This window comes from Triticum aestivum, chromosome 4D, assembly GCF_018294505.1.
Source record: "Triticum aestivum cultivar Chinese Spring chromosome 4D, IWGSC CS RefSeq v2.1, whole genome shotgun sequence".
Classification (NCBI taxonomy): domain Eukaryota; kingdom Viridiplantae; phylum Streptophyta; class Magnoliopsida; order Poales; family Poaceae; genus Triticum; species Triticum aestivum.
The window spans coordinates 515,532,447-515,604,338 of record NC_057805.1 but is presented as its reverse complement, the minus strand read 5'-3'; the positions used below and the strand labels follow the sequence as shown (position 1 = coordinate 515,604,338).

General features: G+C 45.6%; 2 protein-coding genes, 1 long non-coding RNA gene and 1 pseudogene across 11 annotated transcripts; 1 reads left to right on the top strand and 3 right to left on the bottom strand.

Moving 5' to 3' along the window:
• Positions 1 to 13,341: 13,341 nt before the first annotated feature.
• Positions 13,342 to 20,174, bottom strand: LOC123099250 (WD repeat-containing protein 6). The gene is made up of 20 exons (XM_044521421.1): positions 19,993 to 20,174; positions 19,632 to 19,903; positions 19,445 to 19,538; positions 19,263 to 19,345; positions 18,931 to 19,151; positions 18,670 to 18,808; positions 18,357 to 18,439; positions 18,011 to 18,223; positions 17,566 to 17,925; positions 17,319 to 17,484; positions 16,892 to 17,083; positions 16,599 to 16,805; positions 16,416 to 16,508; positions 16,097 to 16,296; positions 15,456 to 15,980; positions 15,133 to 15,213; positions 14,956 to 15,041; positions 14,181 to 14,834; positions 13,921 to 14,071; positions 13,342 to 13,794 (listed from the first exon to the last, which is right to left on the bottom strand). The coding sequence occupies exons 1-18, from the start codon at positions 20,090 to 20,092 to the stop codon at positions 14,641 to 14,643; spliced, it is 3,309 nt and encodes a 1,102-aa protein (XP_044377356.1). The 5' UTR covers positions 20,093 to 20,174; the 3' UTR covers positions 13,342 to 13,794; positions 13,921 to 14,071; positions 14,181 to 14,640.
• Positions 20,175 to 24,446: 4,272 nt separating this feature from the next.
• LOC123099251 (flavin-containing monooxygenase FMO GS-OX-like 8) lies at positions 24,447 to 26,333 on the bottom strand. Its single transcript, XM_044521422.1, has one exon. The coding sequence runs from the start codon at positions 26,302 to 26,304 to the stop codon at positions 24,790 to 24,792; it is 1,515 nt and encodes a 504-aa protein (XP_044377357.1). The 5' UTR covers positions 26,305 to 26,333; the 3' UTR covers positions 24,447 to 24,789.
• A 7,020-nt stretch (positions 26,334 to 33,353) lies between these two features.
• On the bottom strand, positions 33,354 to 35,159 carry LOC123099252 (cold-regulated 413 inner membrane protein 1, chloroplastic-like; annotated as a pseudogene).
• A 13,205-nt stretch (positions 35,160 to 48,364) lies between these two features.
• Positions 48,365 to 52,479, top strand: LOC123099248 (uncharacterized). 9 transcript variants are annotated; one of them, XR_006448131.1, is made up of 7 exons: positions 48,365 to 48,483; positions 48,560 to 48,692; positions 48,788 to 48,982; positions 49,133 to 49,430; positions 49,530 to 50,654; positions 50,726 to 51,986; positions 52,074 to 52,479. It is a non-coding gene; the product is annotated as an uncharacterized lncRNA (long non-coding RNA). The 9 variants fall into 9 exon arrangements; XR_006448134.1 differs by lacking the exon at positions 48,365 to 48,483 and having other exon boundaries at positions 48,494 to 48,692; positions 49,530 to 49,759; positions 50,314 to 50,654; XR_006448136.1 differs by lacking the exon at positions 48,365 to 48,483 and having other exon boundaries at positions 48,494 to 48,692; positions 49,530 to 50,430; positions 50,515 to 50,654.
• Positions 52,480 to 71,892: the final 19,413 nt, after the last annotated feature.

Below are 71,892 nucleotides of genomic sequence, written 5' to 3'. Positions count from 1 at the left end.
CGGCAAAGATAGGCGGACGGCAAAGAGGGCACTACCTAACAGCCCGTACCCCCCCCCCCCGCCCGTTACTCACTTCTTCTCTCCTCGCCGTTCTCTCCTCCCACCCCGCCGCCGCCGCCCACCCCGCCCCGGCCCGACCTCCACCGCACCCTCGCCGCCTCTTCCACATCGCCCCGCCCACACCAGCCCGTGCCGCCGCCGCCGACCCCGTCCGGCGTAGCCGACCTCCCCGCCGCCCCGCACCCCTCCCCAACCTCCATCGCGGCCCCGCCGCTCCTTCCACGTCGGCCAGCCGCACCGCGGCCGTCCAAGCCCCGTACCGCCGCGCCCATCCCCGCCCCCGACCCCCGACCAACCGCCGCTGCCGCTGCAGCCGCGGGTCGACCGCCCCCCGAGGAGCGCCGCCCATCGCTGCCCCTCCCCTCCCCATCGTTGCGCCGCCTCACTGCCGCCCCGTCGCCGCCCCCTCCCCGACCCGTCGCCGCCCCCCACGGTGAGCCCCTGCCGCCCCCCTGTGTCCTATTTTTTTCTGTTTTTTTGTTTTTCTTTTCTGTTTAGATAAGGTTTTTTAGTTTAAGTTTTTTCAGTTTAGAATTAATTAGTTTAGGTTATTTAGTTTAATTAGTTTAGGTTTAATTAGTTTAAATAGTTTAGTTTTAATTAGTTTAGGTTTTTAGTTTAGGTTTAGGTTATATAGTTAGCTAGATTAGATTAATTAGATTGGATTATATTAGACTAGTGTTAGGTTTTAGTTAAATAGTCATAATTAAAGGAAGTGAAAAAAGATGAAAAAAGAAGACGAAAAGTAGAATAAGTAGAAGGGAAGACGAAGAAAAGAAGTAGAAGAAGACGAAGAAAAGAAGTAGAAGACGGGGGATGAGAAGAAGTAGAAGAATGAGAAGAAGAAGACGGGGGATGAGAAGAAGTAGAAGAATGAGAAGAAGTAGAAGTAGTAGAAGAAGAAGAAGAAGAAGAAGAAGAAGACGAAGAAAAGAAGTAGAAGACGGGGGATGAGAAGAAGTAGAAGAATGAGAAGAAGAAGACGGGGGATGAGAAGAAGTAGAAGAATGAGAAGAAGTAGAAGTAGTAGAAGAATGAGAAGACCCCCTGACCCCCCCAACCCCGACACCACACCCCGACACCCGACCCCGACTCCACCCCGACACCCGACCCCCTAACCGCCTGACCCAGACACGACACCCCGACCCCGAAACAGCACCCCGACCCCGACACGGCACCCCGACACCGACACGACACCCCGACCCCCGACACGACACCCCCGACACCCCGACCCCGAGACCCCGACCCCGACCCCGACCCTGACACCCCGACCCCGAGCCTGACCCGACACCCCGACCCCGACACCGACACGGCACCCCGACCCCGACCCGGCACCCCGACCCGACACCCCGACCCCGAGACCCCGACCCCGACACGGCACCCCGACACCGACACGACACCCCGACCCCCGACACCTCCCGAAAAGGTGTTCTTTGGCCTTCCAGAGGCCGACGGGGTCATATATTTGTGAATTATTAGTTAGGTCATATATTTTTCGATTTTGTTATGAAAAACATCATATATAATTGTGTTGATCGGGTAGTTTTAAATGTGCAGTTGTTTCATCGCTGCGAGGTTTGGTGTTCGACGACCTCGCCGTGCGTTTGACGAGCTCTGCCCCTTCGTTCGTGGGTGAGCACAAATGACATGTCCTCCTCCCCCATTAATTATTTGATCTATTCCGATGAAACTTGATAGCTAGCTATATATGTGTCTTGAATCATCAGTATGCGTAACCAATATGTGTCTCCCGTTTGAAAGCGTCATAGTTATAAATATGCATGCATTTGCATATTTATAACCTTGATTCTTTCGAATTGTCCAACGCTATCCATGGACAGCCCGAGTATGTTTAGATTGGGTTCGTTTTCCCATATGCTTTGCTCCGGATCCGACGCATAAATTTCGTCAGTGCCTCCCATGTTGTTCTCCGGGTACACATCCTCTCTGTTTATTGCAGAGACGTGTATCAGGAGAACAGCGGGGAGGTGCTGCCGAAATTTTGCGTAGGATCCGGAGCATAGCATGGGAAAATGAACCCAATCTAAACATACTCGGGTGGGATTAGGACCTATCATTACCTATTAGAGTGTAGGTTGCATGGACGTAATAAAATTGACAAAGTAGATCAACTGATGAATATATACATGGTGAATTATATATATATATATATATTTGTTGTGTGTCTAGTAGCTCTGAAAGTCAAGATGAGTGATCGTGTGTGGATGTACACCGGTCACACTGGTCAGAACAAATGGAGCACTGAATGGTTCACAAAAACCAAGGGGTTTGTGCGAGCCGCATTTGCAAATGGCCAGAGGAAAACCTGGTGCCCCTGTTTACGGTGCGGCAATTGGGAAAAGAGGACAGAGGCTGAAATGGGCAAACACCTGCAGAAGAGTGGTTTTACGCCCGATTATACGGTGTGGACATTTCATGGTGAGTCTGCCCAACGTGACCGAGCTGAGGTGGATCGTCGTCGCACCGACGAGCATGGTACCGGGATGGAAAACATGGTGCAAGACTTTGATGATGCTCGGGATTCGGACGAGGAGATGGAGGAATCTGCAAAGGCCTTCAATGAAATGTTGGAGTCTTCAAAACGTCCGCTCCATGAGCACACTGAGCTTTGTCAGTTGGATGCCATCTCACAAGTAATGGCTCTGAAGGCTCAGTTCAACTTGGGCAGAGAATGCTACGATGCAATGATGACAGTATTTGGACGCTTTCTACCCAAAGGCCATGTAATGCCTGCAAACCTGTACCAGTCGGACAAAATCCTCCGTGCACTGAAGATGCCCTATGATAAGATACATGCCTGTGAGAAAGGATGTGTCTTGCTTAGGCTTGACTATGCGGACTTGAACTATTGTCCCATTTGCAAGTCTTCCAGGTATGTTGTGGTAGATAACGGTATGGGTGAGAAGACACAGACCAAAATCCCCGTTAGTGTTCTTCGGTATATGCCAATCGTACCAAGACTTCAACGTCTTTTCATGGTCGAAGAGACGGCCAGACAGATGACATGGCACAAAACGGGCAAAAGAACCGAACTAGATGCAGATGGGAATCTGATGATTGTACACACATCGGATGGTGTTGCGTGGAAAAAGTTTGATGAATTACATGGTGACAAAGCGGCAGATCCGAGGCATCCTCGAGTCGGCATCAGCACGGATGGGTTCAGTGTGTTTGGTATGACGGCAGCCCAATACAGTTGTTGGCCCGTATTTGTCTTTCCACTCAATCTCCCCCCCGGACAGATTATGCAAAGAAAGAACATTTTCCTGACGTTATAATTCCAGGGCCCAACTATCCGGGGGAAAATATGAATGTGTACATGCAACCGCTTAAGGACGAATTGCAAGAAGCCTGGGCTAATGGGTTGAAGACATACGATGCCTATAGCAAACGGAACTTCATAATGCGTGTCTGGTACATGTACTCGACGCATGACTTGCCGGCGTATGCGCTATTCGTTGGCTGGTGTGTGCATGGAAGGTTCCCGTGCCCCACATGCAAGGGAGCTCTTGAGTTTCGTTGGCTTCAGGCCGGTCGCAAGTTTTCTTGCTTCGACATGCATAGATAGTTCCTGAATCCTCGCCATAAGTTCAGGAAAGACAAGAAGAACTTCATCAGAGGTAGAGTTGTCAAAAACTCTGCACCACCTGCATTGACAGGCCAACATACCCTGGATCAGTTAAACGCTCTCGAGCCAGATCCAGAGCGTCCAGGGTATTTCAAGGGGTATAATTCTAAGCACGCCTGGACTCACAAAACATGCTTATGGGATCTGCCTTACTTCAAAGACCTCCTTTGCCCACACAACATCGACGTGATGCACACTGAGAAGAATATCGCCGAGGCACTTTTTGGTACATTGTTCGGCATAGATGGGAAGTCAAAGGATAATACTAAGGCTAGAGTCGATCTGGAGGCGCTATGTGATAGGCCGTTACAAAACATGAAAGAACCGAAAGGAAAGCAGAACTGGACGAAGCCAAAGGCATGGTTCAATCTTGGAAGGCCAGCTATGAGGGAAATTATCTTGTGGGTGAAAATGCAGTTGATGTTCCCCGATGGGTATGCAGCGAATCTACAGAGGGGAGCCAGTCTTGATAAATTGAAGATATTTGGTCTCAAGAGTCATGATTGGCACATATGGATTGAGCGGGTAATGCCGGTGATGTTGCGTGGCTTCATCCCTGAGGATGAATGGCTAGTACTGGCAGAACTCAGCTATTTCTTCCGTGTTCTTTGTGCGAAAGAACTATCGCCTGGCGTGCTAGAAGAAATGGAAGAGTTGGCGCCGGAGTTGATCTGCAAGTTAGAGAAGATCTTTCCACCGGGCTTCTTTAATCCAATGCAACATTTGATTTTGCATCTCCCGACCGAGGCAAGATTGGGGGGGGGCCGTGCAAAATCGTTGGTGCTACCCAACTGAGAGGATGCAGAAGACGCTTCGACAAAAATGTAAAAATAAACGTAGAATTGAAGCATCGATGGCTGAGGCATTCATCACTGAGGAGGCGGCAAACTTCGTGACAGCACACTACGAAGCCAAAAATCGTCATTTGCATAATCCAAAGCCTCGGTACAATGCTGACGACCCTAAAAAGGGTGGATCCAACCTCAGCCTATTCAAAGGGAATCTCGCACCAGCCAGTGTTTCAAATCCAGTATCTTTGGATAACGAACAATGGCGGACCATTTTGTTGTATATCTTCAACAACCTGATAGAAGTGCGGCCGTACATCGAGTAAGTTCTCGGTACATAGTTTCGCAACTTCTATTTCCTTTGAACTGCTCTTATTCCTGGATATTTCATACAGTCGATACGTCGCCTTATTCTCGTATGGAGCGGTGATCCAAAAGGATTCTGTCGAAGAGTATGAGCTTCTCGCAAAGCAAGGAGGCGGCTATCCCGGTTTCATCTCTTGGTTCAAACAAACGGTAATTTCTATTAGACTTGTAGGCTAATTTGTAGGCGGCTATCCCGGTTTCATTCGCTAATTTGTGCGTAATGCAACAATCCTTTCATATTAAACTTGTAGGCTAATTCAGAGTCTATGGACGCCGAATTGAGACAAGTCGCTAATGGTTTTGACTATAAGGTCCGTTCATTTGACAAATACGACATCAACGGGTATCGCTTTCGTACCTATGGCAAAGAGCTATCTATGGCCGACCGGAAGTCTACAAATTGTTGTGTATCTGCTATCGGCGAAGGAGGTACCGAGTATTATGGGAGAGTTGAAGCAATTTATGAACTTCTATTCTATGGTGAAAACCCACCGAATGTCGTAGTCTTCAAATGTTATTGGTTTCAGCCGAAGGAGACTAGAAGGACTCATGAACATATAGGGCTAGTTGAAATCAACCAAAGCACCCATTTAGATGTTCCTGATGTCTATATTACGGCTCAACAGGCGACCCAAGTATTCTATCTACCGTGGGCCTGCCAAACTAATCCAAATCTGAAAGGTTGGGATGTCGTTTATGAAGTGCCGCCACGTGCTAGACTATCTCCCCCAAAGGAAGAGGATTATGAACCTCACATTAACCCAGACACATATGAAGGAGAATTCTTCCAAGAGACACGTCTTTCCAAAAAGCGTTTCAAGAACCGCTATACTTCACCCCAAAACATTGAAGTAGACAGCGACAGTGAATCCGACATCACCCCAGAGGAGGAACAAGAAGAGCCGGAACAAGAAGAGGTTATGTTGCGGATGACCTGTCATTGCTTGACCGATTACGTCAAGGTGGCCTTCCACATGTTGATGCCACTGAACCCTATGAGCCCGTCATTGATTATAGTGATGATGATGATTATGCATTTATTGATGATACTGATCGAGATTATTAGTAGTGTCAGGTATTAAATTTTTTAATGTTGTACTTGATGATGATACACTTAAGTGATACACATATTATTATTCATGTCGGTCTTTTTTTTATGTTGTACTAATTTCGTTTACTGTTTGTCATGGCAGGTGTTGAAAGATGGTGGGCGCTGGTCGGGAGCGCGCCAAGGCCCCTTCTTCGTCGGCGCGTGGTCTGAGGTCTTCGATTCCATACGCACCTCTCCGCCGAGCGTTGCTGGACAGTATGTCCACACCGCCGGGCCCTTCTTCGTCGACCGCGGTGCCCAGCAGGGGACGAGGTAGGAAGAGAGGAGGTGGGGCACGTGGTCGCGGGAGAGGAGGTAGGGTGACTGCTACGGCGCCTTCCTCGCCGCCACCCCCAGCTGTTTCACCCGAGCACGTGACTGCTAGGGTGGACTCGTCCGAGGAGGAGGCTACACGGACTCCGGTCCACGAGCCTCCGGTCCACGGGTCTTGGGCCCACGAGCCTCGGGTCGACTGGCCTTCGGCCCACGAGACCCCGGAGGAGCACACGTCCGGATGGGGTACCTGGCCGGATCAGCCCGAGGAGCCGAGTGGCCATGCTGATGATGGCGGGGAGCCGACTGATCTTGAGGAGGAGGGTGGCACCGTCTACCAGCGTGGTGCTACACGGCTCCCGTCCGTGCCGGCGACCCGCGAGCAGAGGTGGTTGATTTTCCCTGATGGGGAGAGGTACGTAAGTGCATTTAATATTTTTGTACCTTCTGCATTCACGTTTCTTCAAATAACTAATGCGTTGGCCTTGTCATGCTGCAGGGGTTGGGACCACCATCATAGTGTCCGCCGGCCCAACTCCGTCCTTGGAGTTCTTTGCCGGCAAAACTTCCCGGGGTTTGTCACGTTGCCTGGTGAGGGTAGGCTTCTAGAGCTTGGATTGAGCTGGGAGCACTACGTGGCTGCCCCGGCACCGCCGGATGAGATTATCGACGGTGTCGTGTGCGACACGAGGGCAGACATGGTGATCAGAAAGTTCTGGGTAATTTCTCCTTTACACATTTAAAAATCTTCAACTAGCTAGTTATTAATTGTACTAATCAATATTGTCTCATTTGATTGCAGACATTCTACAGGTGTGAGGAGGGATACGAGGAGGACGCAACACATGTTATCGAGAACGTCTGCAAGCGCCTACTCCAGAACTTACGGCACGAGGCTCGGGTGCAGGCTGTTCGAGACTACTACGCCTTGCGTGGTATCAAGAAGACCAAGCCGGCGTGCCGCGATAAGTTCCTGAGTAAGGAGCAGTACATGAAGGTAATTATTAAGGCCTTCTACTTAAGTTCCTTCATTTAGTAATTCTTAGCCGTAGCGCTCAAGTTTCTATTTGCTAACTTAGGCGCCTCCGAGATGGTGTGCGGATCGGATGGATTGTTGGGAGGTGTTGGTCGATGAGTGGTGCTCAAAAGAATGGCTAGCCCTCCACAACGAGGCCAAGGACAAACGTGCCCAAATGGAAGGTGTGCCACACCATCAAGGCAGCTCCAACTTATATCAGTTCGGGCGCAACTGGGTATGTGGTTTGCTTCATGATTCATGCAATTCATATCATGCTAGCTTGAGCCCTTTAATTACTAATTTTCATTGTTTCTCTCTTTCAGGCACGCTACAATAAGGCGGATAAGGTGCCAGAGGTGTACGACCTGTATGCCATGGCCCACACTGCCTCTTTCAAGAAAGTCAAGGCTTTCTCTCAGTCTGACCTCGATGATGCAAACAACTTCACCAACATCTCCTCCCACAACAAGCTCGTGAGATATAGAGATGAGGGGAAGGCGAGGAAAGGGGAGGACTTTAACCCGAGCCAGGGTCCCATTGATCCAGAGCTGGTGATGATATCTGGTGGCGGGAGGTCCCATGGCTCCATAGCCATTGGAGATGGACTTATCCGTTGTCCTAGCACTCTCCCGGAGATCAAGGCGCGCCAGTCGAGCTCCGCTCCTGAGATAAGGCCTCGTGAACGGCCAGTGCAACTCGCCATCAAGGTTAGTGATACGTACTCAGTTATCTTTCTCCATTACATTGTGTGCGCTTCCATCAATGATTACAAATGGTCATGTGAGTGGTGTTGCAGGCTGCTATACAGACTGAGAGAGATAGAACGGAGAAACTTCTGGCGGAGGCGGCGGAGAGGCAGCGGGAGATAGAGGAGAGGACGAGAAAGATGATGGAGGAGGAGAGGGCACGGAATGACATGCAGGCAAGGGCCATGTACGAGCTCCTTGTGGTAAGTTTCTTCTGCAGATTACTTGCTAGTCTTAACATTTGAGTCTCATTACTAACTAGTATGACTGTTGTGAAAACCAAATGTGCAGTCTGTGTGCGAGAAGTCCGGTCAGCCCGCTCCGCCGATGCCAGTGATTGCTCCTGGGAGCACGGTGAGTTTAATTTGAATGGACATTACTTGCTAGTCTTAACATTTGAGTGTCATAATGCTAACGAGACATTGGAAATGATCTTTGGTGCAGCTTAACTCCAGAAACGCATCGCACAATCCTTCTCCAGGTAGCGGCACTAGCCACCCCGCTCCTACACCTCCCTGATCACGGTAAGTTTCTCTAGTGTTTTGCTTAACAAATGCATAAAGACCTAGACTTAGCTTTATTTCCTCCAATATGCTTACCATAATGACCTAAAGTTAGCTTCTTTTCCTCCAAAATGACCCATTTTACCTAGGTTAGCTTATAAATGATGCAGTTCATCCAAGTTAGCTAAAAAATGACCCATTTTACCTAGATTAGCTCCTAAATGATCCATTTTACCTACGTTAGCTTTAAAATGGCCCATTTCACGTAGGTTAACTCCAAAATGACCCATCTTACCTAGGTTATCTCATAAACGATCCATTTCAACTAATTTAGCTCATAAATGATCCATTTGACCTAAGTGAGCTAAAAAACGATCCATTTCACCTAAATTAGTTCTTAAATGATCCATTTCACCTAAGTTAGCTCAAAAAGATCCATTTCAACTAAATTAGCTCATAAATGATCCATTTCAACAAAGTTAGCTCAAAAAGATCCATTTCAACTAAATTAGCTCATAAATGATCCATTTCAACAAAGTTAGCTCAAAAATGATCCATTTCAACTAAGTTAGCTCATAAATGATCCATTTGACCTAAGTGAGCTAAAAAAGATCCATTTCACCTTAGTTACCTCAAAAACGATCCATTTGACCTTAGTTAGCTCATAAACGACCCATTTCAACTTAGTTAGCTCATATATGATCCATTTCACGTAAGTTAGCCCATAAATGACATACTCTTCTTGTTCTAGTCTTCTTCTTGTTCTAGTCACCTATTTCTAACTTTCTTATTTTTCATTTTGCAGATTTCATTCACTTGCATAGATGGAGTGTTCCTTATCCCTTTCTCTGTTTCTTTTGTATCGTTGAACTATGCGTGTATCTTGGTAGTTGGATGAACTATGCTATGTATGATGGAACTTGGTAGTTGGATGGAACATATGTGATGGAACTATGTATGATGGAACTCTGCATGTTGGATATCTTATATGTTTGCTGTGAAAATTGTTGTCATATATATCTTATATGTTTGCTGTGAAATATATCTGTATATGTCATATATATTTGTGATGAAAATTGTTGGATTTAATAAAAAACAGAAAAAAGAGCCAATATGCAGGCTCTTTGCCGTCTGCCACCGACGGCAACGGGCTCTTTGCCGTCTGCCGCGGACGGCAAAGAGGCCACGTGGCATCCAGCTGTGCTTCCTGGGAGCTGACCAATTTGGTCAATTTGCCTACAGTGGCAGACGGCAAAGAGTAAAAGAGTTTGCCGTCTGCGGCGGACGGCAAAGGCCTGCCATGTGGTGACGTGTAGATGACATCATACGGCGGACGGCAAAGACACTAGAAAGTTTGTCGTCCGCTAGCTGACGGCAAAGGCACTAGAAAATTTGCCGTCCGCCAGGCGGACGGCAAAGGCCTGCCGTTAGCCACTTAACGGACTGAGAGCACAATTTTTGCCGTCCGCCGCAGACGGCAAAGGGCCTTTGCCGTCAGCCGCCAGGAAGCGGACGGCAAAGCAGCTGTTTACCGTAGCCTACTTTGCCGGAGCCTTTTGCCGTCCGCGGCTGACGGCAAAGGCCTTTGCCGTCCGCGGCTGACGGCAAAGGCCTTTGCCGTCCGCCGTTCGTGCCTTTGCCGTCCGGCGTGGCAGACGGCAAAATAGCTGTTTCCTGTAGTGATGACCCTGAAATTGAAAAACACTTTAAATGAACTCCGAAAAGGTTGAAAGTTGGCATGGTATCATAATTTCACCCACATAGCATGTGCAAAAAAGTAGAGAGGGTCACGGCAAAAACTGGATGCACTTCATGTACAAAATGGACAATCTCTTTCGAAGTATCAGGGTTTCGGACGAAAACTCATCTGTTACAAAGGCATTTCATTTTTTAAATAACCTAAGCATTACCAAATTGAATATCATGATAAAACACACTAATATTAAACATAAGAAAAAAAGAATCACTGAAAAATCTATTTTTAAAGTTAAGTTATTCACAAACTAGTGATTCACACAAATTTCAAATAATTCAAAATTTAAACTATTCAAATTTGAAAACTACCGGCACTAACAGAAAGTTTGTAATTTTTTGTACCTAAAGAAAAAATATTCACAAAGAAACTCTAAATACAGCAAAAAACAACTCAGAAATAAATAAAAGAAAATAAATAAAGCAAAAAAGAAAAAGAAAACCCGCCTACTCGGCCACAGCGGCCTGCATATGACTAGAAACCCAACCTGTTGCTGGGCCAGGATGCAGGCCCGCAAGGCCCAGTAGGCCCACGGGGCAGCACAGCACAGGTAGGCCCAGAAGGCCTGCTTTGGAGAGGAGCTCGAAGGAGCAGTCGTGGCTGGGTTTATAAACCAGTGCTGCTGCCCTTCGGTGGGCGAGGATGAAGATGTCCGAAATGAGAAAAGCTGGACGCTATGGCATTGGGTTCATTGACCCAAATATCATTAATGAAGAGACATGATCATATGAATATTATAAACAAGAAGTAGAGAATAACATGCTAGAGTTCTTGAAGTGCCTCAATACCAATGCAGATATACTACTTCCTTACAACTTTCAGTGAGTCACACTGTCTTGTACTACAAATTCTGTTTTTGTTACTAGCTAGATGTTAATAAGTGTATAGGGTTTAGGGTTAGTTGATGAGTGTTATGCACATGTCCGCTTAATTTATACATGCAAAGTGCGCATGCAGGTACCACTGGATCTTGTTAGACATTAAAGTTGAAGAAGGAAAAGTTGAAGTACTGGACTCACTGCTTAAAAAACCTAAAGAGTACTCAATCGTGAAGGGGGTAGTCAACAGGTAATTTCAATCATTATATATATATGTACTGATATCAACTAATTAATAACTCATTTATTCATTTTCTTTGCCGGCGGACCAGCAGGGCTTGGCAAAAGTTCATCAAAGACGTTCCAGGCCCGTTCAGAGAAAATTTGTATTGGTATCGACCCACGGTAATTAATTGAGTAGTACTACCTAGCTAGCTACCATGCAATCTCTTTAATTCTAGTTTCAATACCATTAATTATCATGCTTGATTAATTATTATCTGATTGAACTCTATTCTCGTACAGGCCATGAAGCAGGAGCCGGGGAATGAGTTATGTGCATACTACGTTTGCGAGAACATTCGCATGATGACGTCCGAAAGAAGCACATCTGATAGACAGCTATAGATATGTTTGCCAAAACACTATACGCAATTTTACATCATTATCGATATCTAGTCACACAACTAATGCATGCATATTGATCTCTTTCTTAACAGTTCAATGAGGTGCGGGAGAAGCTCCTACCAATGGATCGCGTACGAGCAATTGCAAAGGAAATAGCGGGATTTTTGCTCGACCAGGTCATAGATCCTAGAGGAGAATTCCATTACCCGCTACCGCAGTAATGCCTCCATGTAGGAGAAATTGTATATACCAAATTGTATATATATATACGTACATGTGTATGTGTGAATGGTGGTGCGAGACATTTAATGATATATATATATATATATATATATATATATATATATATATATATGCATAACGTGTACAATATGTAGTATCGTAAAATACCAGCAAACGAAAAAGAATTAAATGAAAAACACAAAATTAAAGGAAAAAGAAACCCTGAATCCAAACCCCCTCCCCAAAAAAAAACCCCCGAACCGGTACTAAAAGTCTCCCCGCCCCCGGCGCCGGCTCGTGCCACGTGGTGGCCCTTTAGCGGCGGTTCGTGCATAACCGATAAGGGGGGACCTTTAGTCCCCACCCTTTAATAATACGGGTTGCAGAACCGAACCGATGCTATAGCCCGGTTCTGCACTAGTGACACAGAAAGCTCTCCATCGCTACTGGCATCACACTGTACTTATTCTGCTCTAATTAAACGATGGTCGTGTATGACAAGTCACGGTGTATCACTGTCAGGCTGAGGCGGCCGGCGTGACTTGTCTACATATGATATGACTGCACTGTACTTATTCCACTCTAGTTAAGCAGCCTAGCTTTGACTGTTGACTGCATTGCATGGCAGTCATAATCATAATCATGGTACTCTTTATCTCTAGCGTTTCACGGGCATGCAATCAGGTTGGTACACTAAGCACGGAACAGAACAAATAAGGAGGTTTGCACATCTTTACATTGAGTTAATAAGAGCCTAAAACTACAGGTCAGTTAAACTACAATTAACAACAGATTGATAGCAGCTAATTTGCTTTATATGCACCTAGCAACTGGGTGCCAATCATAAGTTGTATAGTAGCAACATTAGCGAAAATTACCTTTGGAGCTCGGCCTCCATGGAGGCCTCTAAATTCAAATTTCAAATTTCATCGAAATTCATATTTTTTTTACATTTTAAAAAATTCTTAAAAAAAATACAGATACACACGAAGGCATAACACACACGTGTGCAAATTTTCAGGGCAAAATATGTTGAAATGAGGGCTGTGCAAAAAAAAAAAACAAATCTAGGGCTTTTTAACACATGATACTATTCATTCTCCTATGCCATGAATTTATCTTTTTTCTACGGGTTGCATTTCAACATATTTCATCCTGAAATTTTACACACATACACATAACATCTTATTTACTTGCACAATTTTTTTCAGATTTTTCTGAAACCAAAAAGGTTGAATTTTGAATTTTTCAAAAGAAAAAGGCCTCCATGCATGGAGGCCGAGAGCCAAACGTCCATTCTCCAACATTAGATGACTCATATGTGATACGAATCGATGGTTTGGAGATGTGACCAAATGACACATGTGGTAAGCAATCCAGACAATTCAAAACAAAAGATGGTTTGGAGATGTGAGCACGTGACATTGCGATTATGTGACTTTTAATGTCTTGCCGGCATTGAATGAAATAGTTAAAACATTCAGTATTGTATTGAACATTCCTGCAAAGACCCTTTGTGTTTAGCAATGTAGGGAAATTTGACAGGAATTGATTCAGATGGTTGTCAAGTGGAGAGTAGATCCAGATGAGAAACGACTTGAGGTTTCTCTCTTCCATTCAATCATATCAAGCCAGGCTTCAATGGCACCAGATTTCCAGATCGCTGACTGTCTGTAATTCATCCCCTCTCTCAAAAAGAGCTACACATCAAATGGAGTTACAAATCATCCCCAAAAAACAGACTCCGCACACTCCCGCCTGCAGTAATCCCAAAAAACAGGCGGTTCTCACGCTATCTTCATCGAGTCGTCTTCAGGCGGCGAGAACTCAACCATCTGCATCCCTCTTCCTGCAACGGCGATGTGGTATTTCCCGCTCCCACTGACAAGATAACAGCAATCACGGTGAGAAACCCGTAAAGATGGAACTACGACAGAGAACATCACGTACACATTTTCATCGGCCAAGAAAAAAAAGAACATAGATGATGCTGTGAAGCCTCCTCACCGGTAATGGAAAACATCCAGAGTTTCCGGCTCGGGCACACTGATGATGACATGGGAATGCTCCGTGAATCTGCCGGATGGGCCCATCTTCCAACATCTGATTCTCTGGTCAAGCCCGGTGGAGAAAGCCCAGGCGCCGTCCGTCCAGATACCTAACAGGAAATGTGCAAATGCTTGTATCATCAGTTTACGGTTGCAAAATAATGAGACTGAAATATCGAACTAAGCCGTGGTATTATTCACGGTGACAGACAGGCAAACCTTTCACTGCTGAACCATGGGCCGAGGGGACCGTGTGTTGGCCAAGTATTTTAAGTTCGCCATTGTCACATGGCAAGCTTAGGCTTGCCGTGTTCGCTGAGCAGCCCGGCAGGGGTCCTAGTGTAAAAACAAAACACTGAACCGCCTGATCATCACCGCCACTTACGATGCAATAAGACATGCCAGGTGCAGAGCTTGATCGCTGCTCCATCTCGGAAACATGGAGGCAGTTGACGCCTGACTGGTGAACACCGGAGAACATCTGCAATGGCTGCAGCTCAGGTATATCACATGACTGGGTACTTGAAACTGTGTCCTCGGTGTTTTTTATGGCCTCGATTTCTGCCGCTCCTGAAGTTTCATGTGGACTCTCTGCAGCAGCGCACGAGCTACTCAGATTGTTCTCACTGGGGAGCAATGCTTGTTCGTCACCCTTTTTCACAGAACTGTTTGCCAGTGGTTACCACCGACGACGACCACCCTGACTCCCTCTTCCTGTCTTGGGCCGCTTTTGGCAGTCGATAACCATGTGTGGTTTAGTCTCTGATACTAGTTGCATAAAACCATGAATGGTGTCTGTTAGGTCCCACAATGTGATGCTACCATCTGTAGACCCACTCACGATAATGTACCTATCGCCATTATAAACATCACCTGAAAGCAAATGTGTGAATTACATTATGCTTAACAACATTATCAAAACAAATAAGGAAAGGTAGAACTTGTTGAAGTGTATATGTGGACTGCCTAGCCCTTTCCATCCGTTTGGACTTACCTTCACAATGGGCACCAGAGGCGACGACAATATGCCGTAGCACAAGAACTGGTGATGCCTGTGGGACCAGCAAGGCAACATCAAACCTGTACACAAAGAAAAGGAACAGCTAACTGAAACCCCCAAGACTAGTACAGATAAATAGGAACTCCGCTTCAGAAATTTCAAGTTGCTTACCATAGCCGAGAAGGCAAAAGAAGCGCACGGACAATAACTGTTGCATCAGAGCAAGCAACAACCACAAAACAAACTGTCAACCTGGCACAAAATAAAGAGCTTAGATTACCCTCATTTCTTGCAAAAGCTAAAGAAAGTATTCTAGACCCCTATATTTGTGAGCAATTCATGAGTCATCTCTTCAAAAAGCTGAAACAGAGAGTGCCCTAGACCCTATAGTTGTGAGCGATTCATGAGATATATTTCTCGCAAGAGCTGAAACAGAAAATACCATAGACCCTATATTTGTGAGCAATTCATGAGAGTGCAGTGTCAAATCTTACTCGGTAGCCGGATGTTTCAAAAGAAATGCTGTAACAGAAAGGTAACGCCAGTCATTTTCCATCTGATCCATAATAGCCAGATTGGGTTGAGCAGAGGAATTTCCTTCCCCGCCTTCCTCGAATTTCCGTTTTACAAGATCACCCTTCAACCTATTGGTGGCAAGCTTTGGTGGCATGTGGGTAGAAAGCCACTGAAATGTAACGGCTGAATCACTATTGTGTGAGCATTCCGAGCTTTGCTTGGTGTCTAAATCTAGACCACTCAAACACACTTGTTTCTTCTCTGCAATCCTAGGTTCTAGAATCCAAGCCGTCAGAACTTGCTTTGATCCAACAGATATCAATATGTAAGTGGTGTCCTTGTTTTCGACCAAAATGTCGGCAGAACTGACACTGGAGTTGCATGATTTATCTGCTAATGTGTAAGTCTTTGGGATGAAACAAGTATCTCTCACAGCTGACCCACCAACATGCTCCCCCAGCAGCTTGGATGAACACCATCTTCCAGCACTACTAGCCGAGTACCTGTAACAAAGATCAAGAACAACATATATCATATGGTTCATAACAGAACCTGAAATGAACAGGTATATTTGATTTAAACCTCGTTTGTTATTATGTGTCAATAATGACTTATTTACCCTGTAAGCCGGACTGTTCCATCTTCACACCCGGTTGCAATCCACAAATCCGTACTCTTCTGAGGAATTGAATAGCTTGCTGGATCTATGAAGCAAAGAGAATGCACTTCCCTTCCATGGAACTGTGTATGAAAAACTTGAGGAAGCAGCTTCCTATCTTGAGTTGGTGCCCAGTGTCTATGCACATGAATACTGTGGTCCTGCTAGGAAGTCGATTCTCATGAGGTGTGTAAATTTGGACAAAATACCAGTTAAGAAAACACTTTCACAAACATTGTTAAGCCAGGGCAACAAACATTGTTAAGCAAGGGCAACAAACCTTTACGAAGGCGAAACAGTTTTGATACTCAGGGACTGTCCCAAGATAATAAGAGTAAGGGCGACGCCATCCTCCGCAGGATATTTGAACTAGCTACAGAAGGGGGGATCCAGAATTAACAGATTAGCTCAACCTTTGCCGAATCCAAACTTCCAACTGACCAGTTTATTCAGTATGCCTTACCTTTGTATCATTTTCAAGGTCCCAAATGATAAAGTCCGCAGAGGTGAAACCTATTGCATAGGTACCAACCAATTGGTTAACAGAGGTATGATTAGCGTAGATCGATTGAATGGTGCCTAATTCTTTCAATTGTCTCATTCCAACAAATTCAACGTTTTTCACATTCCTCCCATACTTGAAGAAGCAAATACAGCCGTCTCCCCCAGTCTGTAAAATGTTCAGAGGAGAGGAGTTTATGTCAGGCCAAGCTCATGACTTCAATAAAAGGAAAAACAACAAAATTCTGTACATACAGTGTGGATTTCAATATGATCTGAAGCTGAGGTGATTATCTGAACACTTGTGACACCAGAAATGCCATGAGCTCCTTTAAAACGGTCACGTAAAGGTATCTTCTGTTGTGCCTCACTGCTGTCATGTGCTGCCAATGTTTTATGAAAAGGAAAGGCAGCGATGTTACCCTTCTTATCACCTGTTATAAGGATCTGCATAGAAAATAACATGTTCGTTTTTTTACATTAGAGAACAAAATATATTCTTTGCGGCAAACTGTAACATCTTTTCTTCTGATAGTTAGAACATCAGGCACGGGTATTCTATAAACAATTAGTGTTCCCATAGTCATAATTGTAAAACGTCTGATATTCACGTGAAATATTTTATAAGCCACTGTTAAGGTATTGCATTCAATGAGAAACAGAGCAAGTTTATAAGAATTACCTCATCTTGAAGTGATACATCTAAACACATGATTCGAGCCCCAAAGGGAGATTCAAACATTGCAACAAGTGAAACCTCCTGAGTAATCGGATGGCCATTTGAGAAAAGGGCATTTCTTATGTTCCATAACTTAAGAGTGCCTCTAGGATCAGCTGTGAAAATGTGGCTGCGAGGAAAAAAGAAGGAAAACTGTTGAGAACAATAATTACCTGCTAACCAGAGAGTAAATAGGAAATAATCTACATACCTACATTCAAGTGACTTGCACCAGTACAGTCCTAGTAGTTGCCTGTCCTTTTCAGCTTGCCAGGTGAAAGATAAATCCATTTTAGGTTCAAGAAGACTGGGACTGCTTAAACGGACGATAGTAACATTTCCACGACCGTCTCCAAGGGCAATTATATCCTCCTTATCCAAAGAAATGTCTGAGCACCCTGTCATTACATCCATACATATAATTGGTGCTTTCTCAGTGACCTGAATAACCTCAGTCCATCTTGGATCTTTTGTATCAGAGAGCTCAGCATGATGCAGATATCCATTGTTTGTGGCAACATAGAGAACATTTTCTTGCACAAAATGTAAGCATCGGACATATTCGCTTTTGCTGTGATAAATGAAAAAACAATCACTCACACTATATCACAATGAAAAATGGAGATAATACATGAAAACACGGAAGCACACCATACCTATCCAAGGCACCATGCTGTCCTGATACTATAGGAGAAGATATTTCAAACACCTCAGAATCGTATTTCAGACCATCTGGGGCCACGTTTTCTTCCAATATGTCATGAAAAGAGGAGTTACATAGGTGGTGCACTTTGATTGCAGAATCAAACCCAGCGGTGATCAGAACTAGTGAGCTTGGATCATATAAACATCGCCATAATCCTCGGCCACTGTAACAATAGATGCAGCATAGAAAATTAAGTTTTACTAAGGGAAGCACTTGTTGCAAGTCAAGGTAGTCAAATTCCGACATACTTAATTTGCTCGCCTTACACTTTATCTAAGTTGATCTTCCCAACTTACATGTGTTCTTTGAATGTTTTGATTAGCTTTCCATCCATGCCCCAAATGCAGCAAGTACAATCCTCGCCAGCAGTTATAACTATCTAAAAGGCAAGTTCAGGTGAAAACAGTAAGCTGTATTTCGTCTACAATAACAGCTAGATAATCAAGTTCCCCTTTTGTCGCAAAAAAGCATCAATGCAATAATATGGTATGTGTCCATGACAGAGTTGTGAGTAGAAAAGAATTAAGAAAATGGCCGTCGCTAAACAAACATAATGACAAATCCACCTTCAAAACTGAAAGACGAAAAGGCAAAGTGCAACAAACTTACAGAATCAGATATGCAACAATCCCAAATTCTAGCACTGTGTCCGAAAAGTGTCAGTTTGGGTATAATGTCCACATCATCAATTTTGGCTGCTTGATTGGTAAGATCCTGTGGCTGACAACTTAACATCCACATGCGAGCACTGCCATAACAATGAAGCCAAGCACATAAGATCAATATTACAAAAGACCGCCATTTGAAACAATAAAGTTCCAGAAGCTAGATACTTAAGCAAATGAAGTGGAATGCCAGAACGAACCAAACCTGCGATCGTCAGAGACAGACATGAACTTTGATCCATCAGAGGACCAAGCTATTCGAAATATTGAACCTTCATGTTCCTTCAGCCTTCCAATATGAACAGCCATGTATTTATTACCACTAGAATGTTGTTTTTCACGGTTCTCTACACCAGTGGCGCCCAACTCGTCCGAACTTAACAAGGAAGAACTCCGGGTTTCAGGTACCAATTTCCAAATAAGAATCTGGAAAACAGATACCGTGGAGTTAATGAGTTGTAATAATGCTTATACATAAAAAGCAAAACTCCGTCTCAAAATTTTGTTGCACTGGAGGTTGGAGCCTGGACGGCTTACCTCGTTTAGAATGGTTCCAGAAGCTACGAGGAGGGATTGAACAGAGTCCCCCCACATTCTCATTGAATAAAGAAGGCACTTCTCTGCATCCACAAAACACACCAGAAGCAAGCATCAATACAAATTCTGTCGCAGAGGATATAATTTGGAACTTCGGGGCAAGGGCACGATGCTCGTCGAACCTGGAGAATTCACTCTGGTAACAAACACGCGGTCCTTCAAATCCCACAATGCCACTGAATTGTCGCCCAAACCGATGGCGAGCAGCCCGTCCACCTGCGCCGAGAACGAACAAACATGAATGGCAGAGGAAAACGAAGCTTCCCACGGCGAATGCAGGGACCGGGCAGCCCGACCGAGCGTGCATACCTCGAGGAAGCAAGCGTCGAGCACCCAGTGGTCGAACCCGGGGAGCCTCTGCTCCAGCTCCAGCCGCACGCCGACCGCCCCGCCATCCTCCGCGTCGACGCGGAGCCTGAGGAGCTTCACCCTCCTCTCGCCGAAGACGGCGACGGTGAGCCCGTCGGCTGGGGGCGAGCCGCGGGGCTGGATGCCGTGGACGCGCACGCCGTCGAAGACCCGGAAGGAGGCGACGAGCCTGGCGGCCTCCAGGTCGTAGACGAGCAGCTCCGACCCGGTCCCTGCGAGAGCGCGCGGCGTAATAGGTGAGGTGAGCGTACGGCGAGCCGGAGCGCGGGGAGATGTAGCGGAGCGGGAGAGGGGGAGTTACCGGCGAGGAGGAGGGGGCGCGGGGAGGAGGGGAGGAAGGAGAGCGCGGAGACGTCGCCGAGGTAGGAGCCCAGCCGCAGGCGGCGGTCGCCGGCGGCCATGGCGGACGGGAGGAGGAGTGGGGAGTAGGGTTTTCTGGCGGTTTAAGCTTCTGGGCCCAAACGAGATTGGTGGGCTCTCGGAGGTTGCGGACGACGGTCGTTTTCCATTTTTTGAGCAATCCGTCGTCAACGGGATGAAAACGGAGTGGGCTGATTTCTGCCATGTGTTGCCTTCTTTTAAGGGTTATAATTATAATTTGATAAATGCCACTTGAATTCTAGCGATTCCGAAAGATGCCACTGCAATCTTCAAACTTTGAAAAACGTCATTTCCATTTCCAGTGGCATTTTTCAAAGTTTGGACATTGCAGTGGCGTTTCTCGGAATCACCAAAATTCGAGTGACATTTATCCAATTAACCCTTCTTTTAAATGTTTGCCTTCAATTTCATACTCGCTCCGTCCCGTAATATAAGAACACTTTTTACACTAGTGTAGTGTTAAAAACGTTCTTATATTATGAGACAGGGGTACCTTTTAGCATAAAAATGCAAAAAAAATAAAGTTTAAATGTTTGCCTTCAATTTCATACCTTTTAGCATAAAAAAAGAAAAATTCAATCCCTCAAAAAAGCATAAAATTTCTAAAAAAGAAAAGAGATAACGCAAGCGAAAAACTATACAATTTTTGTCTTCTGGAAACAAATATGAAAGAAGATACTACTGTGGGGACACAAATACAAACTAAAAGAAAACTTTCGGAACTTAAAAATTTATTGAACCACACAAAATACTACACACTAAAATAAAAAAATTCAATTGCTAAGCTGACTATAAATATTATGATACATCATAGATACACAACAATAATGTATACTACTATTGTGCTTGTGTTTTCAATTTTGACAACTTCTAAAAGTGTCTATACCTATATCTAATAATAAAGGGGCAATTGCTTCTGGCAGTACGTCACGAAGTTGCCCCCAAGTCAAAAATTATTACCAACCAGTGTCATCTATAAGTAATAAAAAAACGTTTGTTACAGGGGAATCCTCCGCCTGGGCCGGCCCATGAAGAAGGGACCACCTATATTGCGCTCCGTTTGGGACAGCCAATGTATAGGCGGCCTGTTTATTATTTTTACTTTTTTTTTCGCGTCTTTGATTTTTCTCCACTTTAAATAATTTGGAACTTCAAAAAAGTTCTATTTCTTTTAAATCTCAGAATTTTGAAATAAAATGTTTAGTAAGTCACTAAATGTTCGTGGATTCAAAAAAGTTCATGATTTTGTAAAAGACAAGTTTGCTTATTCACAAAATGTTTGAAATTTTGAAAATACATGTTTGGAAAATAAAAAAAATCATGATTTTTTAAAAAAATTATGTATTAAAAAATGTTAATGAAATTGAACAAAAAATTGCCTGTTCAAAAAATGTTCATGAATGGAAAAATTTCCTAACAACTCAAAAACTTTTCGTGACTTACAAAATAGTTTAGTCACTCATAAAATATTTGCTCATTCAAAAAATGATCATGCATTTCGAAAAATGTTCATTAAATCAAAAAATGCGTGTGAACTTAAAAAAATTGCTCCACTAGTTTCCGAAAAATGTTCGTTGATTCTAGAAATGTTCGCCGATTCAAGAAAATTCTTTAAAATATGTTCATATTGTAAAAAGAATATTTGCAAATAGTGTAAAACTTTCATGAATTCAAAATATGTCTTTGATTTTAGAAAATGTTGGAAAATTTGTAAAGTGTTCATGAATTTGAAAAATATTCACGATTTCAAATATGTTCATGAGTTTAAAAACATTATCATGATTTTAAAAATTGTTCATTATTTCACGAAATTGAAAGTGATAATGTATCTCGGTGATGCATTAAAATGTGGTCATGGCCATTGAAAATTATGAATTTTTTTCCCGTTGCAACGCACAGGCCCTTTTGCTAGTAAGGTTGGTCAAAGTATCTAGGTTGGTCTATAGAGTTGGCTATATAAAAGAAAAATGGTGGAAACTTCCGCACGTATTATATTTTCATTGGTGTTCTACCAGAAAAATACATGATTTTTTTGCTTTGGTTTTCGTATTTGCACTTTATTTGGCGGGGGTATAAGGCACTTAATGTGGAGAAAAGCTATGGATTTGAGTGTTACTATGATGTTGGGGTAGGGTACGGGTGTATTAACCTATAGTGTGGCCCTAAAAAACTATTAGGGGGCAAGATGCAAAATCATGGTGCTATTTTGCACAACACCCCATCCCTGCCCACTTCACCCAAAAAACTTTCTGTAGCCACGCTATCACCTATTAGCATATTTTCTCTATTGTCACCTACTTTGGACGAAACATAATCACATTTTCCAAGTTAAGAGGGTATAATGTAGCATTTTCAAGTTGACCTAATAGTGTATATCACTACTGTTGTTGTTGTTGGAAACAATTACTTCATTAGAAAGTCCTAAGGGCCTCTCGGAATCAACGTACATGCATGGCTAACATGTGCAAAAACTGAGGCTAAGCCTTGTGAAAATGAAAAGCTTTCTAACAATGATATATGAGTTAATCACCAACATCTACTTTTATGGTGCACGCAACTATTACAAGAACGCTAGAAAAATAGCCTGGCACAAGAGAGAGAGAGAAAACACCATGGTGGAGGAGGCCCGCTTGCAATGCCTAGATATTAGTCCATTGTAGGTAGACACGTATATGTGGTCACCTTCTTAAGTTGCGCATACACCGGCCAACCAGTAAAACCATAGACAAGTGCAGAGTTAATGTATTGTTCATAAGAATATAACCTTCCATGGAAGAGAGATATGTCTCTTGTCTAATACCATATCATTTCTACATAAACACGATGACCAACACAAAGTCGCTATCCCGACCAAGACACCGAGCCCTTAATTTAGCATGACGAATAGGCATCCTTTTACCAAACATTTTTGGAACACTCCTACCAGTATATAATTTTGACACCATTGGTACAAACACCATAAATAAAAAAGTTTAAGGATAGCCACACAACAAGTTCTTAACAGATTCATCATCTTGATAAACACAACATCTTCACAGTCTTTTCAATCCCTCTTTAATATATTACTCTGCTGATACCGATGATGAAAATACTTTGGAGGAACTTAACCTGGTATAGTGAGCCTAGCAGGCGGCGGGAGTCAAATATGATTGCTTGCATTTCTCTAGAATCGAAATAGCTCTTGTGAAAGGTAGACTACAAAAGTACCATGATGATAAATGCAACATCTTCACAGTCTTTTTAATTCCTCTTTAATATATTACTCCCTCTGTAAATAAATATAAGAGCATTTAGATCACTTTCTTTACAGAGGGAGTATATACTAAAACTTACTGCCGGGGTGGGGGAGTCATAAAATTCCAAAGACAAATGTTGATGACACTACCATCACAGTTGGCTGGTGGTGTGCTTCTTTCGCATGATGTGGAACATATTTCTAATTATTGGTGTGTAGGAGTGACCAAGTCATTTTCGCGAAAGCCTTGGTTGAGAGTTTTGCAGTTAAAGATTGCCGTTTCACCATTATATGACCGACACAAAAGTGTGAATCCTCACTTTGCATTTGATATGACACATATGTTTTGATCCCAAGTAGAACTTGTTTCTCTGCAAATATTTCCATCATCAGTGAGTAGTTTACAAATCTTACAGTGTTGTATTCCTGGCATCCAGATAATGCGTAAATCAACTAAAAAAAGTTCATGCGTAAATCCCTAATCCCTCGCCCTGTTTGGATGGGAGCTCCTTTCATGGGAATATGGAAGGATTTGGATCTTTAAGAACTTTTCTTTTACATGACGTATTTCATTCGTGGAGTTGAATTTTTTTTCTAAAGATTGCATCCCTACTCTGAAGGGAAACTTTCATCCACCCATGCCTCCTATATCAACTGCTTGGTTTTTCGGTGACATCAAACACTCTTTGAACTAATTGCTTGAAGTTTTTAAATCTTATAAGATTCAAGAGGGCTTATCATTCTATGTTTTTTCTTCTATTTTTGCATTTTCAGGATCATACTTGAATTCAATAAATAGCACAATGCCGCAATGACACAGTCTCTCCCCCCCCCCCCCCCCCCGCCCCGCGAAAGCATAGCCTCTTTGTGGCAACATTTTAGGTCTCTTTGGTTCATAGGGTAGGAAATTCATAGGACTAATAAAGTCACTCAAATCCTATGAATAGGAATAGAAAATTCATAGGACTAAGAAAGTCACTCAAATCCTATGAATAGGAATAGAAAAGGAGATGCTCTTTGGTTCAAGTAATAAGATATTTCCCATCCAGCCTAGGCTAATGTTTATTTTTCCTGTGAAATTTGGAGAATAGAAAGAATTCCTCCATAAAAATAGAATTCCATTCATATGAACCAAAGGGCTCTAAAGGACTTTTTTTTTTCTAAAATTCCTCCAAACCAAAGGATGCCTTATTGAAGCTCGAGGAATGAAACTTAATCTTCCCCATAAAAATAAATAAAAATGAAATGAAATCTGCCCACAAAACCTTTTGCGCAGAGGGGTGTGGTTAGGTCTCAGTCGATTGAGATTTAACCAAGTCTCGATCAAGTGACATAAAATGCAAGAGAGAGAAAAAAACTGAAAAAAAAAAGGTACAAATCTCAATGTAACATCTCAGGGATATAGCATCGACTGAGACTGTTTGCGCAGTTTAGTTCAGTTGAGAGCGAGCTGCCTGGCCATGCATGGCGCGTGGTCTACTCTTAATCAGTTGAGGAGGAGCTTACGCGACCATGGCCTGCGCCATCACCTTCAACGTCAACGGCAGCAATCATAGATTTTGCTTGAGCATGAGCAGCCAGGCCGCGCCATCCCTGCACGCCCTTCCGCACGCTCTCGCTGTCGTCGGCGCGGTCGCGGAAGGTCTCCACGTCGGCCATCATGCTCGCGATGCTGGACATGAGCAGCTCCTTCTTCCACTCCTCCAGCGGCGCCAAGTCCGAGTACCTCTCCCCGAACTCGTACATCTTCTCAGGTTCGATGCCGGCGATGTTGTGCGTGTGCTTCCTCGGCACGCCGGCGGCCTCCCTCGCGCGGAGGTGCTCCTCCACGGACCGCAGCATCTCCTCCTCCGCCGGCAGCGCGCGGCGGCCCGACAGCACCTGCGCCACCCACCGCGCCTGCAGCTCGAAGAACCACGGGATGAGGACCTTCCTCGCCACGCCCACGAAGGACAGCGACGGCGCGAGGGACGGCGGGAACACGTGCTCGAACAGCGGGCCGACCACGTAGCCGTCGTCTTCAATGGTGACCGCGCCGCCCGTGTCCAGGAACGGGAACGAGTAGGTGTACCCCGTGCAGTAGATGACCGTGTCCGCCGCGACGGAGGAGCCGTCCGCGAACTCCACGCGCCCGTCCGCGTGCAGCCGGCGGATCCGTGTGTGCAGGCGCAGCACGTCGCCGTGGTTGGCCAGCATCCTCGACATGGCCGGCGTGGCGGGCGTGGCCTTGGAGCTCGCGGCGAGGTGCACCTCCCTGGCGACGCGGCAGAGGTCCAGCGCGATGTCCTTGCCGCTCTCCGCGCACCCGACCACCACCACCGCCTCGCCGCGGAACGGCTCCGGCGTCCGGTACGAGTGGCTGTGCAGCTGCCCGCGCGTCCACTCCCCCATGCCCTCGATGTCGCTCGGGAGCATCGGCTGCGAGTAGTGGCCCGTGGCCACCACCACGGCGTCGAACACCTCTTCCTCCTCCTCCTCCCGGGCATCATCATCATCCTCGGTGGTGCCGAGGAGCCGCGCGGACCTCACCGTCCACTGACGCGTCGCCGTCGTCGACGTCGGCGTGAGGGCGACGCGCAGCACCCGGGTGTTGAGCCTGACGGCGTCCATGAGCCCGAAGGCGTCGCAGAAGTCTTTGAGGTAGCAGTGCAGCTCGCGGTGGACTGGAAAGCGGCGCGGGTCGCGGCCCTCCCCGTCCGTGGGGAAAAACTGGAAGTCGGAGAAGCCCATGGCCTCGCGCGGGCTGATGAGGCGGAGGCAGGCGTAGATGCTGCTGGGCACGCGCACCGGCGCCGCGGCGCCGAGCGGGTCCTCAGCGTCGGTCCGCGGGTCGTACAGCCACTGCCCGCCGACGTCGGCGCTCTGCTCCATGACGGTGACGGCGTGGCCCTCCCGCCGCAGCTCGCGCGCCGCCGCCAGGCCGGCCACGCCGCCCCCCACCACGCACACGCTCTTGGTCTTGGACTGCAGCACCGGCTCGCCGCCCCCAGCAGCCATGCCGATCGGTTGGTCGACGGTGACCACGCTCTGCTTTCCTTGGTGGGTCGATAATAAGATTGATTGCTAACACACCACGATGACTGTCATCCATGCGTTATTATAGTTAGCCGCACAGACAAAGGAGAAGTACAAATAAAATTGGGTCGCTCGCCGCACAAACAAATGGCAAAATTTGCAAGATTTGTTTGTACCTGAAAAACAATTTAGAGTCAAAAAATAACCTGGTCAAGTCTTTGGGCGTGGCTCTTGTGTCAGCCGCTGACGAAGGGTGCCGTTGGCACGCCTACATCCAGTGTGATTATTCAATGGCGCTCCGCCGGCTCGGATCCAACGCCGACGATGCCAAAAGCCAAAACGCCCCGGATGCTAACATTACTAGGACAATGCCGGCGCGTTGCTACGTTACCAATTGGCCGCGCTACAACAATGTGCAAAGGATGAGAATCACTGGCAGTTACTTCACATAAGAGCTGTGACAACTTTTTTTTTGGATAGAACGTCAGCTTTATTAAACACTTAGACAAAGTTACAAAGGGTCTCCGGATACACTCCGAAGTAGAATGGAAAACAACAACACTAGACAAATTTTTACAAGACTTAGCTAATAGATGAGCGGCTATATTTACTTGCCGACGAACATGCTTGAACACCACAGACACAAAGCTCCTTGAAGCAAACTTTATATCGTTGACCACAGTACCAATGGAGGAACGGTCAGAGATACTTGAATTAATCCTAGTAACCAGTGACTGGCAATCTGAGGCAAATATCACTTTGGAGAATTGCTCTTCTCGGGCCAGATATACAGCTCTTCGTAAAGCCAAAGCCTCCAATGCCCCATGGATAGGTTCAATACATGCTACCATACATGCTCCTTCATGGTTCAGGGCCACCACACTAGCCCCTGACATATTAATCTCTGAAAAAATTGCAGCATCTGAATTGATGACAATCACACCTGGCGGCGGCGGAGTCCACATAGTGTTGGATGAGGAAGACTCACGCCTGATCACAGGTACATGATTGAAAAGGTGCTGCAATATCAGGTTAGTGTAAGCATGGATTTTCTCCATTGTATGACGAGAATTTGGAATTTCCGGTGAGTGTCGCGCGTCATTACGTGCTTCCCAAATATACCAAAAGGACACAACCAGTATTGTGATTTCCTTGTCCGAAGATCTGTCAAGGAATTCAAATAGCCACTGCTTAGTATTTATGAAAGTAGAACGACATAGTTGGATATGTGCCCACTCCTTGATCGCATCCCATACGGCTCTTGCACGCGGACAGAATAGAAATGCATGCACCACACTCTCCAGACGACCACAGAAACAGCAACACGCAGCATCGGGGATATGTCGTCGTTGTAATTGTGCTCCTGGTGGAAGACAATCTTGAGCAAAACGCCATAGGACAACTTTCATTTTATTGGGAGCTTTTATAGACCAAATGGCCTTCCAATTCTTCTCCTCAACAGCTAAATTCGAGGATAGACCAAAGCCACTTTTGCTGCAAGTTCGAAGAAAACGAGCCGACCGTGCCATATTATATGCTGATCGTACCGTGTATTCACCATACTTAGTAAAAGGCCATCTTAAAAAGTCCATACCACCATGTCTGCTAATAGGAATGCGAAGAATTTCTGCAGCCACGTCATCACGGAAGAAAGCCCGAACTGAATCTTCATTCCAAGAACCAGCCTCCTCATCAATCAGACATTTTACCTTGGCAGTAGCAGGTATAGGCAGAAGTGGGTGAAGACGATGCGGTGGAAATAAAGGAATCCAGTGATCCGTTAAAATACAAACATCTTCACCATTACCAATGCCCCACTGGACACCCATTTGCAAAATTTCTCGACCGGCCAAAATGGCTCGCCAGGTAGCAAATGCAGACCTTGGTGCCATTGCGTTCCAGAAATTGGATGTTGGAAAATATCGGCATTTCAAAACACGAGCACATAGTGAAGATGGGTCCGTCAACAACCTCCATCCTTGTTTGGCAAGCATAACAAGATTGAAAAGGGCCATGTCACGGAAGCCCGTACCACCAAGCGCCTTAGGTGTAGTAAGCCACTCCCAAGAGCGCCAATGCAATTTCCTTTTCCCATCTTCACGGCCCCACCACTCATCAGCAATAATCTGACGAAACTTCTCGCAAGTATCAACGGGCAACTGAAAGCAGCTCATAATATATGTAGTAATAGCTTGAATAATGGACTTTAGTAAAGCTTCTTTTCCCGCTCTAGAAATAGGTCATTCATACCATGCAAAGATACTAGCCCAAGCACGATGAAGCAAAAACTTGAAAGAATTAGTTGGAGATTTTCCTACCTCTGTAGGCATACCAAGATAGTAGTCATTTAAAGCTTCATTGGAGATCCCCAACAATTTTTTAACTCGCTGTTTGACATGCTTTGGACAATGCTTCCCAAAGAACAAAGAAGATTTATCCTTATTGACCAACTGCCCAGAACCCTGACAGTAAAGATTCAAAGTGGACTCCAAAGCTGCCACACTACGTGTATCACTCCGTGCAAAGAAAATACTGTCATCGGCAAAAACAAGATGTGAGATAGGTGGGCCTAGTCGGCCATTCTTAATACCATGTAGCTCGCCACAATTCTCCTTCTGAAACAACAGACTTGACAAACCTTCAGTACACAAGAGGAACAAATAATGACTGATTGGGTCACCTTGTCGGATACCTCTAGAGGGTACAACTGGATCAGTAAGTTCTCCATTAACCCTGACAGCATAGCGAACATTAGTGACACATCTCATAACAGAAGCAATCCATCTCGGACCAAAACCAAGCTTGGAGAGACAGCCATGAAGATAGTCCCATTCAACACGGTCATAGGCCTTCATCATATCAATCTTCATGGCAAAGAATGGTTGCTTAGCTCGTTGTTTACGAATAGTGTGCAGGCACTCATATGCAATAAGAGTGTTGTCTGTAATCAAACGCCCAGGAACAAAGGCACTCTGAAAATCAGAAATAACAACAGGCAGGAGCAACTTCAATCGGTTAGCAAGCACCTTAGAGGCAATTTTGTACAAAACATTACAAAGGCTTATAGGTCTGAAATTCTTTAGTTGCTTCGGTCTTGCCACCTTTGGAATGAGCACAATCACCGAATCACAGAAACCATTACGGATAGGTTTTCCATCCAGGAAATCCCTTACAGCTTGACATATTTCCTTTTCCAGAAAATTCCAATGGGTCTGATAAAATAATGCCGGAAAACCATCCGGACCCGGTGCTTTTGTAGGCCCCATCTGAAATAAAGCAGTCTTGATCTCCTCATTAGAGTAAGGTTTACACAAGTCATCATTCATTTCTGAAGAAACTTTTTGAGGAATAGCATCAAGAACCGTAGCAGTATCACAAGGTTGAGAAGAAAAAAGCTCATCATAAAATTTTTGCACCATACCTTTAATATCACCTTGAGTCTCACAAAATGAACCACCATCCCTCTGAAGGCATTGGATTCTATTGGTACGTCTTCGAGCTTTGGCGCGTGCTTGGAAAAAACTGGTGTTCCGGTCCTCCTCTTTAAGCCAGTCAATCCGGGATCGTTGACGCTCCATGATCTCTTCCCGTTCAAATAGCTCACATAAATTTTTCTCAAGATTACGTTCCTCAACGATTGATGCATCCGAGGCTGGAGCAGTCCTAATAGACAACAATCGTCTTTCCAACTTTGAAATTTGCTTTCAAACAGAACCAAAACTGTCACGGCTCCAAGTCTTCAAGGAAGCAGCCACGTTCTGCAAATTATCCCATGTGGATTGGAGAGATAGTTCGCTAGATCTGTCAACGGCCCAAGCTTGCTCCATAGTGTCCTTATAATCAGTGGCGCGCAACCACATGGCCTCAAACTTGAAACCCTGTTGCACCGGACGTTGTTCACACTCTCTCACAAAGCTAGATAGACCAATTCGAATAGCATAATGATCAGATGATGTGGCAATAATGTTTTCAACATGACATCCATCAAAACAATCAGTAAAATCAGTGTTCACCACAGCCCTGTCAAGACGGACTTTCACATAGCCACTTGGATCCTGACGGTTGCACCAAGTAAATTTGGGACCCGAGTAGCCCAAGTCCCTCATCTCACAGTCCCGCAAGCAATCACGGAAAGCAGCAATCTGTTGCTCAGACCGGTCACGAGGGCCAACATGCTCATCTTGGGAGAGAACTTCGTTGAAATCCCCACAAACACTAGTAGAAAACAGGGCTTTGGTTCGGCCAGAAAAGAGCATTAATCCCGGTTGCATTACGAACCGGGACTAATGTGAGCATTAGTCCCGGTTCGAGCGGCTAGGGCACCGTACAGGCATTAGTCCCGGTTCAAATGAGACCTTTAGTCCCGGTTGGTGCCACGAACCGGGACTAAAGGGTGCGATGCCCATTAGTACCGGTTCATGGCACCAACCGGTACTAAAGGTTAGACCTTTAGTCCCGGTTCGAGCCACCAACCGGTACTAATGGGGTTTGAGGCATTAGTACCGGTTCATGGCACGAACAGGTACTAAAGGTCCCATTTTCAAACTCTACCCCCCATCGCCTTTTCAGTTTTGTAAAAAGCAAAAGAAAATGATAAAAACTTCAAAAATTAAAATCCTTCCAGATGTAGTTATGTTACTACATGCACTAGTTAGTAAAATTTAAAAACTTAAATTTGGACATGTTTTGCAAAAAGTGTAGGGAAAATATAAAACGGTTATAACTTTTGCATACGATGTCAGAAAAAAAGTATAATATATTAAAATGTTCAGCACGAAAATCCGCATCCAATTTTGACGGCCTACGGCCTGTTTGCAAATTTTTAGAATCCTCAAATTCTAAAAGGAAAAAAAGTTATGCTCAAATTTCTGTTTTTTTTGAATTTTTGTTAAATCTGGTCAAACTATGGTCAAACTACTTATTCAAGAAGTATTAGTGTTACTAAATAATTATTCAAGAATATTAGTGTTACTAAATAATTATTTCAGTTTTTTTCAATTTTGGTCAAATCTGGTCAAACTGTGGTCAAACAATGGTCAAACTAATTATTCAAGAAATATTAGTGTTACTAAATAATTATTTCAGTTTTTTTTGAATTTTGGTCAAATATGGTCAAACTATGGTCAAACTATAGTCAAACTATGGTCAAACTACTTATTCAAGAAATATTAGTGTTACTAAATAACTAGCTTAGTGCCCGTCCGTTGCCACGGGACAATAAATTTGCACGTCATTCATCATCATTGTTTGTGTTCCAAGCTTGCCAGTTGTCTCCCCGTCAACTACAAACACACGGTCAACTCTTTGCTCTAACAAGCCCTCTGCCAAAAGCGCTCGACCCATAAAATAGTCGACATACATTCTTATTATTATGTGTAAGAGAAAATGTATCTCCATGTTCTCAATCAAATCTCTTATAGCTTAATGGATATTGGTCACCGTGGAAAATATCCTCACAATGCCACCAAATAATAAATTTAGGCATAGAGATCATGAGCTGTAGGCATAGTTATAAAAATATCTTGTACTCCAGGATGATGTGTCCGGTAAATTTTGAAGGGTTGATTGTCTATAATTTTCTACAAGTAGCACCATCCAAAGGGTGTAGCTAACAAGTCAAAATTATCTAAGTGTAGTAATGCAATGGTTGTCTTTCCCTTGCTGCTTCTGGATAGTATTGTTCGAAGACAAGTTCTCTCTAAAATCCACCAACATAGCCTGACTGACAAGCAAGCAGCAAGCAAGCTTGGTCAATCAAAATCATACAAAATTCGACCCTACCCACAACAAGGAAAATAACGGATTCATCGTCTCTTGTTATGACCTAATTTTCCTAGAAAATGATGTCGTAGTAGGTAGTTCCTTGAATATTCTCAATGCTAAAAGCACAAAGATACTACTTCTTACAACAATAACAGAGCAAAATCCAAGGAACGTGCTTCACCTTCAAAGCACTACAACACGGAAGAGCTCCTCAAGATCCTGCAAAGGATTAACTGAGGCATGTATCTGAAATAACTTGAGCAGAACAAGCCACATGTAGTGCTAAGCCATACATTCAACCTCACGTCAAAAAAAAACATCCATACATTCAACCTCTGTGTTTGACATAGAGAAACTCAAAATAAATAGGTACCTTAAAAACAAATAGAACCAAATTAGGGAGGGGGTTGGGGGGGATAGCAGACCATACCTAAAATTCCACCTATTTTATAAAGATATAACTGAAATTACATGGCGGTCTAGTATCCCACCCTTCATAATTTTTTTCCAGAAGGTATTTGGGTCCAACACAGTGGGATATAAAATTGTTGCTTTTCACATCTGTACCATCAATGATCGATCAACCTATGGCCAAATTTCATTTTTTATCAACACTGACTAATTTAACTTGAGATGGAACTAACCCATTGGTACAAACCAGTAAACAAAATATTTTGTGTCTAGAAACACCCAACTCTTTGTAACAAATAATAAGTGGCAAAAAATACCCCAGCTAAATTTTCTAGCTGGAGTTCACACAAAAGAGCAGGGAACATTGGATCTTGAGATGAATCAATTATGTCGCATTATGTGTTTTCATCTGTACATATCACAAATTAGCAGCCTTAATAATGTAATAGTGAAGAACAAAAGACCGTATACACTCAAGGTTTTGTAGAGTGGGTGGGGCAATTGTAGTACCAAAGAGCACCCAATAGCACTGGTATATTCTGTATCAATCTGAAAGAAAATGCCTCTTTTTATTAGATGTCTATCAAGTAACTCACGCCCTACAAAAGATTCTCTAGATCTGCTGCTTGCGCAAACTACAATGTTTTACCCGCAAATGTGGCTAGGGGTGAAACTGTAATTTAGAAAGTTGAAAAAAGCAAAGTATATGATCTGCTACCATACACATGGATTAAGCTAGATCCTCTTATACCTTTTTCACGTCGCACTGGCTAAGCTAGGCGATGAATTCTCAGCTTAAAAGTTCTTCTACAGGTTAATTTCCTTTCTTTTTAGACACTTTTCATCTAGCAGACAATTGACCAAGTGGTTGAATTATCAAAGACATATGCAGCAGTACAGCCAATGTCTTTCAAACTGGTGAGAATGTTACATACCTCACATTCATCACCTGGTAAGGAGCAATGCTGACCGCCAGCATCGTTGACAGTGGAAGCTCTAGCTCATCTGCAATAGACAGACACACGTGCATAAGTAACATATATCTGTTCCATCTCTTGTCAAATATCATACTTGATTTTAAGCAGGATGTATGGATCTTCGTTGTTACTCTACCTGGAAAGGGTAAGAACAAATGCACTGCAAGTGCAAGAAAAGCAGTCCACAGCCCATATTCACTCCTAAAATTTGGAATAGACACCATAGGATAAGTACGCCAAAAGTAAGTATTCTTGTCTCAAAAAGAATAAACATCCAGTAGAAATAGCAAGAAAAGAGGAAAAGGTAATAATTCTTTTGGGCCAAGTGGCAGAACCGTACTTGATTCATGAGATTACAGGGCTAGGTGCTTGCAGAACAAACAATGGCACGAGGAAAGATTTGTGTATGCTTGTGCCTTTAGCAAGCAAGAGCACTCTGCAACAGGCAAAAGAGTAATAAATAAAATGCTCAAATATTAGTCCAACATTTTATGACAAAACCGAATATGTCACAGAATGGAAGAAACTACATGGCGAATAGCAAGAGCTGAGTTTTCAAAGAATTATTACTACTTTTAGTTATTCAAGATTGCCGGTCCTCAAGAAAGCAATTACAATTTGGAGTCATGGCCTGAATAGCTCCAGTAACTCATCCAAGATCTGAAGCAAGATTACCACCTTGGTGTTGACAAGTTAGTATCGTAACATGAATGCGATCGATAGTAACTTATGATGGATCAGAAGCATAAAGTAACACTACAATTCTGCAGCAAGCTAAGCAAGTCACCAAGTGGTCCAAACGCTGAGTAAATTTCTGCATTCAAGTTATATGACATTCAAACATTTAATACAAAAACCATGCATTGCACTTTCCTGTGATACAGAGTGATGCTATTGAACACAAGGTGTCATGTTCATGTGTAAACAGACTGAATATCTAGCAGCATTCGTCGTCACAGCATATGGTACTGCAAGTACACTGTCTATCTAGTTCTTGTGAAGTGTGTTAATGTTGCTCCTACCTCCTAGAGCTGTGGACATGATGCGTTTATTTTTTTACTTGCTGTGAAAATATCAGCTCATGTTTGATCAAGAACCAACTCCATCTAACAGTTGTTGTATGATGCCCTCTGAGTTCTGAACGAGTAACCATCGACAGGTTGCAGAATCTATGACAGGATCATGCATCTTACAATCTGACACCAGCAGTTGCGCAATTTACAGCTCTCGCAAGCAAAAGCACGAACAGATTCGGAGCCCGGATAGGGCTCATGCATTTCTGTAGGAGCAAATTGCACCGGAAAAGGTACTTTTAGGTATCGCCAAGGAGATGAGGGGAGGCACTCACGCGGCGGCCGCGACGGAGACCCACTGCGTCGTGGGCGGGCTGAGCTACACCGACGCGTTGCACACGACGGCGCTCCCCCGGCTCCGGCACGGCCGGACCAGCGGCTGCGGCAGAGCGGCGTATCCCCTGCATACACGCACAGAGAGATCACCCGACGACACGGTGAGTAGACGGAAGGCTGGCGCCGGGGGAACCCGGCGAGAGCGAGCAGCCTCACATGAGCGCGCCGGTGCACACGGCAGGGGAAAAGCCCGCATTCCCGGCGGGCCGCGCGCCCGCGGCAGCAGCATGGGGCAGGGCGCCGCAGTGGGGATCACGAGGCATGGCGAGATGGACATGGTCTCGGTCCCGTCACGGGCGGGCCCGTCAATGCAGGCGAGGGCAAGGGTTGGGTCGAGGGACTCCCAACCTCGTCGACGCGGCCAACGCCATCATCTATGTGTGGCTTGTGCTTGAGCGCGAGGATGGTGGTGAGCATGATAAATGGCGGCCTGCGTGAGCTTCATGTACGTCGGTGCGGGGATGTACAGTGAGGAAAAGTGGAGGATGGGCCACGACCATGGGAGGGAGGGCGCTTGGTGGAGGAGGAAGCTCTAGGAGTGGACGGCGGCGAGGAATACGAGGGAGAGCGGCTGCTTCGGGCTGGACGGCTGTGGTGATTTTTTTCAGGAGATAGATGAGATCGGGAGGAGCAAGGAGGTTGGGTGCCGACGGGGGCGTGAGACGTGTGTGCGTGATCGTTGCTTTTTTTGCATGCCATGCTGTGCGGGTGGCCTGCTCGTGGGGGCGGAGGTTGATGGAAACGGCTCATTCGTTCGCTGGGTTTTTTCTGCAGGGATCGCACGAGATGGGGATAGCTATCGCACGAGGCGGGCGGGTGGAGAGGTCGAACCATCACGACGTTCGATCCTCCTTTAATAGTAGAGATTATTGTTTTTTAGAATAATAGTTTCAAACTCAAACAGTGAAATGTGTGACTTCATGCTCAAGCTAAATTCCTGAGGGTTAATAGGATTGACATCTTACTATTGTCAGGAAAACAACAAGTGCAGACTTGGAAACGAGGGAGAAGAACCCGGAAGTTAAGCGTGCTCAGGCTGGAGTTGTGAGAGGATGGGTGACCGTCCGGGAAGTAGATGATTTGGAATGATGAGGGGTGATTAGAGATTACAGGTTAAAATAATTCAGAAATTTGAAAATCAAAAAAAAATTTCAAAAAAAAATCATAAAATTTTCTTTAGTACCGGTTGGTGTTACCAACCGGGACTAAAGGTGGATCTCCACGCAGCGGCCACGTGGAGGGCCTTTAGTCCCGGTTCGTGTAAGAACCGGGACTAAAGGGGAGGCTTTAGTAACGACCCTTTAGTCCCGGTTCCAGAACCGGGACTAAAGGCCCTTATGAACTGGGACTAAAGACCCTTTTTCTACTAGTGAAATAATCCACGGACCATTCCATAGCGGTCTCAAACGCCGAAGAAGCCCCCAAAATTGAGCTCTATCTTCCCTCCTTGGTTCCCATACACAAAAGTTGCTCTCCAAGCTGGTACTAAATCAGAAGATACATGAACATCAATACATCTTGAATTGCACGCCTTTAGAGATATATTCACCGACTCCTTCCAAAAAAGAGCCAGTCCACCACTTTGTCCGTCTGAACTGACAGCAAAACAACCAGAAAAACTTAAAGACCACATGAAATTACGAACACGAGTATCCCTCATCTTTGTCTCAGACAGAAAGAGGGGGGTGGGTCGGTGAAGCTTCACAAGCCAGCGAAGCTCGCCAACTGTCGAGGCCGACCCCAATCCTCGACAGTTCCAGCATAAAATACTCATTGCATTTGGCGGGCTGCCTCCGCCAGATCCGCCGATCGAGAAGGTGAAGTACGTTGTTTCTTGTTTGAGACACAGTCCCCCACTTCAGTAGACGTACGTGCCAACATCTTTGCCATTATTGTCAGAAATCACAATTGCAAGGACATCCGCAGAACTTGAAGGTTGCTCATTTGAAGTGTGGACGACAACTGGGATCTTAGTAGGCTTCCTTTTCTGTCCAGCCATACTACTTTTAATCCTTAGAGCCGAGACAAGCTCCTTGCCAGCACCATCAGCGCAGCCACGACCACGGCCGCGGGAGGGTCGCCCACGGCCCCTGCCAGATTTGTTGTTGTTAAGAGGAGAGGACCATTCAGCTACACCCTCCTGACTTTGGGAAACTGATTTACCACGGCTACCAACTGGCCTGGGTCTCGGATCAAAAGACGATGTGGAAGAATTATTTCCTGTCTTGGACCCACTGGCTCGCTTCGTCAGATTTTCCGGAACACACAACTTCTTAGCACTATAGGGTAGATCTCCATTCACATCACGTACCCCAGGATTTGGACATAGCATGGAGGAGTGGCCCAGCAAACCACAAGGAAAGCAGTAAAAAGGCAAGCGCTCATACATGACAGAATAGGGTACAATCGTCTTCGTCTTTGCTGAATTTACAGTGACATACCGAATCAAAGGCTCTTGTACCAGAATATCAACCCGAACGCGCATATATGCACCCCAACATCTTCCATCTGCATCAGATTCCACACGCTCAATCCTACCAATAGGTTTAGCAAACTCCATACCCAGTTTGGCTTTCATTAATCTGGGTGGAAGGGCCATGATATATACGTGCCCAAATAGAAAGAGTTTTAAACTCCATTTGCAGCGGCTGTATGTTTGGATCAAAAATCTTGAGCAAAACAGCATGCTTTCCACCATCCATGGCAATCCATCCAGGACATGATCCCTATATATCCATCTTAGTGCTGAACTCTGCGACGAACAGATTATCGGCCGCCGGGTGAAACAGCAGACCTTTAGGATTACCCCAGGCTGGTCTCATTGCTGCTGAGGTAGTATTGATGTGTAGAACATTGGGGGAGAGTACCTTTCCAACCAGCGCGCAATCCGGAACAACCAGATCGGTGTCCTCATCATCATCCACCATCACCGGTTGTGCCTCAAGCCCTCAACTGCCGTTAGACGGAGGCGCTCCATTATTTCCTCGACGCCAGAAACGGAGCCAGAAGCGTCCGTCTCCTGCTCAGGATTTGGGGCCATCGCAGGGCCTACAGGGTCGGTCGACGACGGCGGCACAAGAGCACCACTTCCCCCGGCCAACTGGAGGCTATCCATCTCCGTGCCAGAACTCCCACAATCCCCTATAGTTGCTGCACTGGTAGCCTCGACAGGAACTCGCTCCGCCATCGCCAAGGGTGTGTTGTTGCAGATTGCCGGCGATCACGAAGGAGAGTCAGAGAGAGAGAGAGATGGAAGACAGAGACTTGCGCTGCGAACTGCCACTGCAGCTTTTCGGGGTTTCTGTTATTGAGCAAAACTCTGATGCGAGCTGCTGGAAAAGAGGAGGAAATGGTCGCCCACGAACGAGCCTACAGATCGCGCCATCCCACGATGCTCGTCGTGCTTGAACCCTACATGCTCGCCGCGACCTGCGTGATCCATGCCATCCCATGGTGCTGCATCGGGCGAGCTACAAAGTCGCTAACTACTTAACTGAAGAACTACTGCATCTGTACGTGCACACACACGCTGACAGACTGAACTTTATTCAGCTAACTAACTGAACTAACTGAAACTTTCTAAACTTGTTGGTGCAGCTGATTATCTGACAAATCACCCCCTAATCTGCTGCACCTGCATGATCCCAAGCCTGCTTCGTAGTTCACTGAACTGAGTCCTGCCCAGTGACTTGGTGAGAATATCAGCGATCTGATCACCTGTTCTCACATGTTCAACATCCACTCTGCCCAGCTCAACACACTCTCGAATGTAATGATACCTGAGATCAATGTGTTTACTTCGCTCATGATGGATTGGGTTTTTGCTGAGTTCAATAGCTGGCTTGTTGTCGATCTTCAGTTTAACTTTCTGAACTCCTTCGCCGAGCATCTCCGCAAGCAGTCTGCTCAACCACACAGCCTGCGTAGCTGCTGTTGCTCCTGCTATGTATTCTGCCTCACAAGATGACAGTGCCACAATCTTCTGTTTCTGAGATGTCCAAGTGATCACTCCCGATCCAAGGAAGAAAACAACTCCAGTGGTGCTCTTGCGATCGTTGAGATCTCCAGCATGGTCACTGTCACTGTATCCTGTCAACACATCCTTCTCCCCTTTCCTGAAGAAACAACCGAAGCCAGGTGTACCTTTTATGTACCGCAGAAGTTGCTTCACGGCAATCCAGTGTTCCTTCCGAGGTGATTCCATGAACCTGCTGAGAATCCCTACCGCATATGATATGTCAGGCCTGGTGTTTACCAGATATCTCAGGCTCCCAATCAAACTGCGATACTCTGTGGAGTCTACTGTCTGACCAGTGTTTTTCTTCAGTTTCAGGCGGTTTTCCATCGGCGTGCTGCTCGAGTTGCAGTCGCTCATACCTGCATCCTCCAGGATCTTTGCCGCATAGCTTGACTGACACACCGTTATCCCATCATTCTCTTGCTTCACCTCAATTCCCAGGTAATAGCTGAGAAGACCCAGATCAGTCATCTGAAAGAGCTCTTGCATCTGTTTCTTGAAGTGTTCTATAACTTCTGTCTCTGTTCCAGTGATTATCAGATCATCCACATACACTCCAACCAGCAAGAATCCATCTTTGTCCTCCTGCCTGTACAACGCATGATCGAGCTGGCAGCGCTTGAAACCAAGTGCATGAAGTGTGGTGTCCAGCTTTGCATTCCATGCGCGAGGGGCCTGACGAAGACCATACAGAGCTTTCTGAAGCTTGAGCACGCAGTGTGTGTTGTTGCTGTCGACAAAACCTGCGGGCTGGTGAACATACACCTCTTCCTGGAGATCTCCATTGAGAAACGCGGAGCGCACATCCATGTGATGTACACCCCAGCTCCGGTGAGCCGCCATGGCCAGCAGTAGCCGCACCGTCTCCAGACGAGCGACAGGTGCAAAGACCTCATCAAAATCCACTCCCTGCCGCTGTGCATATCCCTTCGCGACCAAACGAGCCTTGTGCTTTATGATCTTGCCGTCCGGATCACGTTTGACCTTGAAAACCCACTTCAGTCCAATGGCGCGGTGGCCGGCGGGCAGCATGGCCGGGACCCAGGTGTCGTTGGAGCGAATCGACTCCATCTCAGCCTCCATTGCGCTCCGCCAGGCAGGTTCGTCGAGTGCCTCCTGGACAGACGCGGGCTCCTCTGCTGCTGAGAGACAGAGCCCGCTGTACTCCAGGGTGCTTGCCGGTGCGTGGTCGATGACGTATTCCATCGACTTGAAACGGACGGGCACCCCCTCGCTGTCGAAGTCCTCGCCGGTGGGCGGCATCACCCACCCATCGTCTGAGTCGTAGAGAGTAGCTGGTGTGGACGGGCTTGAGCCCGCCGAGGCTGAAGTGTTTGACGCACTCTGCGTGTCCGCAGCAGATCCACCGGACGAGGGCGTCCGCGGCATGCCTGGAGTAAACGGTAATCCTGGCGCAGCTGGTGTGGTCGGGGTGCTAGGAGGCGTCGCCGGGTCCGGCGATACGGAGTAGGTCGTGGTTGAGGGCACGCCCGCGTCGGAGTACACGACCGTGAACTCGTGGGCGCGCTCCGAGTCGCCACCGTCCTTGCTCCAGTCCCAGCGCCGGTCTTCTTCGAAGCGCACATCGCGCGTGATGTACAGGCGCTTGTCGATCGGGTCGTATACCCGATAGCCCTTGGTGCCCGCCTCGTAGCCCAGGAATATGCCCGGCCGTGATCTGTCCGCCAGCTTGGTCACGCCGGGGCCGACGAGCTTGACGTGCGCAACGCACCCGAAAGTGCGGAAGTAGTCGACGGTCGGCTTCTTCTTGTGCCAGGCCTCATAGGGTGTCATGCCCTGCAGGCTCCTTGTCGGCGAGCGGTTGAGAATGTGCACCGCCGTGCGCACCGCCTCGCCCCAGAACGTGCTCGGCACGCCCATGCTTTTCATTAGGCTGCGAGCCATCTCGACCACGGATTGGTTGCGACGCTCGACGACTCCATTCTGTTGTGGAGAGTACGGAGTCGTCGTGTTCCTTAGAATGCCGAGCTCCTCGCAGTACGCGGTGAACTCGTTCGAGTTGAACTCCCCGCCGCGGTCGGTGCGAAACGCTCTGAGCTTTGCGCCACACCGCGTCTCCGCGGCCGCCTTGATCTTTCTGAAGAATTTGAACGCCTCGTCCTTGCTCCTGAGTACTTCCAACCACATGTATCTACTGTGATCATCAACGATGAGCAGAAAGTACTTGTTACCAGACGTGGTCGCCGGCGTGATGGGCCCACAGAGATCGCCGTGGACGAGTTCGAGCCCCTGCTCCGCGCGGTACGCTGACGCGCGCGGGAACGGTGTGCGGTGCATTTTCCCGAGTGTGCAGCCCTCGCAGAACTGTTCGACATGCTGGATCGCCGGCATGCCTCGCACCATCCCCTTCGTGCCAAGATCGTGCAGCGCCCTGAAGTGGAGGTGGCCGAACCGTCCATGCCAGCGCCATGCTTCGTCGCCGCCGTGCGCCAGGAGGCACACGGGCGCAGCTAAGTTCAGAGCCACGGCGTAGAGCCGGTTGCTCGTCCGCTGCACCCGTGCCAAAAGCACGCGTTGCCTGTCATAGAGACAGAGCACGCCGTCCTCGATCACGGACTTGCACCCGTGCTCGTCGAGCTGCCCGAGGCTCACGATGCTCGTCCGCAGTTGGGGGATGTAGTAGACATCCGATAGCGCGCGATGCTCGCCGTTCTTGCAGGAGAACGTCACCACGCCGCGTCCGCAGATCTGCACGACGGAGCCGTCGCCGAACCGCACCGAGCCACGAACGGACTCGTCCACCTACGACAACATGTCACGCCGCCCTGTCATGTGATTGCTAGCACCAGTATCCAAATACCAGCGGTCGTCGTTTGTGGTGACCGGCACCACGCGAGCTTCGTTGAGGAAGATGTCCGTGGTATGCTCTCGTATGCCGCCCACCATGCTCGCCGCGTTCACCCCCGCGCAGGTGGCGAGGAGCAAGCCAGGCTGCTCAACCTCGACCTGGGCGACGTTCGCCTGCTGATCTTGCTGCTCGCGCTGGTCCCGCTCCTTCTTGCGGCACTCTTTCGCCCAGTGTCCTGGGATGCCACAGTAGCGGCAGTTGCCCTTCCGCTTGGGTGTCGCCGGCCCGCCGTTTCCACGCCTAGTGCTCTGGCCACGACCGCCCCCGCCGTGGAAGTTCTTCGGCTTCCCGTTTCCGCGCCCGCGCCCTGCTCCAAAGCCCGAGGGCGCGTTGCTCTGGTCGAACATCTTCTCATGCGCACGCCACTAATCGATCGTGTACAGCAACTGTGCGCCGGGCGCCGGTGTCTCCTCGCGCTCACGCTCCTCGACGACAAGGAGCCGGCCGCAGAGTTCCTCGAGGGAGAGCTGCTTGGTGTCGACGAGCGACTCGATCGCCACGGCCATCTCGCGGTATGGGCGTGGTACCGTCCGGAGCACCTTGAGGACAGCCTTGTGTTCGTCCACCGGGTCGCCGAGCGCCTGCAGCTCGTCGATGATCGTCCTGAGCCGCATCACATACGACTCGATCCCCTCGTCGTCCTTGTACCGGAGTGACTCATACTCCGAGCGGCGGGTCTGTGCCTTGGCTTCGCGCACGCGCTCGACACCAACGCGCATGGTCTTCAGGGTGTCCCACGCCTGCTTGGCCGTGGCCTTGGCGCCCAGGATCCGCATGAGCTCCGGCGGCACCCCCTTGAGGAGGGCGATCATGGCGCGCCGGTCGTCGCGATCCGAGCCTTGTCCCGTGTCCACCACGCGCCAGAGCTTGTCCGCCTGCAGCTGCAGTTTCGTGATCATAGCCCAGTCGGAGTAGTTGGTGCGCGTGAGCATCATCGGGGGCCCGCCGCCGCCGCCGCTGTGCACGACGCGCTCAACGACGCGCACCCCCGAGCCCTCCTCGGTGGAGAGACGAGCCAGGGACTTCCCAAGCTCCGAGGCCTCCGCCTTGGCCTTATCCTCCTCTAGCTTCTTCTGCGCCTTCTCCTCGTCGCTTCCGGCCATCTCTCCGACGGATCAAACACCGTCGGCGCCCAGGATGGATCGAACACCACCGAGGCTCTGATGCCACTTGTTGTTGCATATTGCCGGCGATCACGAAGGAGAGTCAGAGAGAGAGAGATGGAAGACAGAGACTTGCGCTGCGAACTGCCACTGCAGCTTTTCGGGGTTTCTGTTATTGAGCAAAACTCTGATGCGAGCTGCTGGAAAAGAGGAGGAAATGGTCGCCCACGAACGAGCCTACAGATCGCGCCATCCCACGATGCTCGTCGTGCTTGAACCCTACATGCTCGCCGCGACCTGCGTGATCCATGCCATCCCATGGTGCTGCATCGGGCGAGCTACAAAGTCGCTAACTACTTAACTGAAGAACTACTGCATCTGTACGTGCACACACACGCTGACAGACTGAACTTTATTCAGCTAACTAACTGAAACTTTCTGAACTTGTTGGTGGAGCTGATTATCTGACAGGGTAGGCAGCAATACAAGGATTGCCCCTGAATCACCCCGAACGAATCAGAAAAACCAGAAGATATCGATGCCACAGGAAAGCGCAGACCAGAATTAGGGAAAAGGAGAAATCACAGTGAGAAAACGCGATCAAATCACGGTCTCAGATGACGCTCAAACCCCTGGGAACCGACGTCGCGAGAGCGTCGCCATACCCAAGGAGAGAGACGGTTACCCTCCGTTGCAATCCTTGTTGACGTTGATACTGGCGATCCGCATCATCAGTGAAGCAACAGTAGAGGAGGCAGCTGAGATGGGTGCCCACATTCGCCCTTTGCTCTCCTGGCATGTCATGTAGTGGGCACACCGTGTGGCTGAGTTATCCGACCGTTGGCCATGGCGCGATGGGGATGCCTCAAGGATGCTCGCCCAAGGATGGTGAACCTGGAGGACTCGCTTCCTTCTTCCAGCCCTTGCACGGTAATGAAGGTCCAATGGTGATGCCCGATGTACATGATTTCAATTGTGTAATCTAGATACCTGTTGGATCTATCTGAATGTAACCGATGTTTCGATCTTGAATGAACTAGGTGGATCATGGGATCTTAGCTTTTTCTGATTTGTCCCATGTCTACACCTAGTTCGCTAATGAAAATCTTTTTTTTTGTGGTCAGGATGCTACCTCGGCTCTGAATAGGTTAGGGGTAGTGTGGAGGAGAGCCTCCCTCCATCATATTTTCGCATGAATAAATAGATTCTCTATTTTCCCCATCATGGTCGGGAAACGCAGGGGGAAGTCATGCACAGTCGAGGACACATCCGTTTGACCTTTGTTCACTCCCTTCCCCGTCCACCCATCCTGTCGAGCCCGTGGTTAGGCAAGGAACCGTATGGTCGCCCTTTGTCTTTCTTTTATCCGTGATAGGGTGGGGCCTTCTCGTCAGTTTGCAGTGAGGCTGCTGAGAAGGACACATACATTGGTCGTTCCCTCCCCCCTTGCCCATCCTTCCAGATGGTTAAGGAAAGGATGGATCCGTGCGCCTGCCCTCCTAATTTTTATTCAGAGAACGGGGTCCTCTCGCCAGTTTGTAGCGGACTTCTCCTGGTTGAGTGGGACTCGCACGTTGGTCCATAAAGAGCCCCCTCGCCAGTTTGCAGCGGACTGCTCCTGGTTGAGGGTGGCTCAACCATGTAGTCAATAAGGGTCCTGGGCAAAAGTGCTCCTGCCCAGGTTCCACCTCGAGATGGCGGCGCTTCGTCCCGAAACCTTCTCTTGTTGTGCTTTTCTAGGGCAAATGGCCTCTTATAGCAGAAGATGGGTACCGGAGGGCTTCTATGGACCCCACAAGGGGCAGGGCACGCCCCTGCCTTGTGGGCCCACGGTTGACTTCTTCGGTACTTTTTCCTTCCAGTATTTTTTTATATATTTTAAAATAATTCTCCGTAAATTTTCAGGTCATTTGGAACTCTGGAGAATGGCTATCTCTGCTGTAACTCTTTTAGGTCTAGAATCCCAGCTACGGGCAATTTGCCTCTTCATGTATATCTTGCATATTAAGAGAGAAAAGGCATTACAATTACATCATAAATTGAAATCTTGATCTAAAACATTATAAATAACTGTAAGAAAACATGACGCACAACACAGAAGGTGGGGAGTGACCTTTGCAACTTGCAAGGGGCAACCCTTAAGTAGTAATGTCGTGTTTTGATTTTGATCAATCCGTCAATGTGATGAAAACCGAGTGGCATGGTTTCTGCCATGTTTTGCCTTCATTTTCATACTTGCCGAAAATTCTAAAAAAAATAGTGCAAGTGAAAACAAATATATAAATTCTCTGGGAATGAATACGATACAAATACAAAGTCAAATACCATCAAAACTAAAAAATATATTGAACCACAAAGAAATATACAATAAAATCATCAAATTCAATTGCTAATTGACTATAAATATTATGATATATCCATACTTCTATACTACTTATAAAAGAGCAAACATTATCCTATCTAAAAGCACCCCATAAAATGTAAACGGACCCATTATCACCGCATGATTAGGCACACTAAACTCAATCTAACATCTAGCCTTAACCTAATCCATTCTCTTATGGACACTCAGTAATTTACATGACGGACATACTCCACTGCAGAGGAAAATAACTATCTTCCCCAGCGTCCTACTGAAAAAACATGAACTGCCGGCCTTGCCCACTAAGCCCGCACAACACTCACCGCATGCGCCGCTCCACCGGACCACCACCCAACTGCCAAAGTCGTAGGAGTACATGAACTTTGGGTGAAAACGTTGGAAAAAGGTGACATGGGCTATGTTCAACTGGTTTATGATGATCCAATAATAGAACATGTGTGGTCATATGTTCGTGTTTTGCCGGTTGTGACCATTTATTCAGAGATGCTACTTATGTGTTGTCTCTTGGCACAACTAAATAAATTGATTTTGTGCATCCCAACTATGCAAAGGTTGACATTATAACCTCCTTTTTGGGGAGGGCGTCTGTCTCGGTTATGGCATCCTAAAACATGTCTATGCCTTTGTATCAAAGGTGGTTTGTATGCTGAACTGGTGTCTAAATTGATCACACACGCACAAATTTGTGGCGTGATTGTCCTACTTTGTACCACCTCTTCTTTGATGATCTAGTCCAGTAGTTTTTGTCATGAGTCGTGGTCACTGCCAAGTGGCAGAGTTTGTCAGATGTTTGCTTTGCGAGGTGAGATGCTTATGCTTGTCGTCCTCTCCTTTAGCATCGTGTTGGTCTCTGTTGATGCATGATCTCAGGTGAGAAACTTTACCTACCAAGTGCCAACGGTGAGACTCCCTCCGAACTAGGGCATATGACCTTCTTCGAGACATAGACGGATGGTGGTGACAATGTCTAGCCTCCTAGGAGCCAACAAAGTGTGGTTTTTCTCTAGGAGTGTTCTACTTCTTGTTGGGGAACGTAGTGATTTCAAAAAATTTCCTACGCACACGCAAGATCATGGTGATGCATAGCAACGAGAGGGGAGAGTGTTGTCCACGTACCCTCGTAGACCGACAGCGGAAGCGTTATCACAACGCGGTTGATGTAGTCGTACGTCTTCACGATCCGACCGATCAAGTACCGAACGTACGGCACCTCCGAGTTCTACACACGTTCAGCTCGATGACGTCCCTCGAACTCCGATCCAGCCGAGTGTTGAGGGAGAGTTTCGTCAGCACGACGGCGTGGTGACGATGATGATGTTCCACCGACGCAGGGCTTCGCCTAAGCTCCGCAACGGTATTATCGAGGTGTAATATGGTGGAGGGGGGCACCGCACACGGCTAAGAGATCTCAAGGATCAATTGTTGTGTCTCTGGGGTGCCCCCCTGCCCCCGTATATAAAGGAGCAAGGGGGAGGCAGCCGGCCAAGGGGAGAGGCGCGCCATAGGGGGAGTCCTACTCCCACCGGGAGTAGGACTCCTCCTTTCCTTGTGGGAGTAGGAGAAGGGAAGGGGGAAGGAGAAAGAAGGAAGGGTGCGCCCCCCTTCCCTAGTCCAATTCGGACCAGACCATGGGGAGGGGTGCGGCCACCTTTTGAGGCCTTTCTCTCCTTTCCCGTATGGCCCATTAAGGCCCAATACGAATTCCCGTAACTCTCCGGTACTCCGAAAAATACCCGAATCACTCGGAACCTTTCCGAAGTCCGAATATAGTCGTCCAATATATCGATCTTTACGTCTCGACCATTTCGAGACTCCTCGTCATGTCCCCGATCTCATCCGGGACTCCGAACTCCTTCGGTACATCAAAACTCAATAAAACTGTCATCGTAACGTTAAGCGTGCGGACCCTACGGGTTTGAGAACTATGTAGACATGACCGAGACACGTCTCCGGTCAATAACCAATAGCGTGACCTGGATGCCCATATTGGCTCCCACATATTCTACGAAGATCTTTATCGGTCAGACCGCATAACAACATACGTTGTTCCCTTTGTCACCGGTATGTTACTTGCCCGAGATTTGATCGTCGGTATCTCGATACCTAGTTCAATCTCGTTACCGGCAAGTCTCTTTACTCGTTGCGTAACACATCATCCCGCAACTAACTCATTAGTCACAATGCTTGCAAGGCTTATAGTGATGTGCATTACCGAGTGGGCCCAGAGATACCTCTCCGACAATTGGAGTGACAAATCCTAATCTCGAAATACGCCAACCCAACAAGTACCTTTGGAGACACCTGTAGAGCACCTTTATAATCACCCATTTACGTTGTGACGTTTGGTAGCACACAAAGTGTTCCTCCGGTAAACGGGAGTTGCATAATCTCATAGTCATAGGAACATGTATAAGTCATGAAGAAAGCAATAGCAACATACTAAACGATCGAGTGCTAAGCTAACGGAATGGGTCAAGTCAATCACGTCATTCTCCTAATGAGGTGATCTCGTTAATCAAATGACAACTTATGTCTATGGCTAGGAAACATAACCATCTTTGATTAATGAGCTAGTCAAGTAGAGGCATACTAGTGACACTCTGTTTGTCTATATATTCACACATGTATTATGTTTTCGGTTAATACAATTCTAGCATGAATAATAAACATTTATCATGATACAAGGAAATAAATAATACTTTATTATTGCCTCTAGGGCATATTTCCTTCACTTCTTGGCTAGGTTTCATGTTTGGCATGGTTGCGGGTTGGACAAGGGCATCGATGTTCATGCTTGTTCTCGTGTATGTTTGGTGCGTGTTAGCTATTTCAAGCAGTGCGAGGAATATCAACACTGAAGTTGACGAGTATTCTAAATTCAGAGGCACAACACACGTCAAATTTTCAAAATAATAGAAATTCATCTTACATGCATTTTTTGGAACACAAACACCCACTCTTAGTTTGTACCCATGAAATCGCACAGATAGCTAAAGTAATGAAGTAGTAAATTAAAGCAGGAGCGCGAGCTCAAATGCTATCGATATCCAGGACGTTCGATAGTGCATATGGATCTGGGCCAGTTCTTTATACGCGTGGTGGCGGCCTGCTAGAAAATGCGAATTGTAGCGAAAATACATAGGCGGCAGCGGTGGTGGTGGGCCATGTTGGCCCGTTGGTGTGGTCAGATTTTAACGCGCATGTGAACATCTGTCCGCCGTCGGCGAGGTGAGCCGTGGATCGGAATCGACGTATCCGTCTGATCCGTGGCACAAGAAGTTCACTTTCCGTTCGGTGCGTGTAGGTAGGAATTGAATGCAGGGTCCAGTGTCTTCTCCACCTAGGGCGTGCTCATCTGGGAGCTAGCGACCGCGGCATGGAGAGGCGAAGCACCGGCGGCAAGCCACCATGGAGTTCCTGATGCAGCCAATCGGAAGGTACGTAGATCCTTGCTTGTCTGGCATTTTTTTTTCTCAAATCTTAGGCGTCAGGCTTTGGTGATTTAGAGGATTTCGTTTGGGCTTTGAATCAGATCCAGTCTGCTAGAGGAAGTAGGGGAGAGTTTGGTGGAGTAGTAGGTGATGGAGCAGCGGCGGGCAGTGGCTAGCGCTGATGCGCAGACTATGGCGGCCAAGGAACCGGCGGTGCACAGGAGGGAGAGCTCACTTCCAACGTCAGAGCTGTCAACGGGGAGGTTGAATCCTCTGGCGCCCGGATGGAACAATAGGTTAGTACTGAAATTATTGTCCCAGTGAGCTATGCAGGGATTTACAGAAACTTGGCGTGACTGGATACATCGTAGAATTAGGACAACTAGGGTAGAATCCGGCTTACTTAGTTCGGGCACTTACTGTCAGAAATTGGATGCTTTTTGCAGGCGGAGGATAGGTACCAGTAGAACCCCTTGCCAAATCGGATCACTGCATTTGAGAAGGCTGTCAGGTGTTATGCTGACAACCTAGCTGAAAATGTCATCACACCAATTCTTGGGACTGGTTTTGACTCTTTGGGCGACGCGTACGACTTCTAAAATCTGTACTCTTGTGAGAAGGGCTTTGCAATCCGACTTGTAAAATCTGTACTCTTGTGAGAAGGGCTTTGCAATCCGATATGGGAAGAGCCAGCTTAATGTGGAGAGGATGAAATGCATGAAGGTAATGGTGTGTGGCTGTTCGGTGAGTACAATTTTTTCTTCGGATAGTGCCTGCAAATTCAGTTAAGTTCCTGGGTGTTGTATTTTTCATTACTGAGAGTAATCTGGAAACATGTTGCAGGGTAAAGCTGGTGTTGAGAAAACGAGGTCTTGTTGATGTGAGTGCCCTGCTCTGATAAGGATACTACGATCAGAGAACAATGGCTGATATATTGCAGAGCATAGAGTCACAACCATTCGCTTTCTCCTAATTTTGGTGAGACAATCCATTGGCCATCGCACAAGCACATAGACGTGTGCAGCGGAGATATTGTGAAGTAGCTGAGGTAGAACAATGTGAACCTCGCTAAGGTATACAGTCTCATAGGAAGCATCTTTGGGTCGATGGAAAATGTTCCGTTCACAAAGAGGTCTTTGCGTAAACTATGTGGGAAGATAAATAGGAGGTGCTGAACCATATGCTGACGGAAAATGAATTTGAGAGAGGGTGGGAAATGTTGCTGGAATAAGAAATCATGCGGCATGTATTCTAACATTGTTCTGTTTTTCTTACCTTGGTGCCATCCCTGCTAGCTTTTCTAAACATCACCAAGGTCATTTGTAGTTTTTATGCAATTACTAGTTTAGGTCAATGTTAATTTAGCAATGCAGCAGAAGGCTTCCTTTGCTTCCTTTTTCATGATTATTATTGTATACCAGCATCAAGTTTTTGTATAGTTTCTTTAGGGGTAGATTGCAGTGATATAGTTCAATGACATCTGTTTTCTGCTTTTCTGAGTTGAAGGCTAATATGTGACTATCATCTTAAACAAGTATTTTTGATATCACTGAACCATGATTCAAGTCCATGTTATCATTTTTCTCACTTATTCTTCCTTTCATGTCGATTTAATGTCATAATACAGATGATCTAATGATGACAATCAGAAGACAAGAAACAGAGCGAAAGGGATACATTTTCTTCATTGATTTGATACTCACCAGTGAATACATTTTCTTCATTGATTCCAAATTCAATTCTAGTGTGTACTCTTGTACCTCCTCTCGAATATTTTTCTTGTCTGATACGCGATTCATATTTTATCGTCCTCTTGAAAGCGTTGTAGGTCTCAGACGTTCGTCCATCTTGCTACCATCTATTCGGAAAGGCATATGGTTGCCCGGCAGTAATGGAAGAAGATTGGTGTATGTTTCCTGGACCACAAGTAATCTGCTTGCATGACTCATGTTTTGATTTGAGTTACAGGTACTGCCTCAATGCCTCATGACTTCTGTTTTGCCCATGTGAGGCTTCAACTAATGACCTGGCGCCTGCAGATGATGTATTTTGCAACCAACCATTGTCCTGTTCGTGTGGATTACCAGCTGAAGAACACTCCCGTCTCTCGAGCATTCAAGCAAGTAAGCTTCCTTATGCGTTCCATGGATGATTGGGCATCGGAGTTACCACTTAATTGTGTGCATGCTTTTGCTGTTGCAATTTAAAGTGGACCACCCAGAGGTGCATTTGCACTCATTTGTGACTGTGAAATAAACCATCCACAATCAAATTGGAGACCTTTGTAATGTGGGTACTCTTGTGTCAGTCATACCATAAAAGGTTGACTAGGTGGCTTGTTTTCACTAACCTAACATGCTGACCTGACAGGCACGCGAAGTTGCATTGGTAAGCAGGTTTTTATGAAGTTCTTTCCTCTTGGCATGGTTAGGGCTAGTAGGAGAATAAATTAGCAAAGCTATCATGATCAAGAAGAGGTGACCGAGAGCGACGAACTGATCTAGGGACTGCAGACCAGTGTGCCGTACAAGCGCTAACTTCATTTTTTTAAATTACCTGTAGAATTGACAGAACATGTATAAATTCCATACCTTTCTGGAACCAGTGCATGGACTAAATTTGTGGACATGTTTGGGAAAATACTTTTTCATAATTATGACATGATTAAAGCCACTCCAATATGCATGGAATGCTTATTGAAAGGACCACTCTCAAGCCGGCAAGAACAAAGAACATACAACAGTTTTAAGACCAGCAGCCTTCTTTGGCATGCACATTTCTTTGTACTGGTAAGATAATGTCATAGATTGTACTATGTGGTATAACGCACATAGGCCCATTGTACTATGTGGTAACATTGTTGGGAGTTTTTTCGGGTGAATGGATAATGTGTCGTTTACGAAGAGTTCTCTGAAAAATCTGTGTGGAAAGATCAGCCAGGAGCAGGTAGATGACGATGTGAGGAAGACAATGGAAGTGTTTGCTAAATTGGGGTAAGGATCCACACTTTACATACCATGTGCAGGCAGACAAAGAGGGCCGGACAAAGAACTTGATGTGGGCGAATGGCAGCAGCAGGCTGCAGTACAGTTTCATTGGTGGTGTAGTGACGTTTTATACAACGTACCGGACGAACGTTTACGACAATGCCCTTAAGACTTTTCGTTGGGGATAACAATTTTTAGAGTACTATACTGGCTGGTGTACTGCTACGAGTCGAGACCGAGGAAAGTTTTGAGTGTGTTTTTTCAGACTTTCCACGGATGATGAGAGACATGGCGCCGAAAACAATACTCATTGGTAATACGGCTTGTTTGATGATGTAATATGATAGCCTTACGGTCCTTTCAGGATGAACTGATTAACTTGCTTATGTTATGATTGCAGAACAGAATCGGACGATGGATGATGTCCCCGAAGCAACCTCGGAAGCCTGCAAGGTGTAAGAGTTGTGGTTTGAGGGCCATAGGAGAAACAACTGCACCAAGGCAATGAAGATGAGGTTAGCAACATGTGTGATGCTAGAGTGTAGTGCTAGGGCTGAGGGGTTGTTTCTCGTTAGTTGTAAACCTGTGATGTTGTATTATTGTGGACTATTTCTAATTTTGGGTTGTACTGGTTGGCAGGCTGAAGTGCAGTTAAAAAAATGTGTCGTTGTTTTAGTTAATTGCCCATGGTGCGAATGATGGTTGTGGTCATAGTTACATGCTTGATCTACTGATTCTTGCAGTTTGTAGTGCTGAATCTTTGAGGTGATCTTGCTTATTCTTGTAGCCTGGTTTGTTCTGTTGAATGCTCTGGTCTTCTTCTTTTTTTTTTGAGAAGGAATGCTCTGGTCTTCTTGAGGAATAAGATGGGGCGGTGGCACTATGGAAGAATCTTGGTGGGGCAGGGTGATGGAGAAAAATAAAGGGGCCGGTGTAGACGGCGCCCGTTATTAGCCTGGCGTCTGAGCCGTGGCCCAGAACGGTATCCCACGTCTGAGCCTTCCAGCGCTGAACGGCAACCGTCGCATTGATTGCATCAGATAAGTGGGCCATGGCCCAAAATTTGTGGGCATATACTAACTGGAATACCCTGACACATACGTGGGCTGGCGGGGATCAAGATGCCATCGGGCGATTGAGATAACGAGCGCATTTGAGATCAAGCTCAGAATAGCACTTTCGATTAAAGCACCCGTTCATGTACTACTGCTATTTATCAGCCTCAACGACAAGTTTTCTTTTCTTTTCCTTGATGTGCTCACCATCATCTTCTTGTCGTGGTATTTTCAAAAATGCCATCATCTTGTGTTTTTTTTGCGAAATTAATTCTTGCATGACTCACAACTCAAAGTTTACAATCAAGTTCAAAAACTTTTAAAGCGTCGTCTAGGCTGGACATAAGCCAAACAATAGTGCGGCCTTGAGTTCTCCCAAATTTTGCCATGAAATGACCAGAGGTGTTTTGGCAACGACGAATATGAGTAATGCAAGAATTATGTTCCCCCAAGCTTGTTTTGATCCCCTCAACCAAAAAAGCATTTGACAAGCGATTGCTAAGGAATAGCAATGCATGATTCCGGGCCACGAAGCTTCCCCAATCCCGGCCAAAGTGCCATGGGAGCTCATGGGACATTATGAAGTGGGCACAGAAAGAGCGACCTGTTGTAGGTGGAAAAATTGTTCATCTTTCATTTTTCCTTCTCTTTCATTTTTTTATTTTCTTATATTTTCTCTTGATTGCATTTTCATCATATTTTTCAAAATAGCTCGATGTGCACTTTCATAAATATCAATCGTGCATTTTTAAAATATTCGAAGGGGAGTCTTGGCGTAGCGGTAAAGCTGTTGCCGTGTGACCGTAAGGTCACGGATTCGAGTCCTGAAAACAGCCTCCTGCGGAAATGTAGGGAAAGACTGCATACTATAGAATCAAAGTGGTTGGACCCTTCCCTGGACCCCGTGCAAGTGAGAGCTACATGCACCAGGCTGCCTTTTTTAAAATATTCAGCGTGTACTAAAGAATTTTCATTGTGTAAGCTAGAAAATGTTTGATGTGTATTTTAAAAAGTTCATTGTGTATTTAAAATGGCCAATTCTATATTTTTTAAATTAATGTGTATTTGAAAAGTACCTGAATAAGTTTAAAAAATTACATGATATTTTTTATGTATAGAATTATGAAAACAACATTAATATTGTTTTAAAATACATGAGCAATTTGAAAAATTGGATGAACATGTTTTAACATTTTTTTCAATTATATGGTTATTTTTAAAATACATGAAAATTTAAATAAAATGTAAAAATAAAATTTTAAATGGAGAACCATAAACATACACTGCAACAACCAAAGTTTTTAGTTTGTTAATATAATCGTACAACAACGAAAGTTTGCCTAGCGTTCCGTCTTGAAAAAACTTATCGTGGCTAGCCGACGAGTTAAAATCTGCTTGGGCCGTGCCCAATTGTGGCCGGCCTTTCCGGTGTGCCCAGGAAGAACGTTATATAGACTATGCCTCTCCAGGAGTCGTCTTCAACCATGGATCGGAACCCTCGCCATTGGCACAGCCAGGGTCGGGCCATAGGTCGGGCAAAAGGGACGACCGCCCCGGGCCTCAATAGGGGAGGGCTCCAACTAGAACTTATACTAGTCACTATACTCAAAAGCGTAAGTTCACACCACATACTAATAAGTTACACCTGGCATAGGCAAACCAATCCGAGTGGTGAGTCGAGTTCAAATACAGTAGTCTCTCTCTCTCTACGATGGTTGTCTTAGTATCATAATAAAAATTATGATAACTAGATTTAAATGTTTAAACCAATGCACAATTTTTAATGATAAGCGTGTAGGACATCTCATTTGCATCAAATCAAAACAAGTGAATCTGGACGACCATATTAGGTAATCGAATCATTCATAAAAGTACAATCAACAACTTTTTTTTATTCTTTGATGATTATATTACTGAACCCAATTTGCAAGTCAATATGCCCTAAAAGTTTCCAGGAATATGACTGCCTAATATACACTAGAAACTACTATTAAAATATTTGTTAGTGTGTATATGATTTAGGAAGCTCTACCATAATATTCAATAATATAAGAAGATATATGAACACACGCATAGATATGCAAATATGTATACACTACATCGTTTATGCAATATTAGAAAATAAATCAGAAAAATTATTTTAACAATAAAGAAAAAATTGGTACATCATAAAATTTTCATTTTGTATAATTGATATACGTTACAACTGTATACCAATGAATAATATAACTATTATTTGAAAACATTTTATGTGACTAAGTAATAGTAAAATATATTAATTACACCTATAATATGGTACACATAATTTGAAACAAGTATAAAAGTTTAGTATGAAAAACAATCGTTTTACATCGCCCAGGCCCAAAAATACATTGAACCGGCTTGGCTCTGGACATAGCCTCCGCAAACCTCGCAAGATTTTTTCCACGACGTAGTTCTCTCCAGAGTCCACGCTCTCCTTCCACATTTGACAATCTTATTGCAATCCTCACGAGCCCTTTAGCTTCTGGATTTGGGTGCTGTTCAACATGTGCGAGAAGCAGCCGCCTGAGGAGGAGGACAACGACGGTTCCCTAGGAACTCGCCGAATATTACTGGTAAGATTTCAATGCTATTGTAGCCCTTAATGGATCTGCGAGCCTGCGACCTCCTGTTCTCCCCTTCTTTCTTGTCATGCGATGTGTGGCGGGGGCTTAAGAAACCAAGATTCTGTCTTTTTGGTTTCAAGATTCTTAGAGAGGGAGCGGCAACCCCACAGAAGAAGCTGGGAGCGGTGGAGAGATTGGAGCGGGAGCGAGAGGGATCAGCGGCGTCCGCCATGGCAGGACCGTTGGTGAGTCCCGTCGGGTCTAGGTTTCTTGGGATGAGAACGAGATGAGCAGGGATCAAAACAATGTTCTCTTTGTTCACGGATTGATGTTTCTCCAGGAGGGATCGGTGGCGATGGCGACCGCCCAGCAGGAGAGACCAGTGTAGGAGAGAGCGGCGGCGAGCTTCGAGTGGCAGGGATCGGTGGCGTCCACCATGACACTACCGTTGGTGGGTCTTCTTGCACTCTTGTCACGCGCATTCTTGAAAAGGAAATGTTTCTTGGATGTATGGTTCTAAATGCCACTCTTCTCTCTGTTCATGGATTCAAGGTTCAAGTGGGAGCGGCGCCGGCGACCGCCCAGGAGGGAGCGGTTGCCCAGGAGGGAGCGGTAGCGCTCCGCCTTGCCCCGAGATGCAGGGATCATGGTGACTGATGTCGTCGACGGCCGCACCCGCACCGACCGTCATACTGATCGAGGTCTGATGACCCACAAGTATAGGGAATCTATCGTAGTCCTTTCAATAAGTAAGAGTGTCGAACGCAACGAGGAGCAGAAGGAAATGATAAGTGGTTTTTAGCAAGGTATTCTCTGCAAGCACTGAAATTTTCGGTAACAGATAGTTTTGTGATAAGGTAATTTGTAACGGGTAACAAGTAACAAGTGTAAATAAAGTGCAGCAAGATGGTCCAATCCTTTTTGTAGCAAAGGACAAGCCTGGACAAACTCTTATATAGAGAAAAGCGCTCCCGAGGACACATGAGAATTATCGTCAAGCTAGTTTTCATCACGTTCATGTGATTCGCGTTCGGTACTTTGATAATTTGATATGTGGGTGGACCGGTGCTTGGGTGCTGTCCTTACTTGGACAAGCATCCCACTTATGATTAACTCCTATTGCAAGCATCCACAACTACAAAAGAAGTATTAAGGTAAACCTAACCATAGCATGAAACATATGGATCCAAATCAGCCCCTTACGAAGCAACGCATAAACTAGGGTTTAAGCTTCTGTCACTCTAGCAACCCATCATCTACTTATTACTTCCCAATGCCTTCCGCTAGGCCCAAACAATGGTGAAGCACTAGTAGAAAACAGGGCTTTGGTTCGGCCATAAAAGAGCATTAATCCCGGTTGCATTACGAACCGGGACTAATGTGAGCATTAGTCCCGGTTCGAGCGGCTAGGGCATCGTACAGGCATTAGTCCCGGTTCAAATGGGACCTTTAGTCCCGGTTGGTGCCACGAACCAGGACTAAAGGGTGCGATGCCCATTAGTACCGGTTCATGGCACCAACCGGTACTAAAGGTTAGACCTTTAGTCCCGGTTCGAGCCACCAACTGGTACTAATGGGGTTTGAGGCATTAGTACTGGTTCATGGCACGAACCGGTACTAAAGGTCCCATTTTCAAACTCTACCCCCCCCCCCTCGTGGATCGCCTTTTCAGTTTTGTAAAAAGCAAAAGAAAATGATAAAAACTTCAAAAATTAAAATCCTTCCAGATGTAGTTATGTTACTACATGTACTAGTTAAGAAAATTTAAAAACTTAAATTTGGACATGTTTTGCAAAAAGTGTAGGGAAAATGTAAAACGGCTATAACTTTTGCATATGATGTCAGAAAAAACGTATAATATATCAAAATGTTCAGCACAAAAATCCGCATCCGATTTTGACAGCCTATGGCCTGTTTGCAAAGTTTTAGAATCCTCAAATTCTAAAAGAAAAAAAGTTATGCTCAAATTTATGTTTTTTTGAATTTTTGTTAAATCTGGTCAAACTATGGTCAAACTACTTATTCAAGAAGTATTTGTGTTACTAAATAATTATTCAAGAATATTAGTGTTACTAAATAATTATTTCAGTTTTTTTGAATTTTGGTCAAATCTGGTCAAACTGTGGTCAAACTATGGTTAAACTAATTATTCAAGAAATATTAGTGTTACTAAATAATTATTTCAGTTTTTTGAATTTTGGTCAAATCTGGTCAAACTGTGGTCAAACTATGGTCAAACTATGGTCAAACTACTTATTCAAGAAATATTAGTGTTACTAAATAATTATTGTTTTTCAGAACAATAGTTTCAAACTCAAATAGTGAAATGTGTGACTTCATGCTCAAGCTAAATTCCTGAGGGTTAATAGGATTGACATCTTACTATTGTCAGGAAAACAACAAGTGCAGACTTGGAAACGAGGGAGAATAGAACCCGAAAGTTAAGCGTGCTGGGTGATTAGAGATTAGAGGTTAAAATAATTCAGAAATTTGAAAATAAAAAAACTATTCAAAAAAAATTCAATTTTTTTTCAAAAAATCATAAAATTTCCTTTAGTAATTTAAAAAAAATCATAAAATTTCCTTTAGTACCGGTTGGTGTTACCAACCGGGACTAAAGGTGGACCTCCAGTCAGCAGCCACATGGGGGAGGCTTTAGTAACGACCCTTTAGTCCCGGTTCCTGAACCGGGACTAAAGGCCCTTTTTCTACTAGTGAAGTGTCATGTAGTCAACATTCACATGACACCACTAGAGGAGAGACAACATACATCTCATCAAAATATCGAACGAATACCAAATTCACATGACTACTAATAGCAAGACTTCTCCCATGTCCTCAGGAACAAACGTAACTACTCACAAATCATATTCATGTTCATAATCAGAGGGGTATTAATATGCATAATGGATCTGAACATATGATCTTCCACCAAATAAACCAACTAGCATCAACTACAAGGAGTAATCAACACTACTAGCAACCCACAGGTAGCAATCTGAGGCTTTGGGACAAAGATTGGATAAAAGAGATGAACTAGGGTTTTAGAGGAGATGGTGCTGGTGAAGATGTTGATGGAGATTGGCCCCCTCCCGATGAGAGGAGCGTTGGTGATGACGATGGCGATGATTTCCCCCTCCCGGAGGGAAGTTTCCCTGGCAGAACAGCTCCGCCGGAGCCCTAGATTGGTTCCGCCTCGTGGCGGCGGAGTTTCGTCCCGTGAGCTTGCTTCTGATTTTTTCTCGGACGAAAGACTTCATATAGCCGAAGATGGGCACCGGAGGGCCACCAGGGGGCCCATGAGGCAGGGGGCGCGCCTAGGGGGTAGGGCGCACCTCCCACCCTCGTGGCCAGGGTGTGGCCCCCCTCTGGTATTTTCTTCATCCAGTATTTTTTATTATTTCCAAAAATAACTTCCGTGGAGTTTCAGGACTTTTGGAGTTGTGCAGAATAGGTCTCTAGTATTTGTTCCTTTTCCAGCCCAGAATTCCAGTTGCCGGCATTCTCCCTCTTCATGTAAACCTTGTAAAATAAGAGAGAATAGGCATAAGTATTGTGACATAATGTGTAATAACAGCCCATAATGCGATAAATATCAATATAAAAGCATGATGCAAAATGGACGTATCAACGTTTAATTAGGTCGCTTGTTTTGAACATACGTGTGACTTTTTCTCTCAATTAGCTAGCAAAACTGATTTGAGCGGTGCCACTTATTGCATTGCTGCCTAGAAGGACGATGACGAGCCCGTCGGCGCCCCCAGCAGCAGCAGCCAGCAGCCCTGGTGTCACGCTATGCTTCGGTGGAACTGGCCAGTTCAGACCATGACGTTTCACTGATGGCGCCTGTGTGGAGTTGTCCCATGTGCCACTCCATCGATATCTTTCTTGACCATACGGTTACTTGGAAGACCCCCAAGATTCCGAGGCTTCCCCACTATTGGCAATGTGATAGAAAGGTGAGGATCCTGGATGCGAGGCCACTCAAAGATGAAGATGATGTGGTCTGCTACCAGCGCGCGACGGCGTGGAACATGTCCGACCGGTGTAACAATCTCAGGCTAGGGATCACCCCAACTGGGTGCAAGCAAAAGCGCCCATAATCGCCTCCTCGATCGTCAAGCAACCTGGTACTATGGCCTTCGGTGAGTGTTGTGAAAAATAGTTAGGTAGCGAGGTCATATGGATGAACAAATACATATGGATGAACAAATACTGTTGTGAAAAACTGATTTGTGAGTAGTTACTTTTGTTCTTGTGGACATGGGGGAAGTCCGGTTATAAGTAATCATGTGAATTTGGTATTCGTTCGATATTTTGATGATATGTATGTTGTTGCTTCCTATAGTGGTGTCATGTGAACGTCGACTACATGACACTTCACCATACTTGGGCCTAAGGGAAGGCATTGTGGAGTAGTAATTAGATGATGGGTTGCTAGAGTGACAGAAGCTTATGTTGGAAATATGCCCTAGAGGCAATAATAAAGTGGTTATTATTATATTTCCTTGTTCATGATAATTGTCTATTGTTCATGCTATAATTGTATTAACCGGAAACCGTAATACATGTGTGAATACATAGATCGTAATATGTCCCTAGTAAGCCTCTAGTTAACTAGCTCGTTGATCGATAGATGGTCATGGTTTCCTGACCATGGACATTGGATGTCGTTGATAACGGGATCACATCATTAGGAGAATGATGTGATGGACAAGACCCAATCTTAAGCGTAGCACAAGATCGTGTAGTTCGTTTGCTAAAGCTTTTCTAATGTCAAGTATCATTTCCTTAGACCATGAAATTGTGCAAATCCCGGATACCGTAGGAATGCTTTGGGTGTGCCAAAGGTCACAACGTAACTGGGTGGCTATAAAGGTGCACTACAGGTATCTCCGAAAGTATCTGTTGGGTTGGCACGAATCGAGACTGGGATTTGTCACTCCGTATGACGGAGAGGTATCTCTGGGCCCACTCGGTAATGCATCATCATAACGAGCTCAATGTGACTAAGGAGTTAGCCATGGGATCATGCGTTATGGAATGAGTAAAGAGACTTGCCGGTAACAAGATGGAACGAGGTATAGAGATACCGACGATCGAGTCTCGGGCAAGTAACATACCGATGGACAAAGGGAATTGTATACGGGATTGATTGAATCCTCGACATCATGGTTCATCCGATGAGATCATCGTGGAACATGTGAGAGCCAACATGGGTATCTAGATCCCGCTGTTGGTTATTGGCCGGAGAGATGTCTCAGTCATGTCTGCATGGTTCCCGAACCCGTAGGGTATACACACTTAAGGTTCGGTGACGCTAGAGTTGTTTTGGGAAATAGTATGTGGTTACCGAAGGTTGTTCGGAGTACTGGATGAGATCCCGGACGTCACAAGGAGTTCTGAAATGGTCCGGAGGTGAAGAATTATATATGGGAAGTCCAGTTTCAGTCGCCAGAATGATTTCGGGGGTTATCGATATTGTACCGGGACCACCAAAAGGTGTCCGGGGGTCCATCGGGTGGGGCCACCTGCCCCGGTGGGCCAAGTGGGCTGAACAAAGGAGGGAACCAGCCCCGGTGGGCTGGTGCGCCCCCCTAAGGGCCCAAGGCGCCTAGGGGTGGGGGCGCCTCCCACCCGACTTGGGGGGCAAGTCCCCCCCTTGGCGGGGCCGCCGCCCCCCTCTAGATGCATCTAAGGGGGCCCGGCCCCCTCTCCCTTCACCCTATAAATAGAGGGGGGGTGGGAGGGCAGCCGCACCCTTCCCCTGGCGCAACCGACCGCCTCTCCAACACCTCCTCCTCCGTAGTGCTTGGTCAAGCTCTGCCGGAGAATTGCAAGCTCCACCACCACGCCGTCGTGCTGCCGGAGCTCTCCCTCAACTTCTCCTCTCCCCTTGCTGGATCAAGAAGGAGGAGACGTCCCCGGGCTGTACGTGTGTTGAACGCGGAGGCGCCGTCCGTTTGGCGCTAGATCGGATCTTCCGCGATTTGAATCGCCGCGAGTACAACTCCATCATCCGCGTTCCAAGCAACGCTTCCGCTCAGCGGTCTTCAAGGGTATGAAGATGCACTCCCTCTCTCTCGTTGCTAGTATCTCCTAGATTGATCTGAAGGAAATATGCCCTAGAGGCAATAATAAAGTTATTATTTATTTCCTTACATCACGATAAATGTTTATTATTCATGCTAGAATTGTATTAACGAAAACATGATACATGTGTGAATACATAGACAAATAGAGTGTCACTAGTATGCCTCTACTTGACTAGCTCATTGATCAAAGATGGTTGAGTTTCCTAGCCATAGACATGAGTTGTCATTTGATGAACGGGATCACATCATTAGGATAATGATGTGATTGACTTGACCTATTCCGTTAGCTTAGCACTTGATCATTTTAGTTTACTGCTATTGCTTTCTTCATGACTCATAGATGTTCTTATGACTATGAGATTATGCAACTCCCGATTACGGAAGGAACACTTTGTGTGCTACCAAACGTCACAACGTAACTGGGTGATTATAAAGGTGCTCTACAGGTGTCTCCGATGGTACCTGTTGAGTTGGCATAGATCGAGATTAGGATTTGTCACTCCGATTGTCGGAGAGGTATCTCTTGGCCCTCTCGGTAATGCACATCACTATAAGCCTTGGAAGCAATGTGACTAATGAGTTAGTTGCGGGATGATGCATTACGGAACGAGTAAAGAGACTTGCCAGTAACGAGATTAAGCTAGGTATTGAGATACTGACGATTGAATCTCGGGCAAGTAACATACCGATGACAAAGGGAACAACGTATATTGTTATGCGGTTCGACCGATAAAGATCTTCGTAGAATATGTAGGAGCCAATATGGGCATCCAGGTTCCGTTATTGGTTATTGACCAGAGAGATGTCTCGGTCATGTCTACATAGTTCTCGAACCCGTAGGGTCCGCACGCTTAACGTTCGTTGACGATATAGTATTATATGAGTTATGTATGTTGGCAACCGAATGTTGTTCGTAGTCCCGGATAAGATCACGGACATGACGAGGAACTCCGGAATGGTCCGGAGATAAAGATTGATATATGGGATAATAGTGTTTAGTCTCCGGAAGGGTTCCGGAATTCACCGGAAGAGGTTCCGGATGTTTCCCGAAATGTTTGGGAACAAGAACACTTTATTTGGGCCAAAGGGGAAAGCCCACAAGGTTTTTGGAAAGCGCAAAAGGAAGTTTTGCGGAGTCTAGGGGCCAGGCGTCTGGGTCCAGACGGCGGGAACCCTGGCGTCTGGCCCTGAAGTCCGAGAAGAACTCTTGCCTTTCGGGTGAAACCGACTTTGTGGAGGCTTTCACTCCAAGTTTCGACCCCAAGGCTCAACATATAAATAGAGGAGTAGGGCTAGCACCCAAGACAGATCAAGAAACACCAAGCCGTGTGCCGACAACCCCGTCCCCTCTAGTTTATCCACCATCATAGTTTTCGTAGTGCTTAGTTGAAGACCTGCGGATATTGTTCTTCACCAACACCGTCACCACGCCGTCGTGCTGTCAGAACTCATCTACTACTTCGCCCCTCTTGCTGGATCAAGAAGGCGAGGACGTCATCGAGCTGAACTTGTGCTGAACGCGGAGGTGACGTACGTTCGGTACTTGATCGGGACGGATCGTGAAGGTGCACGACTACATCAACTGCTTTGATAAACGCTTCCGCTTACAGTCTACGAGGGTACGTGGACAACACTCTCCTCTCTCGTTGCTATGCATCACCATGATCTTGTGTGGGCGTAGGAATTTTTTTGAAATTACTATGTTCCCCAACAGTGGCATCCGAGCCAGGTTTATGCGTAGATGTTATATGCACGAGTTGAACACAAGTGAGTTGTGGGCGATACAAGTCATACTACTTACCAGCATGTCATACTTTGGTTCGGCGGTATTGTTGGATGAAGCGGCCCGGACCAACATTACGCGTACGCTTACGCGAGACTGGTTCTACCGACATGCATTGCACACAGGTGGCTGGCGGGTGTCAGTTTCTCCAACTTTTCTTGAACCGAGTGTGACTACGCACGGTCCTTGATAAGGTTAAAACAGCACTAACTTGACGAAATATCGTTGTGGTTTTGATGCGTAGGTAAGAACGGTTCTTGCTCAGCCCGTAGCAGCCACGTAAAACTTGCAACAACAAAGTAGAGGACGTCTAACTTGTTTTTGAAGGGCATGTTGTGATCTGATATGGTCAAGATATGATGGTATATTTTATTGTAAGAGATGATCATGTTTTGTAACAGAGTTATCGGCAACTAGCAGGAGCCATATGGTTGTCGCTTTATTGTATGCAATGCAATGGCCCTGTAATTGCTTTACTTTATCACTAAGCGGTAGCGATAGTCGTAGAAGCAATAGTTGGCGAGACGACAACGATGCTACGATAGTGATCATGACGGTGCTTTGGAGATGGTGATCGAAGGCACAAGATGATGATGGCCATATCATATCACTTATATTGATTGCATGTGATATTTATCCTTTATGCATCTTAATCTGCTTTGATTGACGGTAGCATTATAAGATGATCTCTCACTAAAATTTCAAGGTACAAGTGTTCTCCCTGAGTATGCACCGTTGCCAAAGTTCGTCGTGCCGAGACACCACGTGATGATCGGGTGTGATAAGGTCAACGTTCTTATACAATGGGTGCAAGCCAGTTTTGCACACGCAGAATACTCGGGTTAAACTTGACGAGCCTAGCATATGCAGATATGGCCTCGGAACACTGAGACCGAAAGATCAAACGTGAATCATATAGTAGATATGATCAACATAGTGATGTTCACCATTGAAAACTACTCCATTTCAAGTGATGATCGGTTATGGTTTAGTTGATTTGGATCACGTGATCACTTAGATGATAAGAGAGATGTCTATCTAAGTGGGAGTTCTTAAGTAATATGATTAATTGAACTTAAATTTATCATGAACTTAGTACCTGATAGTATTTTGCTTGTCTATGTTGTTGTAGATAGATGGCCCGTGCTGTTGTTCCGTTGAATTTTAATGTGTTCCTTGAGAAAGCAAGGTTGAAAGATGATGGTAGCAATTACACGGACTGGGTCCGTAACTTGAGGATTATCCTCATTGCTGCATAGAAGAATTACGTCCTGGAAGCACCGCTGGGTGCCAGGCCTGCTGCAGATGCTACTGATGACGTTAAGAATGTCTGGCAGAGCAAAGCTGATGACTACTCGATAGTTCAGTGTGCCATGCTTTACGGCTTAGAACCGGTACTTCAACGACGTTTTGAACGTCATGGAGCATATGAGATGTTCCAGGAGTTGAAGTTAATATTTCAAGTAAATGCCCGGATTGAGAGATATGAAGTCTCCAATAAGTTCTACAGCTGCAAAATGGAGGAGAATAGTTCTGTCAGTGAACATATACTCAAAATGTCTGGGTATAATAATCACTTGATTCAACTGGGAGTTAATATTCCGGATGATAGTGTCATTGACAGAATTCTTCAATCACTGCCACCAAGCTACAAGAGCTTCGTGATGAACTATAATATGCAAGGGATGGATAAGACAATTCCCGAGCTCTTCGCAATGCTAAAGGCTGCGGAGGTAGAAATCAAGAAGGAGCATCAAGTGTTGATGGTCAACAAGACCACCAGTTTCAAGAAAAAGGGTAAAGGGAAGAAGAAGGGGAACTTCAAGAAGAACAGCAAACAAGTTGCTGCTCAGGCGAGGAAACCTAAGTCTGGACCTAAGCCTGAGAGTGAGTGCTTCTACTGCAAGCAGACTGGTCACTGGAAGCGGAACTGCCCCAAGTATTTGGCGGATAAGAAGGATGGCAAGGTGAACAAAGGTATATGTGATATACATGTTATTGATGTGTACCTTACTAAAGCTCGTAGTAGCACCTGGGTATTTGATACTGGTTCTGTTGCTAATATTTGCGACTCGAAACAGGGACTACGGATTGAGCGAAGATTGGCTAAGGACGAGGTGACGATGCGCGTGGGAAATGGTTCCAAAGTCGATGTGATCGCCGTCGGCACGCTACCTCTTCATCTACCTTCAGGACTAATTTTAGACCTGAATAATTGTTATTTGGTGCCAGTGTTAAGCATGAACATTATATCTGGATCTTGTTTGATGCGAGACGGTTATTCATTTAAATCACAGAATAATGGTTGTTCTATTTATACGAGTAATATCTTTTATGGTCATGCCCCCTTGAAGAGTGGTCTATTTGTGTTGAATCTCGATAGTAGTAATACACATATTCATAATGTTGAAACCAAAAGATGCAGAGTTGATAATGATAGTGCAACTTATTTGTGGCACTGGCGTTTGGGTCATATTGGTGTAAAGCGCATGAAGAAACTCCATACTGATGGACTTTTGGAATCACTTGATTATGAATCACTTGGTACTTGCGAACCATGCCTCATGGGCAAGATGACTAAAACGCCGTTCTCCGAAACTATGGGGCGAGCAACAGATTTGTTATAAATCATACATACTGATGTATGTGGTCCGATGAATGTTGAGGCTCGCGGCGGGTATCGTTATTTTCTCACCTTCACAGATGATTTGAGCAGATATGGGTATATCTACTTAATGAAACATAAGTCTGGAACATTTGAAAAGTTCAAAGAATTTTAGAGTGAAGTGGAAAATCATCGTAACAAGAAAATAAAGTTTCTACGATCTGATCGTGGAGGAGAATATTTGAGTTACGAGTTTGGTCTTCATTTGAAACAATGCGGAATAGTTTCGCAACTCATGCCACCCGGAACACCACAGCGTAATGGTGTGTCCGAACGTCGTAATCGTACTTTACTAGATATGGTGCGATCTATGATGTCTCTTACTGATTTACCGCTATCGTTTTGGGGTTATGCTTTAGAGACGGCTGCATTCACGTTAAATAGGGCACCATCGAAATCCGTTGAGACGACGCCTTATGAACTGTGGTTTGGCAAGAAACCAAAGTTGTCATTTCTAAAGTTTGGGGTTGCGATGCTTATGTGAAAAAGTTTCAACCTGATAAGCTCGAACCCAAATTGGAGAAATGTGTCTTCATAGGATAACCAAAGGAAACTGTTGGGTACACCTTCTATCACAGATCCGAAGGCAAGACATTTGTTGCTAAAAATGGATCCTTTCTAGAGAAGGAGTTTTTCTTGAAAGAAGTGAGTGGGAGGAATGTAGAACTTGATGAGGTAATTGTACCTGCTCCCTTATTGGAAAGTAGTTCATCACAGAAACCGGTTCCTGTGACACCTACACCAATTAGTGAGGAAACTAATGATATTGATCAAGAAACTTCAGATCAAGTTACTACCGAACCTCGTAGGTCAACCAGAGTTAGATCCGCACCAGAGTGGTATGGTAATCCTATTCTGGAGGTCATGTTACTTGACCATGGTGAACCTACGAACTATGAAGAAGCGATGGTGAGCCCAGATTCCGCAAAATGGCTTGAAGCCATGAAATCTGAGATGGGATCCATGTATGAGAACAAAGTGTGGACTTTGGTTGACTTGCCCGATGATCGGCAAGCCATAGAGAATAAATGGATCTTCAAGAAGAAGACTGACGCTGACGGTAATGTTACTGTCTACAAAGCTCGACTTGTTGCAAAAGGTTTTTGACAAGTTCAAGGGGTTGACTACGATGAGACTTTCTCACCCGTAGCGATGCTTAAGTCTGTCCGAATCATGTTAGCAATTGCCGCATTTTATGATTATGAAATTTGGCAAATGGATGTCAAAACTGCATTCCTGAATGGATTTCTAGAAGAAGAGTTGTATATGATGCAACCAGAAGGTTTTTGTCGATCCAAAAGGTGCTAACAAAGTGTGCAAGCTCCAGCGATCCATTTATGGACTGGTGCAAGCCTCTCGGAGTTGGAATAAATGTTTTGATAGTGTGATCAAAGCATATGGTTTTATACAGACTTTTGGAGAAGCCTGTATTTACAAGAAAGTGAGTGGGAGCTCTGTAGCATTTCTAATATTATATGTGGATGACATATTGTTGATTGGAAGTGATATAGAATTTCTGGATAGCATAAAAGGATACTTGAATAAGAGTTTTTCAATGAAAGACCTCGGTGAAGCTGCTTATATATTGGGCATCAAGATCTATAGAGATAGATCAAGACGCTTAATTGGACTTTCACAAAGCACATACCTTGATAAAGTTTTGAAAAAGTTCAAAATGGATCAAGCAAAGAAAGGGTTCTTGCGTGTGTTACAAGGTGTGAAGTTGAGTCAGACTCAATGCCCGACCACTGCAGAAGATAGAGAGAAAATGAAAAGTGTTCCCTATGCTTCAGCCATAGGCTCTATCATGTATGCAATACTGTGTACCAGACCTGATGTGTGCCTTGCTATTAGTTTAGCAGGGAGGTACCAAAGTAATCCAGGAGTGGATCACTGGACAGCGGTCAAGAACATCCTGAAATACCTGAAAAGGACTAAGGATATGTTTATCCTTTATGAGGTGACAAAGAGCTCGTCGTAAATGGTTACATCGATGCAAGCTTTGACACTGATCCAGACGATTCTAAATCGCAAACCGGATACGTGTTTATATTGAACGGTGGAGCTGTCAGTTGGTGCAGTTCTAAACATAGCGTCGTGGCGGGATCTACGTGTGAAGCGGAATACATAGCTGCTTCGGAAGCAGCAACTGAAGGAGTCTGGATGAAGGAGTTCATATCCGATCTAGGTGTAATACCTAGTGCATTGGGTCCAATGAAAATCTTTTGTGACAATACTAGTGCAATTGCCTTGGCAGAGGAATCCAGATTTCACAAGAGAACCAAGCAAATCAGGAGACGCTTCAATTCCATCCGTGATCAAGTCCAGGTGGGAGACATAGAGATTTGCAAGATACATACGGATCTGAATGTTGCAGACCCGTTGACTAAGCCTCTCACACGAGCAAAACATGATCAGCACCAAGACTCCATGGGTGTTAGAATCATTACTGTGTAATCTAGATTATAGACTCTGGTGCAAGTGGGAGACTGAAGGAAATATGCCCTAGAGGCAATAATAAAGTTATTATTTATTTCCTCATATCATGATAAATGTTTATTATTCATGCTAGAATTGTATTAACCGGAAACATAATACATGTGTGAATACATAGACAAATAGAGTGTCACTAGTATGCCTCTACTTGACTAGCTCGTTGATCAAAGATGGTTGAGTTTCCTAGCCATAGACATGAGTTGTCATTTGATGAACGGGATCACATCATTAGGAGAATGATGTGATTGACTTGACCCATTCCGTTAGCTTAGCACTTGATCGTTTTAGTTTACTGTTATTGTTTTCTTCATGACTTATACATGTTCCTATGACTATGAGATTATGCAACTCCCGATTACCGGAGGAACACTTTGTGTGCTACCAAACGTCACAACGTAACTGGGTGATTATAAAGGTGCTCTACAGGTGTCTCCGATGGTACTTGTTGAGTTGGCATAGATCGAGATTATTATTTGTCACTCCGATTGTCGGAGAGGTATCTTTGGGCCCTCTCGGTAATGCACATCACTATAAGCCTTGCAAGCAATGTGACTAATAAGTTAGTTGCGGGATGATGCATTACGGAATGAGTAAAGAGACTTGCCAGTAACGGGATTGAGCTAGGTATTGAGATACCGACGATCGAATCTCGGGCAAGTAACATACCGATGACAAAGGGAACAACGTATATTGTTATGCGGTTCGACCGATAAAGACCTTCGTAGAATATGTAGGAGCCAATATGGGCATCCAGGTTCCGCTATTGGTTATTGACCAGAGAGATGTCTCGGTCATGTCTACATAGTTCTTGAACCCGTAGGGTCCGCACGCTTAACGTTCGTTGACGATATAGTATTATATTAGTTATGTATGTTGGCAACCGAATGTTGTTCGGAGTCCCGGATAAGATCACGGACATGACAAGGAACTCCGGAATGGTCCGGAGATAAAGATTGATATATGGGATAACAGTGTTTAGTCTCCGGAAGGGTTCCGAAATTCACCGGAAGAGGTTCCGGATGTTTCCCGTTTGGGAACGAGAACACTTTATTTTGGGCCAAAGGGGAAAGCCCACAAGGTTTTTGGAAAGCACAAAAGGAAGTTTTGCGGAGTCCAGGGGCCAGGGTCCAGACGCCGGGAACCCTGGCGTCTGGCCCTGAAGTCCGAGAAGGACTCTTACCTTTCGGGTGAAACCGACTTTGTGGAGGCTTTTACTCCAAGTTTCGACCCCAAGGCTCAACATATAAATAGAGGTGTAGGGCTAGCACCCAAGACAGATCAAGAAACACCAAGCCGTGTGCCGGCAACCCCGTCCGCTCTAGTTTATCCTCCGTCATAGTTTTCGTAGTTCTTAGGCGAAGCCCTGCGGAGATTGTTCTTCACCAACACCGTCACCACGCCGTCGTGCTGTCGGAACTCATCTACTACTTCGCCCCTCTTGCTGGATCAAGAAGACGAGGACGTCATCGAGCTGAACGTGTGCTAAACGCGGAGGTGCCGTACGTTCGGTACTTGATCGGGACGGATCGTGAAGGTGTACGACTACATCAATCGTGTTGATAAACGCTTCCGCTTACGGTCTACGAGGGTATGTGGACAACACTCTCCTCTCTCGTTGCTATGCAACATCATGATCTTGTGTGTGCGTAGGATTTTTTTGAAATTACTACGTTCCCCAACATGATCTTGGTGACACGTAGGAAGTTTTTTGAATTATTACTACGTTACCCAACAGTGGTATCAGAGCTAGGTCTATGCGTAGATTCTATGCACGAGTGCACGAGTAGAACACAAAGTAGTTGTGGGCAATGATTTGTTCAATTTGCTTACCGTTACTAGTCTTATCTTGATTCGGCGGCATTGTGGGATGAAGCGGCCCGGACCGACCTTACACGTATGCTTACGTGAGACTGGTTCCACCGACTGACATGCACTTGATGCATAAGGTGGCTAGCGGGTGTCTGTTTCTCCCACTTTAGTCGGATCGGATTTGATGAAAAGGGTCCTTATGAAGGGTAAATAGCAATTGGCATATCACCATTGTGGCTTTTGCGTAGGCAAGAAACGTTCTTGCTAGAAACCCATAGCAGCCACGTAAAACATGCGAACAACTATTAGAGGACGTCTAACTTGTTTTTGCAGGGTATGCTATGTGATGTGATATAGCCAAAAGGATGTGACGAATGATATATGTGATGTATGAGATTGATCATGTTCTCGTAATAGGAATCACGACTTGCATGTCGATGAGTATGACAACCGGCAGGAGCCATAGGAGTTGTCTTAATTTATTGTATGACCTGCGTGTCAATGAAAACACCATGTAATTACTTTACTTTCTTGCTAACCGTTAGCCATAGTAGTAGAAGTAATAGTTGGCATGACAACTTCATGAAGAAACGATGATGGGGATCATGATGATGGAGATCATGGTTTCGTGCCGGCGACGAAGGTGATCATGCCACGCCTCGAAGATGGAGATCAAAAGGCGCAAGATGATATTGGCCATATCATGTCACTTTATGATTTGCATGTGATGTTTGTCATGTTTACATCTTATTTGCTTAGAACGACGGTAGCATAAATAAGATGATCCCTCACTAAAATTTCAAGAAAAGTGTTGCCCCTAACTGTGTACCGTTGCGAAGGTTCGTTGTTTTGAAGCACCACGTGATGATCGGGTGTGATAGATTCTTACGTTCGAATAACGAGTGTAAGCCAGATTTACACATGCAAAACACTTAGGTTGACTTGACGAGCCTAGCATGTACAGACATGGCCTCAGAACACGAGAGACCGAAAGGTCGAACATGAGTTGTATAGTAGATACGATCAACATGGAGATGTTCACCGTTGATGACTAGTCCGTCTCACGTGATGATCGGACACGGCCTAGTCGATTCGGATCATGTATCACTTAGATGACTAGAGGGATGTCTATCTAAGTGGGAGTTAATTAAATAATTTGATTAGATGAACTTAATTATCATGAACTTAGTCTAAATATCTTTACAATATGTCTTGTAGATCAAATGGCCCACGCTAATGTTGCCCTCAACTTCAACGCGTTCCTAGAGAAAACCAAACTGAAAGACGATGGTAGCAACTATACGGACTGGGTCCGTAACCTGAGAATCATCCTCATAGCTGCCAAGAAGGCATATGTCCTTGAAGCACCGCTAGGTGAAGAACCCATTTTCCCAGCAACTCGAGACGTTATGAACGCCTGGCAGTCGCGTAGTGATGATTACTCCCTGGATCATTGCGGCATGCTTTACAGCTTAGAACCGGGGATCCAAAAGCGTTTTGAGCAGCACGGAGCATATGAGATGTTCCAAGAGCTGAAAATGGTTTTCCAAGCTCATGCCCGGGTCGAGAGATATGAAGTCTCCGACAAGTTCTATAGTTGTAAGATGGAGGAAAACAATTCTGTCAGCGAGCATATACTCAAAATGTCTGAGTTGCACAACCGCTTGTCTCAGTTGGGAGTTAATCTTCCAGATGACTCGGCCATTGACAGGATCCTCCAGTCGCTTC

Excerpts from the sequence above, each read along its gene's own strand:
- LOC123099250 (XM_044521421.1), bottom strand. The coding sequence starts at position 20,092 with ATGGCCGCCGGCGACCGCCGCCTGCGGCTGGGCTCCTACCTCGGCGAC. Across the intron at positions 19,539-19,631 it reads TCGACGCTTGCTTCCTCGAG|GTGGACGGGCTGCTCGCCAT; the intron begins GTATGCACGCTC and ends TTCTCGGCGCAG. Across the intron at positions 19,346-19,444 it reads TACCAGAGTGAATTCTCCAG|AGAAGTGCCTTCTTTATTCA; the intron begins GTTCGACGAGCA and ends TTGTGGATGCAG.
- LOC123099251 (XM_044521422.1), bottom strand. The coding sequence starts at position 26,304 with ATGGCTGCTGGGGGCGGCGAGCCGGTGCTGCAGTCCAAGACCAAGAGC.